Source organism: Homo sapiens, chromosome 13 (genome assembly GCF_000001405.40).
Source record: "Homo sapiens chromosome 13, GRCh38.p14 Primary Assembly".
In the NCBI taxonomy this organism is placed as follows: Eukaryota; Metazoa; Chordata; class Mammalia; order Primates; family Hominidae; genus Homo; species Homo sapiens.
In genome coordinates, this window is record NC_000013.11 from 61657272 (window position 1) to 61729360 (window position 72089).

Genomic DNA, 72089 nt, shown 5'->3' on the forward strand with positions numbered 1-72089 from the left:
ACATTCCCACCAACAGTGTAGAACCGTTCCTATTTCTCCGCAATCTCGCCAGCATCTGTTGTCTCTTGACATTTTAACTTAAACTCCTTTATTTAAAACAAAACATTTTGCACAGAAACAGTTTCAACCATTGTTTCCCTTTTGCAACTACTTCAGCTTTTATACTTTATCTTAGCCAAAGGCCAAGAAGCAATACTTCATCTTTTTAATCCTGTATAGTAAGACAGCACTAACCATTCATAGGCATGCTTTTTACTTCTTTTCCCCTTAGACCCTCTTCCTCTTCCTGTTTCCCTTTCTGTCCTCTTCTCTCATCCTTCTTTCTTCCCCTCTATTCTCCTCCCAACTCCACTTTTTAAAATCTTATTTCCTCCTGTCTTTTCCTTTCTCCCTCCCTTTTTTAAAAGCATACCTGCCGTATCATACTTGATGATATGTTTTGAGGAAAGAAAATATAATGAATTCTGTCAACTAAAATGATGACAGAGGACCTTTATGAAATTGTCTCAATTTTGTAAGCATGCTATTTTTTATTTTTATTTTTTATTATACTTTAAGTTCTGGGGTACACGAGCAGAATATGCAGTTTTGTTACATGGGTATACACATGCCATGGTGGTTTGCTGCACCCATCAACCTGTCACCTACATTAGGTATTTCTCCTAATGCTATCCCTCCCTTAGCGCCCCACCCCCCTACAGGCCCCAGTGTGTGATATTCCCCTCCCTGTGTCCATGTGTTCTGGTGCTCTACACCTTCAGAGAAACTTCTCTAGTAACAAACTACAGAAATGAAAGTATAGTCTTGTCTCTTGACATTTTAATAATCGCCATTCTGACTGGCACGAAATGGTATCTCATTGTGGTTTTGATTTGCCTTGCTGTAATAATCAGTGGTGTTGAGCTTTTTTTTCATATGTTCATTGGTCATATGTATGTCTTTTCTTGAAAATTGTCTGTTCATGTTTTTTCCCCATTTTTTAATGGGGTTGTTTCTTTCTTGTAAATTTGCTTAAGTTCCTTGTAGATTCTGGATGTTACACCTTTGTCAGACAGATTGCAAAATTTTTCTCCCATTCTCTAGGTTGTCCATTCACTCTGATGACAGTTTATTGTGCTGTGCGGAAGCTTTTTAGTTTAATTAGATCCCATTTGTCAATGTTTTCTTTTGCTGCAATTGCTTTTGGAGATTTCACCATAAAATCTTTGCCCATGCTAATGTCCTGAATGGTATTGCCTAGATTTTCTTCTAGGGTTGCTATAGTTTGGGGCTTTACATTTAAGTCTTTAATACATCTTGAGTTAATTTTTTGTATAGGTAGAGGGAAGGGGTCCAGTTTCCATTTTCTGCATATGGATAGCCAGTTCTCTCAGCACCATTTGTTAAGTAGGGAATCCTTTCCCCATTGCTTGTTTTGCGAGGTTTGTAGAAGATCAGATGGCTGTAGATGTGTGGTTTTATTTCTGAGTTCTTTATTCTGTTTCTTTGGTCTATTTGCCTGTTTTTGTACCAGTACCATGCTGTTTTTGTTACTGTAGTCTTATAGTGTAGTTTAAAGTCAGGTAGTATGATGCCCAAAAGGAGCTTTGGACAATCCTAAGCAAAAGAACAAAGCTGGAGGCATCAGTTGTTACTTTGTATTGCTGAAAAGTATCTCCTTATATGGATATACCACAGTTGTTTATCCATTCATTCATTTTTTATTTGTCATCTGGATTTTTTCCAGTTTTTGGATATAAAAATGCTGTTACGAATACTGTGCACATACCTGCATGAGTATGGTTTTTTACTTTTGAGTAAATTCCTAGTAGTGTAACTGTTGTGTCAAATGGTAAATTTATGTTTAACATTTAAGAACTTGCCAAAATGTTTCCCAAAGCAACTATACCATTTTATATTCTCACCAATAATATGTGATGGTCCTGACTTCTCTACATCCTTGAAAACACATTATTGCCTGTCTCTAATTACAGCCATTTAGTGGCATATAGTGACATCTCATTGGAGGTTTAATTTGCATTTCTCTAAAAATGTTGAATGTTTTAACGTGTTTATTAGCTATTGATTTTTTTTGGTAAAATATCTATTTAAATTTTTCCTATTTTAAAACTGAGTTGTTTTCATAGTTTTAGTGTTATGAAATTCTTTATACATTCTGATTAAGTTCTTTATCAGACATATGAAAATACTTTTCCTCAATGTGGCCTGTCTTCATTTTCTTAATGGAGTCTTTTGAATAATATTTATTTTGATAATTTCAAATTTATCATTTTTGATGGAACATGCTTTTGATGTCATATGTTAGAGCTTGTAGCCTAATTTATGGTCACAAAATTTTCTCCTGTATTGTTTTGTATATGTTTTAGGTCTGTGTTTCATTGTTTATTATGGTATGGGTTAAAAGTATAAATTCAGTCTGTTTTAATGTAAACATTTACTTGAACACACAATTTATTGAAAAGACTATTTTCCACAGTTAAGTATTTTGAAACATTTGTTGAAAAATCAATAAAAGCAATGGTTTATTTCTGGATCTCAATTCTATTACACTGATGTATATGTCTATCTTTATGCCAGTACCACATACTGCATTTATTGCTATAGTTTCATAGTAAGTTTTGAAATCAAGATGTTTAAGTCCTCCAGCTTTGTTCTTCTTTTACAATATTGTTTTTTGCTATTCTAAGTGCATTGGATTTCTATATAAATATGAGCATCAACTTGGCAGATTTTAAAAGGAGACTGAGGAGACTGCTGGTTTTTTGTAGGAAGGGGAAAAAATTAAAATTAAATATGAAAATTGTCATCTTGATAATATTGTGTCTTCCAGTTTAGGAACATGGAATGTTTCTCCATTTATTTAAATATTTAATTTCAGCAATGTTTTGTGGTTCTGATTGTAGACTTACAATTTTTTGTTAAATTTATGCATTTTTCTTTCCTTTTTGGAGCTAGTGTGAGTGGAATTGCTTCCCCAATTTTTTTGCTGTTTTCTTGTTACTGGGTTATAGAAATACAATTTATTTTCATACTAATTTTGAATCTTTCAATCTTACCAAACTTGTTTTTTGGAACTAATAGTTATTTTTGGATTCCTTGATATAATATTTCTTCATATTATCAAGTTATCTGGGAATAAAGACAGTTTTAATTAATTAATTTATGCCTTATTGTACAAAGTAGAGTCTCCAGGACACTGTTGAATAGAAGTGGTAAAAGCAGACATTCTTTCCTTATTCTCGATCTCAGGGAGAATGTATCCTGTTTTTCATCAGTATATATAATGTTTGCTGTGAGGTTTTTGTAAATGTTATTTATCAGATAATAAATTTTTCTGCTTTTTCTAGTTTGTTAATTTTTTTACTTATATGAATATTTGATTTAGTCTATTTTTATGCATTAAGATTATTATGCATTTAGTTTCTGTGCCCTTTGTATTAATATGGCTATTACATTGATTGATTCTCAGATTGTAAAAGAACCAGTACTCCTTGGATACACTGTACTTGTACTTGACATAGAATTATTTTGTATATGGTCTTGAATTTGGTTTGCTAGTATAATATTAATGCTTATATGTTTATGTTCATAAAGGGTATTGATGTTCATCTATCTGTTCCTGTGATGTCTATGTCCAGGTATCAAGGTATGAGATGCAATTGTTCCCTTCTCCTGTATTCTCTGAAATAAATGGTGAAGGATTATTATTATTTGATTTTTGAATATTTGAGAGAATTCACACATCAAGTCATCTGAGCATTTCTTGTAAACCTGGACTCATCAAATTTTATGCCCCAACTCATTTAGCTCTTCCACTTAAATTTTATTAAACTCATAGGCCTTTTCTTGTCTAATTTCTACTTGCCTTTCAAGTCTCAGCTTAAAAGGCATGCCCTTGTAAGAAAATGATTTTAAACACTTTGCAGTATTACACAATAGTTTTTCCTTATTTTCTAATGATGCTGTAAATGTGTATGCATAAGAATCATTTAATTTTATGTTTATCTGGTAATTTAATGAAACCTGAAAAATTGTAGAGTATGTTTGTGTTTATATTGCATTTTAACAGTTTCGTCAAGAACTATTATTTAATTTCTCCACAAGTTACATTTAATTTTGATTTATTGGAGACTTTTTAATGACTTTGGATTCATATTTCCTTGATTAATTTAGAATTCACACCCCTGTATTTATAGGTGACATTTGTCCTACTGCTCACCAGCCAAGTTTACCAGAAACAAATCAGTGGTCTAACAAAGCAGGCATCTTACCAAGAGGATATTAGCAAGTGCTTCTTAGAGGATTTGGGGTTGTATTAGAAGATTTTGGGATGATCCAAGGAACCAGGTACTTTAGGATTGAGTGCAGGTAAGAAGCAGCGGTAATTGTACTATTAAGTATCGTCCAGAAAATAAAAATTTACATCTGTCATAGTTAAACAGGCAAGAAAGACTTTATCAGATACCGTTGCAATTTGGGTTAAGACTATTGCATTGGAAGAGAGTGTGAGAACTCCATTCCACTGAAACAAAAGATGGAAGGTTATTTTTAATGCTGAGGTGATCTATCTAAAAGTACTGGAGGACACTAGGCAGGAAATTGGTCAAGGTGATTAGGCCACCTGTGTTTGCTAATTAGTGAAATTAGGCTTTTACTCTCCAACAGGGACAGGGAGATAGGGGTGCTGTCTTTCTTAATTGCTCTCAGATCCTTAAGAAAGACACTTCAGGGTTATAGCACTGGTAAGAGACTAAGAGAAGATTTATGTCTCAATGGGGCAAAAAAAGAATATAAAGTAGCAAATTTTCTGAAGTAAATGCTCTGAGAAAAGTGAGATCAGGGACCTATAGTGAGAAAGAAGCCTGTCTAAACTTTAGTCAAGCTGAGCAAAACCTTAAGGGAATCTGGGTTAGTATATTAATCACTGTTTTCTAGAAGGATGAAAACAAAAGAGCAAGACTAAAACTGTGATTTGTTAAAAAGCAGTAGGCACTCATGGAAGCCTGGAAATGGAGCTATTTGGCATTTTTTGTTCCTTAGACAGTGTTTTCTGTTTGTGCTCAGAAGTGATTACAGATAAATTTTGATTGTTTATTTGTTTTCCATCAGCATTACAGAGTGACCTCATCTGATATTGGGTATTTGTGAAATTATTCATGTTCAGTGGAACATCTAACAGTTGCTATGCAAGCTATCATGTATGTTTATTTCTATCTGTACCTTGATATTTTTGTGTTTGCTTTTATTTTTGGAAGGAAGTGAGATGTATTTTTGTGGATTTGGAAAAGGATATATATTTATACACATATATACGTGTATATATATATACACGTATATATGTGTACACGTATATATGTGTATATATATACACATATATATACACATATATACGTGTATATGTGTATATATACATATATACATATATACATATATATACATATACATATATATACACACACATATATATACACACATATATATAATATATATATTCTTCCTAATCAGTCATCATATCCAATTGGCTCTATCTTCTATATATATGTATACATATATACATATAAAAATTATATATACCAAAATTTATATATATATAAATTTCTTCTGTGTTTTGTATACATTATGTTACCTGATGATATTCTGAATTCTCCCTATAGAAACCAAATAGAACTAAAATTTTATAAATCTCCCCTATAAAAACCATAATTTAGAGTATATTGTTTGATAATTTCTTCTACTTTTCTATTGTTGTTAGTATTTTCTCATTTCTTTTCTTAAATTGCTTTTAGAATTTAACATTATCATCACAATAAACATTTTATCCAGAACTAGAGTAATATAATTCACAAAGTATTTAAATATAGTTGTAATCCTTTTCTCATTTCAAATGTGTTGGTAACGTTTCTTATTTTTACTTACGTTTATCATACATTTATTTTTAATAAATAAACTGCTGCATACTAATTTTTTAATGTTTTGATCATTCTCTGAGGGAGTTAAGGAATATAACTCAGGTAAGTGACCACGTCTATTGACTTACCTATAAAATACTGAGATAACATAATCTTGATAAGAAAAAAAGAACACATACTGCATATAGTTTGCTTCACTTTGAATATATCATGCATTATAGATAATGGCTCTGACGAGCAACACATTTATACCTCTAAGTGTAGTAAACATTTCTATCCTAACAGGACTTCTAAAACTGATTATAATCCTATCTTTCTCACTCCCTTAGCAAAAATTATAATACAAGTCAGTATAAAATCAGACCTCAACTCTCATTTCCTTGGAAATGCCCCGCCCCACCTTATGGCTTTAAAAGCAATCTATATGATTCCTAAATTTTTATCTGCAGCCTGGTCAATTTCCATCAACTCCAGATCATACGTAGAACTTACTTGGATCTCTAAGAGACAACTCAAAGTTAATGTGCCCATTAATGTAATGGATTCCTGATTGTCACCCTTCCCCCAAAATCATTAACTCCTCTAGATTTTTCTAAGTTAACACCAATTCCATTTTCCAGTCACTAAGGCAATGATTTGAGTCATCCTTAACACCTTCTTTTAAATCACATTCTCTTCCTAATCAGCCATCATATCCAATTGGCTCTATCTTTAAATTATATTCAGAATTCAACCAAAAGAATTCTGCTACTACCCAGCCGGGCGTGGTGGCTCACGCCTGTAATCCCAGCACTTTGGGCAGCTGAGGCAGGCAGATCACGAGGTCAAGAGATCGAGACCATCCTGACCAACATGGTGAAACCCCGTCTCTACTAAAAATACAAAAAATTAGCTGGTCATGGTGGCAGGCACCTGTAATCCCAGCGGCAGGAGAATTGCTTGAACCTGGGAGGTGGAGGTTGCAGGGAGCGAAGATCACACCATTGCACTCCAGCCTGGGCAAAAAGAGCGAAACTCTGTCTCAAAAAAAAAAAAAAGAGAATTCTGTTACTACCCTGTTGAAGTCACTATCATTTCTTTCCTGGACTAGAGCTAAAGCCTTCCAACAGGTCAGCTGGATTCTATACTCAGAATACTGACAGTACAACAGCAAATGTTGACTGCATCTTGCTGCAGTTCTGTTTAAACACTCCAGTGACTGCCAATTTCCCTCAGTAAAGACAAAATGAGAAAGCTTATATGATCTAAATAACGTTGCCCCTCTGGAACCTCATCTCCTGCTTTGACTCCTCTCACTCACTCTGGTACAGCCTCATTGTTTTCCTTTCTGTGGTTATGTTCACAGCTCAGGATCTTTGTCCAGGCTGTCCTTTCTGCCTAGACTTCTCATCACCAAGATACCCTCGAGTCTTGCTCCTTCGCCTTATTTAAGCTTTTGCGAAATTGTTACCTTAACACTGACACATTCCCTGAGTACTTTATTTTAAAGTTTAACCTCCTGTTTTACTCAGGATTTTATTGAGAGACAGAAACAATAGACTATATATAGAGAAAGATGAAAAAGAATCTATTAGGAGAATGGGCTCACTTCATTATGGAGGCTGAAAAAGTCTCATGATAGGCTGTCTGCAAAGCAGGAAAACCGGGAAAGCTGGTAACACAGCTCAGCCCAGGTCCAAAGGCCTTATAACAAAGAAGTCAATATTAAACTTTCAGTCCAAAGCTGAAGGCCTGGGAGCCTAGGGGGCCACTGGTGTGAGTCCCAGAGCTCAAAGGCTGGAGTTCTCACATCCAAGGGTGTCAATCACAACTACGCCCACACTGAGGTCCGAAGGGAGTGGGTAGATGGGTGGCAAGTAGCTGAAAGAACACTTAGGGGGCATTAGGGAGGTGAAATGTAGTTTTATTCAGCAGCTCTCTCATTAGCAGTCTCTCACACTGTCCGCCTTTATCTTGGCTGTCTGCTCTGGCTGCACCCCTCCCAGCAGCCAGCTCTGTGGCTCCTGCTGCCCCCATGCCTGCAGCTGCACTCTCTGGCCTGCAAGGTCAGGGTCAGCAGCTTAACTCTTTCCCTCTAGGCACAAACCAATTCCTGGACCCCACCTGCCCGCCTTCAAGGCAACCAGGTCTCCCTCACAGGGATCAGTAGCGTTACTCTCTCTCCCCAGGCACAAGAAAGAGCCGTGCCCTGGCTCCACCCTGTCTGTCTGCGAGACAGACAACTCTGGCTTTCTCTCTTTCTCTGGGCACATGTGAGAGCCCTGTGCACAGTGTCAGCAGGGCAGTTATACCTTTTACAAACGACAGTGGCTCCTAGCCAAGCATGAGCTTACACAAACAAGTAGAGGTTACACAAACAAGGTTATATAACAAGTAGAGTCATGCATCTGCACTCCAAACTCACTGAGTCACTTTGGCCTGGATGTTTACCTTGGCATATGCCTGACCAAAGCACATCCACGTACCTTACAAAGGGCGAGAGAGGAAGGGCACTGCAGCTCTGGGAGAGAGGGAGCAAAAATTTACCCTCCGCCTACCTTTTTGTTTCATCCTGGCCCCCAGCTGTTTGGATTGTACCCACTATCATTGAAGGCAGATCTTCCCTACTCAGCCCACGGATTAACACATCAATCTCCTTCAGACGTACCCTCACAGACACACCTGGAGCATCCCAATCATTCTTACGAAACAGCAAACCACTTGGGTTTCCCTTGCAGCAGAAGAGGATGGGTTCAGTGCCTCTTAAACATTGAGAATAATTAATGCTGTACCTGGATATCCTATCTGGATATCCTTTAATCCAGCCGTGTTGACACCTAAATCAACCATCACACTTCTGTACAGATGAACTCTCCATTAACTCTTCTTGCTTTATTTCCATAATACATATCAAGTTCTAAGACTTAATAAAATGTAAGTAATGGTTTGCTTTTCTTCTTCCACTAGAATGTAAGTTCCATGAGGAGAAAAGTTTTAATCTTTTTTTTCTGCTGAATCACCATCCTAACAGAGTTGGGCACATAATAGCTGGTACATGTGAGTTAACTGAATTCAAAGGGGATTAAATATAATTCTTAAAATTATCTATAGAATATTCTTTTGATAGTATTCCCTGGTCTGAATAAAAAACTTCTCTAGCTAGCATTCTATCATTCTGGATAAAATAAATTGTGTGTCAGTAAAAATTCAACAATCTAAATGTTGTACAACAGTGGTTTATTTCTAACTCATGATCAAATTGTTGCAGGAATTTTCCTCAGTTCAGCTAAAGAAGGAGTTCTTGTCCATCCCACGGCCACGAAAATTTAGGCTCACAGATGGTTTAAAGGGTGAGGAAAGCACGGTTTTATTGGGTGAAAAGGGGAATAAAAAGGGAAAACAGGGACTCTTGCAAGGCCAGAGTCCCTCAGCTAGAGCGCTTCCTGCCCGCCATTCAAATCCCAGGTTCTACCTAGGAAACAGTGGGGCCAGGCTCCTCCTTGCTGCGAAGGGCATGAACTTCCTGAGGCACCACAACAGTGGGCAGGTGGGTTAGAGTTTCTCCAGGGACCCCCTCCCACCTGGTTGTCTCATTCCCTCCTCTAAATGTAACTGCCGTTAGATTAAGGATAAGGACAAAGACAGATCTTAACTGCTTCCTGCTGACAGAGGCACTGTTTTGGGGAAACAGCACTCAGAGCTCCCTCAGAAGCCTATCCAAGGGTTCACAGTAGAAGGGGCCATCATCAAAGGCTCTGGTTGCATGACTGTTTGGAATCTGATGGCCTGAAGGCAAGAACAGAAAAACCTGGTTATTAGAAAACATGTATCAAAATGAAACAAGGGGAGGGGTAAGGACAGCTCAAAAATTCGGAGGCCTTTTACCAGATTGCACAGAGAGAAAGAGGCCAAAAGCTCCACTGGTTAAAAAACAAAACAAAACAAAAAAAAACACTTTACCCTTTTGCCAGCATGTTGGGCTTCTGGGTTCCCTTCTCCGGAGCCCAGTCCTAAGCCAAGCAGTTTAAGGTGTGGGAAATTAACTCTTTCTAATTTGGAGGATGCATCTGAGGGAAGTGTCCTGTAGTACAGAGACACAATTACCTATCAGTGAAGAGAGAACTGAGGAGAAGAAAGGAAAAAGCAAGAGTTTTTAAAATGAGTCCCAAGGGTTTAAGATGCATTCGAAAGGGGTACAGACTGAAGATGAATGGCTACCCATCTAGAAAGAGATAAGCAGGCGTCCCTGGTTCCCTTCTCTTCCTAGCAGATACCAGAGTACGTGAGGGAAAGAGGGAAGAGTGTCCTCTTTCCCTCTTCCATCATTGCATCCCCAAGTCCTGGTGACCTTGGCAGGTGCCACCATGAGTGCCAAAATGGCCTGCACTCATGAAGCAGGGAGGGCCTAGATAAAGGGGATTACCCGCTCTCACCTATGCTTCTCTCCCCCTGACTGTCAGTAGCCTTGGAATTCCCTAGACCTCATTTATGCCATGGATATTAACGTGGCCTTTATCCATGAAACAGGAAGCTCGGGGTCGGCTTAATTGGCATCAATCAGTCACGCACACCTGCGCTGTGCCTTTTAACTTCCATTATCGTTTTCCTTTGGATTCCTCAGATCCAGTTTTCTTGCCTAGTGCTTTGACCCAAAGCTTGGAATTGAGTCCTGGACAAAAATGTGTCTCGGAGTTGGGGGTTGCATGGACTCCTTATCATAAGCCGAATGCTAAAACTGTGGAACTGAGTTAAAGTTCCGAAGTTAAAACTGTGGAACTGAGTCCTCCTTCAACAAGGGAAGGGAAAGGATGTCTTGTGACACACCCAGATAATTGGTAGCTATAGTTATGCTTGCCAAGATTTGGGTGCACGGTGCTTGGCTTTGGTTAGCTTTCTTGGTCTTACCTTCCCCAAAAATAAACCTTCACATGATGGGCATCCTATTTATTCCCATCACCTGGCAGGATTTGCAGGATAATTGCTCAGAACTAGGATATCGATCCAGATTTTTACATTACCCATCCCTCTTGTTCTTTCTAAGCTGCAGCTGGAGATTGCTAGTTGGTTCACAGGAACAAGCAGGATTAGTCCAAAATGTAGGCAAAAATTTAAAAACAACTAGTGAGTTTAGAATTTAATGACAAATATAAGTTTTGAAACATGATCTCTCTCTCTCCAGTCCTCATGTTTGTTGAAAAACAAATCATCATAGGACTGAGTGGTTTGCAGAATAGACTTTAGTTTTACACTTGGCCTGATTATTTGCATAAAGTGCAGCAAGAATAATTATTTTTACATAGGTTTTTTGGATTGGCTTTGATGGAACTTTCTTCCTCAAGGAATCTCAGATAAGACCTTTTACAGCTGAGCCCAGCCATGGGTTGATCCTCAGATACCTGTGAGTTGAGTGATTCTTTCCTCTTAAGGTTCCATAACAATCTTGGACCTCCTAGACGTGTTAGAAAGTGACATTCTTTACTGACCACAGGTCAGGAGCCCTGTACAGGGACTGTGTAGACAAGGGTATGAGGACAGTTTCCCCACTGGGCTTTTATTGGCTTTGCAAGTTGAGATTGACTCCTTAAAGGGAAGCATACCCTTCCAGTCAAAGCCTTGGTAAAATAACCAGTTTCTCCAATTGTGTCCTGTTGCAAAAGAAAAATAGATTCTTATTGCACTGAAGCAAATGACTATATTGTGATAAGTTAAAAATACTCAGAGTTTCCAAATTCTAGAGGAACCAGGCAGAGAGAAACAAACATGTTTTAAATTTTGTTCATAGTATACCTTATTCAATTATTAAAGGCTGTAAATAGTTCAAAATAAGTTTCCTTGACTCTGAAAAACCAAGCAAGGATCAGCAATATTCCAAGCAAAAGTCAAAAAGTTTGCTTCAGCTTTCTGAGTTCAGTCCATTTAGTTCATTCTTGTTTTGCTTGATATTCATGAGCATTTCAGCTCTTCATGAGTCCTGTACATCTTCCTTCATTCCAATGTACAGTCTCTAAAGTTATCAGAAGCATGTGTTTGAGAGCACCTGTTAAAATTCTATAGCTCATTATAAACCATATTTGAAAGGGATTAAAACAAAACAATTGTCTGTGAATAGCAAAATGTCCAGGGTAGTTACAGTTAGAAACACAATTGACAAGGAACTTTGGTTTTCTCTGTGGTTTACAATAACTTAACATAGCAACCTTAATTGTGATAGCATACACTGAGACATTAGAATTTTAGAAATCCCATACAATTTTGGAATATATATTAGCATTATTCATCAAGATATAACCTAAAGAAGATTGAACATTATTTTGACAATCCCATGCACCTAAACATGTCAAATAATCCTGTTTACCTCTCTTTTCTGGACACTTCATGGGCCCTCTGAAGTATTAAAAAAGCCAGGTGCCAGGAAAGACAAATTTGAAACTGAAGTTTGATTTTGAGAAGGCTGTTAAATGTTTGAGGTTTAAAACACTTGATATTATGAAATAGAATTCCAGATTACCATAAATTATTTATTTTGCCAAAATGAAGACTCAGAAATTTTAAAGAAGCAAAAACCTTTTATAACCCTTTACAACTTTTGCCAAAGAGCAGATTACCATCTCAGGAAAACCTTGTTATGCTTTTATTTCAATGCCCAATTTACAGAAAAACCACATACTATCCTTTTCTGAATTTAGTCAATATGTTCACACAGAGAACCTCTTCTACAAGATTAATTTCCACAATTCTTCCACCACTTATTTGAACCTTCAGCTATCTCATTTAACTCTAAACAATCCTTTAACCCTAAGCAAAAGTTTACATTTTAAGGCCTTCCTATAACCTTTTACTAAAAAACACATTTTACTGTTCTTACACACCTTGCATGTAAATTTACTTCCAGTAGTTTCAATTAACTCCTAGCAATTTTTAACTTTAAGGTAAAACTTTGTAAGTTGCTTTAATTGAGTGCTAAGTGCATCCAAGGTTGCCTTCTTAATTAAGGGTATGGTTAGTTCCATATGTCCCCAGGCCTTACCAGTTGTGAAGCCAGCAAGTCAAATGGTTCTCAAAACCCAAAACGCAGTTTATAACCTCAAAACACTTAGCAAACCTTGCCTCTGACCTGCTTTGGCAATCCCAGGCACCTAAACATGTCAAATAATCCTGTCCCTTTTAGGGCTGTTTTTATTTCTTAAAGATTAAAGTCATGTGAACTGAAAGGTACCACAGCTTTTACCTTCCCTTAAAAAAATATTTGATCCAGGCACTTGTCTTTCTTTAGGCCAAATTAATTAGAGCTCTTTTTGTAGACATCACACACAGTATACACACAGGCAGAAGAAAACCCAGCCGCTGGGTGGGGTGCTTCAAGAGACAGGGCTAGCATATGGAACCTCAGGGCTCATCACTTCAGGCAAGATTGCTAAACAAAGCCTTGCCAAGCAGTTACCAGCCAAGCCCTCAGGATGTAAAGCAAGATGGCGGCTTGATTTCACAACCAAAAGTTTGCAGAGAATACCGCGATAGTTGGGAGTGTTTGGGGGTCGGGGGCGCTAGCCTAGTAAAACATCTTCTAAAAGAAAAACAAATATTTTAAAAGTTAACTCGTTGATGAGGTAGAGAAGGGAAAGGAAAAGTGCCTGGGGAAGAACCTCTTATTCTTCTGAAAGTGGTTCATCCACCAGAGAGACAAGTTTAAGCTTAATTACTGTCCGATAGAGTTAAACCCTTTGGCCAGAAAAGGGGAGGCCTGGGGCAGCCCTGAGTGGCTGGGAACCAGCCAGCTGGCTGTATCGGACCATTGGGCCGTGCGTCCCGCGCGAGCAGAGAGCGGGAAACGACTGGGAGCTTCTGCTCACTGGTCCCGTCCCAGAAAAAGGAAGGAAAAAGCCATGAAAATGCCCGGGAGCTACACAGGTGGGGGCATGGTTTCCCCACCCTCAGACGTCTGAGAATCAAAAGGCTTAGTAACAACAGTGAGAGGTTTTCAGTCCCCATTTCACTCACTGCTTCTGGAGCCCCCACGTTGAGTACGAAAAATGTTGCAGGACTTTACCTTAGTTCAGCTAAAGACGGGGTTCTTGTCCGCCCCACGGCCACAAAAATTCAGGCTCGCAGACCGCTTAAAGGGTGAGTAAAGGAGGGTTTTATTGGGTGCAAAGGGGAAAAACAAAGGGGAAACAGGGGCTCTCATAAGGCCAAAGTCCCTCTGCCCGTCTGCTAAAGGGCTTCTGCCCGCCGTTCAAATCCGAGGTTCCGCCCTGGAAGAGGAGGGGCCAGGCTCCTCTTTGCTGCAAAGGGTGCGAACTTCCCGAGGTTAGAGATTCTCCCGGGACCCTCTCCCAGGTGGCTGTCTCAAAATGTCCATAATGGGGCAGTGTGGTTCTGTTCATATCACCTTCATCCAGGATGCAGATCAGCCATACTTCACGAACATTACCCTTCTGAGTGGAAGAAGGAAAAGAAAACATGGCCGGCCATCTGCTGACTCCTAAGTCGGCTTCGACATACCAGTATTGCTTACCTTTCAATGGTAAAGCAAGTCACTTTGTGGCAGGCCAGGTCTCACTAATGCAGGCCTCCATAACAATTGTTTTAGTACTGACTGAGTGGCTAAGTTAAATATTAAAAGCAGAGAGAGCCAGTGCCATTATACAAAGGCTGTAATGTAACAAAAGCCCACCAAGATTTTTGCCTATGCCTTTCCTGGGCCTTGAAGCATGACAAGATAAGGGAATTCTTAACAGGACCCATTTAGGATTAAACAAGTTGTATTGGGAGTCTGAAGAAACTCCCTAGGCCTTCACAAACAAGTTTACTGATACTCTGAAGGAACTCCTTATACTCCCATGAATTGGCAGGAAACAAGATAAGGGTAATCACCCAGCACCTGGACCCATTTAGATTAAGTAAATTTACTGAGACTCCAGACGAAGGTCTTCAGGACTGAGACCTTAGTTATACATGAGAAGTTAATCACTTATGCCTTTAAATTAATGCACACTTACATGTAGACGTATAGCTTAGAAGGTATATAAGCTCTGGAAAACTTTGTAATTTTGAGTTTGTCTGGTGATATTTTCCAGACCTTCTCCCTGTAACCAGCTGCAGAAATAAAAACTCTCTTCCTCCCCAGTTCATCTGCATCTCATTATTGGGCTGCTAGAATTAGCAGCCCAACCCTCAGTTTGGTCCAGGAACATGACCAATCTTGAGGTCAGTCAATAAGACAGGTAAGCATAATTTTCTCACAGAAAGAGGAAGAGATAGTGATAAATAATAATAGTATAGCCTACATTAGCATGTTTAAGTCAAAATAAAAAGAAATCATTGACTTTATTTATTTATTCTGTTTATATGCTTTCAAATTTGATTTGCTCCTTGTTATTTCCTCTTTTTTTTGATATATAAAATAATAAAATTTCTGCTTTCATCTTCTCTATTATTTTGGTATTTGGAGATTATCAATCTTTTAATATGCATCTTTTATCTTATCATTGCAAATAATAAACAGTATTCTATTTTGGGCACAAATTTTAATTCATTATTAAAATAGCTAATCCTTTACTATCAATGATAAAAAGTATATAGTAATTAAAAATATTGCTGCTATTCAAATAATCTAGCTATGACTCACTTATTCCCAAATAGAACACTAGTGAAAGGGTAATAAAAAGATTATGGCAGATTTTAGATACAAGCGGGAAACCATATGGGATATAAATATTAAATACATGTTTTAGAAACAAACAAAGAAGTTGAGTTTTATATCGAGATTCATAGCCTGGAATTTTTGTGCTCAAAGCTACTTCAGTCAGTATTGGGGAGTTCTTTTGGGATTCACAAACTGAGGGAATCTGGTTTCACAGCTGTCTGGACAATATTTCTTTTTAACTGTTTTATTGAATTAGATAAAGCTATGGCCTTACGCCATGCATTTTTTAATGTGGGAAACGAAGCCACAATGAAGAATATTTAAATTCACAGGTTTTGAATCTTTAAATTCTGAACTAAGTGGCTCAGCCACTTCGAGTAATCATGGAAAAATTACCTAAATTATTTAAACTTCAGTTTTTCTGTCTATAATTAGGGACTCATTACAATTTGAGTGAAAATTTTATAAATTAATAAATGAAAAATGTCTCACAGAGTCCCTGGAATGTAAGAAACTTTCCATAAATATTTCCTGTCTTATTATACAACCTAAACAATGTAAAACCTGCGATTGCTTTTCATGATGTGTTTTGCTAAAATTTCAGATTCTTAAATTCATACGATCTATTCATAATAGTTGGACAAGACAACTAATGTAAAAATGTACATGAGAGCTAAATGCTGAGAGTATGTGCCGAGAAGTGAGGCATCCTCTCAATTGGACACTGAGACTGGGAGAGTGTACAAAATTTGAGAATACAGACTGATTTGAAATTATTTTTGAAATTTATTTTATGTTTAATAATTACAAAAATTTGTTTTAAAAATGCATCTACTGGCCGGGTGCGGTGGCTGATGCCTGTAATCCCAGCACTTTGGAAGGCTGAGGCAGGTGGATCACAAGGTCAGGAGTTTGAGACCAGCCTGGCCAATGTGGTGAAACCCTGTCTCTACTAAAAATACAAAAAAAATTAGCCGGGCATGGTGACAGGAGCAAATCGGGAGGCTGAGGCAGGAGAATCGCTTGAAACCGGAAGGTGGAGGTTGCAGTGTGCCGAGATCATGCCACTGTACTCCAGCCTGGGCAAAAGAGCGAAACTCTGTCTCAAAAAAAAAAAAAAATGCATCTACTATGAAGGCACTAAAAAAAAATCGTAAATAAAATCATAAATAAATGAACTACTGCTCATGGGATGGAAATTAGAACTTCACTGACAAAATCAGGAAGATACTGCAAGCCAGTTCAGAGTCTTAGGGCCACTCAAAAAGCTGTTTCCTGACAACTGAGTACCTTAACAGTACATTTTTGACAATACTCGTACCATTAACTACACGAGGAATCGCATGGGGAAACGTGATTTTAGTCATCATCAAATTGTGTGACATTTTGTGTGGTAAGAAGTATGGATTTGGCAAATACCTGAAAACTAAATTCTAGGTTACAAAGTGACATTTTCAACATCAAATTGAGAGTTATTTGTAAGATTTGATATTTACAGCTATGGAAATACTGAATTCAACTACCAATTTTTTTTTTTAAAAAAGGAAAACAAGGCAAAATTTAAAGAACAGTGCTTTCATCGGTGAGGTGACTCTCTGGAATCATGTTGAAAGGAAAGAAACAAATCAGGAATACGCACTGTTACCTGCTACCATGAGGGAAAAGTGGCTTTAAAAAGGAAAGTAAAATGGAGAGATGTCAAAGAGAAACCAAGTTTAAAAGATTCAAATTTAGCTAACATTAGTATTAGGTGCTTAATTATTTCTCAGAAGAACTAAATTTTAATAGATTAGCAAATAAAAGTGAGACTGCAAGGTCGTGTAATCAGAAAATAGAGGATTCAGAATATAGAGGCAGCATATATAGATTATTATTGAAAAAAGTGATAATAGCAAGAAAACCTTCATTTTTTATTATTTAGCAGGCTGTTATTCAAACAAACATTATACTGAAAATAACTAAAACTAAATTGCAACAAAAGCCAAAATTGACAAATAAGATCTAATTAAACTAAAGAGCTTCTGTGCAACAAAAGAAACTATCATCAGAATGAACAGGCAACCTACAGAAGAGTCTTAAATGAAAGTTATCAAGTGCTAAGGGGAAATATTTTAAAAATTCCAAGAATTCTATATAGAAAACTGTAAAATATAATTGTAATAAATTTAAAAGATGAAAAATGGAGATATATATATACAATGTTCAATGATTAGAAAACACATATTGTCAAGACGCCAGTTTTCTTTACATTGATGGAGTCAATGAAATTCCAATCCTAATTAGCATCACAACATGCTGTAAAAGGAAGGTTAATCATTTTTTATTAATAAGGAAATTAAAATCTTAATGACCTAGACTGGTAATTAAATGAAATTAGAGAGATCTCATCTATTGTGTTGAAAATGTAACTTGTACTAAGCAGTTTGATAAATAACCTTTCATTAGCTACTAAATTTCAAGGGCCTACCTTTTGGCACACAAACTCTAGCATCTAGAGAAACTCTCCAAGGAACAGGTATTCCAGGAGAAATTTAGCAGCTGTGTTGGTAATTAAAAAAAATAATAATTCACATGTAAATCAACAATGGAATCCGCATTAACTTCATGAGCATGTGACCCGTGTGGACTTTCAGGGGCCCATACTTCGGCATCCTCTACTTGGTTTAAGGCTCTGCTGTTTCCATCTTAAATTTTTTAATACTATGGAACTAGGGGTTTCATACTGTCATTTTGAACAGGGCTTCACAAATTATATAGCCAGCCCTGGGAGAACTGAAAAATAATTGATGTGTTTATGCAGTGGATTATTACAGCAATGAAATTGAATGAAGCACAGCATTGTGCATCAACTCGGATGTAGCTCAGAAATTAATATATCCAGTATAATTCCATTCCTGTAAACTTGAAAAGCAGAAAAAAATATACTATTTTTTTCAAGAATTATATATATATGAAGATAATTTTATCAGATAAGTTAGTATACGGATTATATCTAAGGAGAAGAGAAGAACATGTAATCTACACAGGAGTCTTCTAAGATCTTGGGACAATTTTTTTAAACCAATGTTACTGTTAAGTAGGTTTTTATTGATTCTCTATATGTGGTTTGTACACTCTTGTTTATGTAGGACTTATTGCAAAAAAATAAAATGAGATAAATGCAAAATATGTGTTGATTAGAATTAAATGACATCCGTCCTTGAATGTGGGGAGCAGTGGCTCTCAACTTTCTCTATGTTTGAGCGAAAGGAAAGTTAAAGTGAAAGAGGAGTAAAAGTTCAAGATAGAAGAAGCAAGTTTTAAGAGGGTTCATTTAAGTTTTACACAGATTCCCAACAGATTCCCTAGAACTGGATTCTTCAATTAGTATACTGTATTTTAAGTGATGGATTGGGAAAGTATTTATAACAGTAGTTTGGAGAGAAGTGATGTCAAATAAACTTTTTTTTTTGTATATTTCAGGCTTTCAGAATTAGAAAATTTCAGGAAACTTTAGACAAAGGGCAAAAAAACCATTAAAAAAAGTCAATATGAAGCATGTTTGTCAATATTCCTTGGGCTTGTGTTTGCCAATTTTATTTTTCCTCTAGCAAAAGGCTAGAGAAATTTGTTCTGCTCCTAATGATATTGAAATTGCCAAAGTCAACCAACTAATGAAATATTTGAAGACATTCTAGTAAAGTGAGCATTCTAGCAAAGTGGGCTATTAGTAGCTATGCAACCCATAATTAGATTTTTTCTATACCTCAGTTTCTCCCAGGATATAACTGTTTGCCTGCAAACCATGTCCTGATAACCAGGCTAATGATAATGCATGCAAACTAGAGACTCCCACAGTGTCAATTACCTCAGGAGAAGAAGCTAAGTAGTTTAAAGCTGCATTCAATTTTTCATACAACAAGAGTACTGTTTATTGTGCTGGCTAAATAAGTATGAGATAAATGTGCATTTATCAGAAAAAACACTATGAAGATTAAAACTATTGCTCATCATTCTAGCTACAGGGCCTTTATGATTAACAGCCTCAATCATCCTAACTTATCGTAATTGGCTATATGGTAGCAAAAAGACTGCATTATCAGTTCTCAAGCTGCATATTATCCTAGAACACTACTGGGGATAACTGACCAAAAACATACAGACCTTGAAAAGACCTGGCTTAAAAAGTAGTCATTTTATAAATTGAGTTCACTAGTGTAACGTCTTTAATGAAAATATTTTAGGTCAAAATCCTCCAGGGAGAAGCAGGCAACAAATTAAAAACAACATATTGTAACTACTCCTTCTAGGATACCCCAATAGTAAATTGTGCTGCTCTGGTGTTGGATAAATCATTGTTTTCCTCTAAAAGCTGTCACACAATTTTCAGAATTATCCCTTGAAAGTTACATTTGCATTTATCTGACAGTGGCACTTATAATATGTGAACACCTTGAGCAAAACTTTCTGTCTGCTAACTTAGTAATTTACCTTTTAGAAACTTTGTTTCACATCAGTTATTCAAATGCATTTTGCCATTCATTATAGCATCATGTCCAGAGGCATATCCTTTTCTGGAATGTGTAAAGGATCTCAGCAATCTTACTTTAACTTGAACAATACTCCAGTACATTACAACATAGTATGATTTGGAGGATGTCAACATCATTTCTGCCTGTATATCTCTTCCCCTTCCAACTTGTAAAATTCTAAACTTACTTCTGTTTTCAGACCTTGAAAGTTCTCACCGTGAAACTGAAAACACAAATTAAGTGCATTATCTGGAAGGTCATCTTGTAAACAAAACTGTTACCCCAACAAGCTGCAAGTAGATTCCCTTTTTGTGCTTTGGATATTCCAATTGAATTTGAACAACGATGATTATATTCACTTACTTAATAATTAGTGTTTAAAAACTGAGTGGACTTTTTTTTATTATACTTTAAGTTCTGGGGTACATATGCAGAATGTGCAGGTTTGTTACATAGGTATACATGTGCCATGGTGGTCTGCTGCACCCATCAACCCGTCACCTACATTAGGTATTTCTCCTAATACTATCCCTCCTCTAGACTCCTATCCCCCAACAGGCCCCAGTGGGTGATGTTCCCCTCCCTGTGTCCATTTGTTCTAATTGTTCAACTCCCACTTATGAGTGAGAACATGCGGTGTTTGGTTTTCTGTTCTTGTGTTAGTTTGTTGAGAATGATGGTTTCCAGCTTCACCCATGTCCCTGCAAGGACATGAACTCATCCTTTTTTATGGATGCATAGTATTCCATGGTGTATATGTCCCAATTTTCTTTATCCAATCTATCATTGATGGACATTTGGGTTGGTTCCAAGTCTTTGCTATTGTGAATAGTGCCACAATAAACATACATGTGCATATTTCTTTATAGTAGAATGATTTATAATTCTTTGGGTATATACCCAGTAATGGGATTGCTGGGTCAAATGGTATTTCTAGTTCTAGATCCTTGAGGAATTGCCACACTGTCTTCCACAATGGTTGAACTAATTTACACTCCCATCAGCAGTGTAAAAGTGTTCCTATTTCTCCACATCCTCCCTAGCATCTGTTGTTTCCTGACTTTTTAATGATACCATTCTAACTGGCATGAGATGGTATCTCATTGTGGTTTTGATTTGCATTTCTCTAATGACCAGAGATGATAAGCGTTTTTTCATATGTTTATTGACTGCATAAATGTCTTCTTTTGAGAAGTGTCTGTTCATATCCTTTGCCCACTTTTTGATGGTTTTTTTTCTTGTAAATTTGTTTAAGTTATTTGTGGATTCTGGATATTAGCCCTTTGTCAGATGGATGGATTGCAAAAATTTTCTCCCATTTTGTAGGTTGCCTGTTCACTCTGATGGTAGTTTTTTTTTTTTCTGTGCAAAAGAGTTTAATTAGATTCTATTTGTCAATTTTGGCTTTTGTTGTCATTGCTTTTGGTGTTTTGGACATGAAGTCCTTGCCCATGCCTATGTCCTGAATGGTATTGCCTAGGTTTTCTTCTAGGATTTTAATGGTTTTAGGTCTTACGTTTAAGTCTTTAATCCATCTTGAGTTAATTTTTGTATAAGGTGTAAGGAAGGGGTCCAGTTTCAGTTTTCTGCTTTAGCAAGACATTTTCCAGAAAACCAGTGCCCTTCTGAGGCTGAGTTTCCTTAAATCTAAAGGGGTGAGGGAGAATGAGATGTTGTGATGAGAATGCATTTGTTTAAAGAATATGTCATAAAGCAGGAACCATTTAAAAAAGTAAAGACAAATGTCTTATTTCTGTAACTAAGCAATACAATAAACTCCTAAAGTTTATTAAGCACCATACAATTATTGTTAATTAACATTTACCCATCCCTATCTTATGAAGTTACCTCAATTAAGAGATGAGACAGCATGTTTACCAAATATAATGTTGTATTTTTAAAAATCTAATTTTTCAAAAGATTAATTAATGAGATACAAACATATCTTTATCATTATAATTGTAAAACCCTGTAACAATTTTCAATTTTTCTTAAAATTTTATTTTTCTATAACTTACAGTTTTATGTTTAATTATTGGTATATAATAAATATTTGCAGCAGTGGATGTACTCTGCTACAAATCTGGTGATTCAGTAAGTCATCCGAAAATGTAAGACAGGTTGGAAAATATTATGTAATCTCTTTAATACATATTCATTCTACTAAACTGAAATTTAGTAGAATTTCAGTTTTTGGCTACAAATTTGATCATAAGTGTCAGCCTATCCACTCAGAACACTCAGTTCCCAGGATCGATGTGATTGATTCAGGATTAAACGCATTACCCAAGTGAGGAGAAACAAGGGCCCATGTGAGACTTCCAGGCTATTGAGAAAGAATCAATCTTGCTTCAGGAATTGCTAGCCTCTAAGTAAAAAAGGCTGAGACTAAAAGATGATTTTTTTTGGAATTTTTCTTATTGCAGTCACATATATATATATACATATACATGGAACTGTATAGGAGCAGAGTTTTGTATGGTATTGAAATTTAGTTGGTATTAATTAGAATTAGATTATTATAAGTTTGGAATGTTAAATGTAATCTACCTGGTAATGAGAATTAGATTATTATAAGTTTGAAATGTTAAAGGTAATCTACCTGGTTGCTTGTTACTGGATACTTGTTACCAGGTAGATTACATTTAACATTCCAAACTTATAATAATCTAGTTCTAATTAATTCCAGCTAAATTTCAATAGCATACAAAACTCTGCTCCTATACAGTTCTGGTTTCCCCTCCCACCTTTATGTTGACATAAATCACATTTTATCTATTCTGTGCTCAGTAACAGACTGATAATTATGCATTTATCTTTTAAATCCTGTAGGAAATAAACTGTGCTTTATAGAGAAATATACAAACTGTGCCTTATAGAGAAATATACTTTTGATTGTCTTGACTTTTTTATTATTTAAGTGGTAAGAACTTGATATCAAGGTCTAAGTGCTAAACTGGAAAAACTGCTCAATTGGTTATTTTCATTTTATGAATAATGCATGCGTGGAGCATAGGTGGATGCTAAAAAGTTATTATTTCTAAGCTAAATTTAATTTTTGTTTTTTTATTTTAGAAACATTTTTGAAGATTACCTGTATATACATACAATATAAATACGTAATATATGATAATTATAATTGTCTATTATTTTTATTAAATATAAACAGGGAATGTGTCCCTATCTTCAGTTAATTTCAGTTTAGTAGAATGAATATGTATTAAAGAGATTACATAATATTTTCCAACCTGTCTTAGATTTTTGGATGACTTACTGAATCACTGGATATTAATTTAATGCCTATTTCACATGTCCTGAGGCCTGTATCTATTTAGATCCACTCTTCCATTGTTGTGCATCCCAGATTGGCTGCATTTACCCAAAGAGGTTCTGTTTTCACATGAGGCCTGACCCATTCACCAGAACAATGTCTCTCAGGTTACATATTAAGAAGCATAACACAGGCCGGGCATGGTGGTTCATGCCTGTAATCCCAGCACTTTGGGAGGCCAAGGCGGGTGGATCACGAGGTCAAAAGATTGAGACCATCCTGGCCAACATGGTGAAACCCTGTTTCTACTAAAAATACAAAAATTAGCTGGGTGTGGTGGCACAAACCTGTAGTCCCAGATACTCTGGAGGCTGAGGCGGAAGAATTGCTTGAACCCGGAGGGCAGAGTTTGCAGTGAGCTGAGATCGCAATACTGCACTCCATCCTGGTGACAGAGTGAGACTCTGTCTCAAAAAGAAAAAAGAAAGCATAACACGGAGGTTGCAGATAAGGCAAGACATAACGAAGAATTAAGTCATTGAAATATGGTTTTCTCCAGTAGGGGGTGGTCAATATGTGGAAATTTTCCATTTGCAAGAAAACTGGAAAGCAGAAGGAAATGGGTATTTCTCCCCATCCTTTTCTCACTTTACTAGGATCTAGATGACTTCTGCTTCTGCTGGACAGGCCCATCAGAGTTTCAGCTCCTGCTAGGTGTTACTGTCACCTAAGCTCCAATGCAAGATAACGTTGCTGAATTTTACTGGAACTATTTTGCTGAAGAGATATAGAAGCCCTGTTTGGGATCAATAGCATAGAGAATAAAATACAAAGAACTAGAAACAAAAAGTATAGATAAAACTTATGGGGAGTTTGGAAGTAGTGGAGAGATAAAAATTGGGTTGTAGCTGGCTTGAATAATAAGGCTGATATGGTTCGGCTGTGTCCCCACCCAAATCTCATCTTGAATTGTAACTCCCACAATTCCTAAATGTCATGGGAGGAACCCAGTGGGAGGTAACTGAATTATGGGAGTGGGTCTTTATTGTGATCTTCTCATAATGGTGAATGAGTCTCACAAGATCTGATGGTTTTAAAAACGGGAGTTTATCTGCACGAGCTCTCTTTTTACCTGCTGCCATCGAAAAATGTGACTTTCTGTTTCTTGCCTTCTGCCATGATTGTGAGGCCTCCCCAGCCACATGGAACTGTGAGTCCAATTAAACCTCCTTCTTTTGTAAATTACCCAGTCTTGGCTATGTCTTTATCAGCAGTGTAAAAATGGATGAATACAGTAAATTGTTACCAGTAGAGTGGGGCGCTTCTGAAAAGCTACCCAAAAATGTGGAAGTAACTTTAGAACGGGGTAACAGGCAGAGTTTGGAACAGTTTGGAGGGCTCAGAAGATCGGAAAATGTGGGAAAGTTTGGAAGCCCCTAGAGACTTGTTGAATGGCTTTGACCAAAATGCTGATAATGATATGGACAATTAAACTCTGGCTGAGGTGGTCTCAGAAGGAGATGAGGAACTTGTTGAGAACTGGAGCAAAGGTGACTCTTGTTATGTTTTAGCAAAGAGACTGGCAGCGTTTTGCCCCTGCCCTAGAGATGTGTGGAACGTTGAACTTGAGAGAGATGATTTAGGCTATCTGGCTGAAGAAATTTCTAAGCAGCAAAGCATCCAGGAGTTGACTTTAGTGCTATTAAAGGAATTCAGTTTTATAAGGGAAGCAGAGCATAAAAGGTCAGAAAACTTGCAGCCTGAAAAGGCAATAGAAAAGAAAATTCTATTTTTTGAGGAGAAATTCAAATTGGCAGCAGAAATTTGTGTAAGTAACAAGGAGCTGAATATTAATCCCCAAAACAATGGAGAAAATGTCTCCAGGGCATGTCAGAGTCCTTCATGGCAGCCCATCCCATCACAGGCCTGGAGGCCTGGGAGGAAATAGTGGTTTTGTGCACCAGGCCCAGTATCCCCATGCTGTGTGCAGCCTAGGGAATTGGTGCCCTGTGTCCCAGCTGCTCCAGCCGTGGCTGTAAGGGGCCAATGTAGATTTCAGAGGATGTTTGGAAATGCTTGAATGTCCAGGAAGAAGTTTGCTGCAGGGGCAGGGCTCTCATGGAGGACCTCTGCAAGGGCAGTGTGGTAGGGAAATGTGGGGTTGGAACCCCCACACAGAATTTCTACTGGGGCCCTGCCTAGTGAAGCTGTGAGAAGAGGGCCACCATCCTCCAGACCCCAGAATGGTAGATCCAGTGACAGGTTGCACCATGCAACTGGAAAAGCCACAGACACTCAATGCCAGTCTGTGAAAGCAGCCAGGAAGGAGGCTGTACCTTGCAAAGCTATGGGGCAGAGCTATCCAAGACCATGGGAACTCCTACTTGCATCAGCATGACCTGGCTGTGAGACATGGAATCAAAGGAGAAAATTTTGAAGCTTTAAGACTTGACTGCCCTGCTGGGTTTCAGACTTACATGGGACCTATAGCCCTTTGGTTTTGCCCAATTTCTCCCATTTGGAATGGCTACATTTACCCAATGCCTATACTCCCATTGTATCTAGGAAGTAACTAACTTACTTTTGATTTTATAGGCTCATAGGTGGAAGGGACTTGCTTTGTCTGAGATAGAGTTTGGACTGTGGACTTTTGAGTTAATGGTGAAATAATTTAAGACTTTAGCGTACTCTTTGGAAGGCATGATTGGTTTTGAAATGTGAGGACATGATATTTGGGGTGGAATAATATAGTTTGGCTGTGTCCCCACCCAAATCTCATCTTGATTTGTAACTTCCACAATTCCCAAATGTAATGGGAAGAATCCAGTGGGAGGTGCCAGAATTATGGTGGTGGGTCTTTCCTGTGCTGTTCTCGTGAGAGTGAACGAGTCTCATGAGATCTGATGGTTTTAAAAACATGAGTTTCTTTACACAAGCTCTCTTTTTTCCTGCTGCCATTGTAAAATGTGATTTGCTCCTCCTTCCCTTCTGCCATGATTGTGAGTCCTCCCCAGCCATGTGGAATGGTGAGTACAATTACACCTCTTTTTTTTTTTTTTTTTTTGTAAATTACCCAGTCTTGTGTATGTCTTTAGCAGTGTAAAGATGGACTAATACAAAGGCCAAGAGAAAAATATAATACAGAAAAAAATAATACATTGTATTTTCATAGAGATGATCCAGTGAAGAGAGAAAAACCAATAATTTTTATAAAATAAGCAGAATTTCTGGGGGAAATGTTCTCGATTATTCAAGGGTAAAAACAATTTACTGCAAAATGGAGGGATTAGTCTTGGCCAAGGCTATGAACAGTGTAAGCCCTGGAGTACTAGGAGGGGAAACAGAGCATGCACACTGATATGGGTAGGTGAGTGATCAAACTAAAAATTGTCTTTTGGTTTTCCTTTTTATTCTCTCAGTCAGAAAGCTATATGGATACTAAGATTGCAGATAAGGTTAGACATGATGAAGGTTTGAGGAAAAAGGATAAGGTATAAGGCAGTCATCAATGTAAGTAAATAAGTGAAAAGATTCAAGAAACACAATACATTTGCCTGGCAGATTTAAGGGTCATTGATGTTGTAGTCATGCCAGCAAGAAAAATTGTGTGTCATATGAAGAATTAGAAACTCTGGCCAGGCACAGCAGCTCATGCCTATAATCCCAGCATTTTGGGAGGCCAAGGCAGGAGAGTCACTTGAGGCCAGGAGTTCAAGACCAGTGTGGGCAACATGATGAGACTCTGTTTCTATAATAGTTTAATAAATTAGCCAGGGATGGTAGCACACACCAGTAGTCAAAGATACTCAGGAGCCTGACGTGGCAGGATCCCTTGAGCCTTGGAGTCTGAGGTTACAGTGAGCTATGATCGCACCACTGTACTCCAGTCTAGATGACAGAGCGAGACCCCATCTCTAAAAGAAAAAGAAAAAAACAACGAGCAAGATGGTGGAGTAGATAATACAAGACATATTGCCCCCAAAATAACAAATATGTAATTATCCATGAACGATAATAATCTTGGGAGAAATAAAGGGTCCATTTAAGAACTGGTTGCAACATTACGGAGCAAAAAAGCCCAGAATCACTGCACAGAAATGGTGGCTGGAAAGACTGGCAGACATGAGATGTGTGGAAATGTCTAGGAACAAAGAAAAAGTATGGAGGTTATCAATATCAGCCACATGGAGATAGCCACTGAAGTCCACAGTGGTCTGCTTAATAGAGGACATCATCAGCTTTTGCCACTGAGGTAACCAACAACCATCCTCATCACAAACCACCAGGAAACAGAGATGCAGTTGCTTCCCACCACCCTCCCATGAAGAAGACACTGTTTTGCCACCCTTCCCAACACTGCCCCCATACCCTGAAACCATGGTTGCTCCATGCATGGCCATACCTCAGAACCAGGCTTCATGGCTGCTCCACATTTGCCTGTGTTCTGGGACCCCACTCTGTGGTCATATCACATGCATTCACACCTCAGACACAGAAGTCACTGCTGCTCTAGTGTAGCTCCACCCTCAATCTTGGAGCCCGGGTTACAGGACTTTATTCCTGTGTACACTTGCACAATGCACGCTGGCTCCACAGGTGCTCCATGAGTGCTCACATCTCTGATATCAGAGCCACTGCCACAGCAAGCTAGTTTCTCAAGACCTCAGACTCATACTCACATAGCTTCTTGCATATCCACACTCCAGATCCCAGCTCCATGGCTGCTGGCATGCTGTGCCCACTTGCGGAACACCAAAGTCACTGCTGCTGCAAGTTAGAATACATCAGAGACCTCAGATCTTCTGTAGCTCTGGGTATGCCCATGTTTCAGAACACAACCTCTTGGTTGTTCCACAAGCACTATGCCTTGGACATCATTACCAAAGTAGCAACAGGAAGACCTGTGCCCCAGGCACTGGTGCCACCACCACCCAGACTCTGGAGCCTTGGTTCATCCCCATGTGCCTGTGCTTCAGACCTTGGCTCCATGGCCACTTCACTGGCACCATGAAGCAGACAATGATGATGCTGCTGCCACTGCAAACGTGCCCAGAAGTTGGTTTCAGTGCCAAAAGGGATCCCCTTGGTCATGACTTCTCCAGTGGCAGAAAAAGGTAGCAGGAGCACCCTAGCAACCTTTGCCATTTTAAACCTCAACTGCCTTTGCTGCCACCAGGGATACCTAAACACTTTGCTGCTGAGGATCCCTGCAATCTTAGCCAACAGTGACCTCAGCTGACAGAACTGCATAAGAACTATGCTTCCGTGTCCTCACTAGAACCTAAACTGCTGCACTGCTTACAGCCAGCACTCTCAAGCCCACTCATAGGGGAAGATCTTTGCCCACTGAAAAGAGTATGTAAAGTCTGGAAGAAGTGACTGCTCTATCATATGCGCAACATCAAGGCAAGGCAAAAAAATATGAAAAACTAAGGGAATATACCACCAAAAGAACACAATAATTTCCTAGTGAATGACCCCGCCCTCCCCACCACAAAATTGAAACCTTCAAATTGTCTCACAAAAAGTTTAAAATAATTATTTTCAGGAAGCTCAGTGAACTCTAAGAGGGCACAGGGAAACAATTTAATGACATCCAGGAAACAGTAAACGAATAAAATGAAAAATTTAACAGGTTAATTTTTTTTTAATAAAGAACCAAACAAATTTTAGAGCTGAAAATAATGAGTTAAATGAAAAATGTAATAAAGACTGTCATCAGTGAAACTAATCAACCAGAAGAAAGAATCTTTGAATTCAAAGACAATTTATTTGAAAATATATAATCAAAGGAGAAAGAAGAAATAAAATAAAAAGGGGTAAAGAAACCCTATGAGATATATGGGACAGCATCAAGAAAGCTAACTTTCACATCTCGAGAAGCAGAAGAAAGAGAGAAAGGGATTGAAAGCTTCTTTAAAAAATAGTAATTAAAAAAATTTCAAATCTGGGGAAAGATATAAATATAGAGATATAGAAAGCTAAAATTTTTCTAATCATAATCAAGCCAATGAAGACTACACCGAGGCATATTATAATTAAACTATCAAAAATTAAAGACAAAGAATTGTGAATGCAACAGAGAAAAATGATTGTTCCATATATATGAATAACCATAAGGTTACCAGAGGATTTCTCAGCAGAAATTTTTCAGTGCAAAGGCAGATAAGGACGATACATTCAAAGTACTAATAAAAAAAAAAAAAACATGCCAACCGATAATATCACAAACTGCATAGCTGTTGTTCAGAAATGAAAGAGAGATAAAGACTTTTCTAGACAATAAAAGCTCAGGGAGTTTACCCTACTAGACCTGCTTTATGAGAAATGCTAAAGGGAGATCTTCAAGCTGAAACAAAAGGAAGCTAATTAGTAACATGAAAATATAAAAGTATAAGCTCAGTGGTAATAGTAAGTACATAGTCAAATTTTAGAATACTTTAATATTGAAATAGTAGTGTATAAATCATGTATATCTCCAGTATAAAGGTTAAAATGTAGAACAGTATTAAAAATTACTGTAGCTGCAATAACTTCTTAGTGGATAAACAATATAAAAATTTATAAATTGTGACATAAAATGTATGTTGGGGAGTAAAAGTTTAGAGTTTTTATATATGATCAAACTTAACAGCCTAAAATAGCTTGTTACATATATAAATGATTTATGTAAGCCTCATGGTAACCCAAAAAGCAAAAATCTATCCAACATAGATAAAAGATAAAGACAAAGAAATCAAACATATTACAGAAAATCATTAAACCATAGAGGAAGACATAGAAAGAAAGGAACAAAAGATCAACAAAACAACCAGAAAACTATAAACAAAATAGCAGTAGTAAGGACTTACCTATAAATAATTTCCTTAATATAAAAGGGTTTAAATTCTTCAATCAAAAGACAGAGTGGCCAAATGGTAAGAACAAACAACAACAAAAAACAAGCCTCAATTTTATATGCCCTATGAAGGATTCATGATTCACTTCAGCTTTAGTGACACAGCTAGACTAAAACTGAAGGGTTGGAAAATAGATATAAATAAATAGATATAAAATAGATATAAAAATGAACCCCAAAAAGAATAGGGGTAGTTAGGGTAGTTATACTTATCAGACAAACTAAGCTTTAATTCAAAAATGGTAGAAAGAGGCATAAAGGGTAATGTTATAACAATAAAGGGTCAGTCAATTCATTAGCAGAATATAACAATTATAAAATATTTGCACCCAATATCAGAGTACCTAATTATATGAAGCAAATCTTAATAGATCACAAAGGAGAGATAGACAATAATGCAATAATAGTTGGGAATTTCAGTACCCCACTTTTAACAGTGGCTAAATTAGCCATCAAGGAAACTGTGGACTTGGACTACACTTTAAACCAAATTGGTCTAAAAGACATAAACCAACCATCTTATCCAACAAGAGCAGAATACAAATTTCTTCTTAAATACGTATAAAATATTCACCAAAATGAACCATATATTAGGCCACAAAATCAGTTTTAAGAAATTTAAGAAGATTGAAATCATATCAAGTATCTTTTCTGACCACAATAGTATTAAACTTGAACTCAATAACAGGATACATTTTGAAAAAATCACAAATATGTTGATATTAAACATATTCCTGAACAAAAAAAAATCACAGAATAAATCAAAAAACAGAAAATATTTTTAGACAAATGAAAATGGGAACACAACGTACTAAACCCATAGGATACAGCAAAAACAGCCCTAGGAGGGAAGATGATAGCACTAGGTCCTTACATCAAAACATGAAAAAAGATGTCAAATAAACTTAAAAGTTTTACCTCAAGAGATCAAAAAATAACAAACTAAACCCAAAGTTAGTAGAAGGAAGGGATCATAAATATCAAAGCAGAAAAAATTAAAATAGTGACTAGAAAAACAATAGCAACATAACTAAGAGTTTCTGTTTTCTTTAAAGATAAACAAAATTGGCAAATTTTAAGTAGACTTAATTTTAAAAATGAGAAGCCTCAAGTAAATAAAAGTAGAAATGAAAGAAGAGACACTACCACCAGTGTCACAAGATACAATTGTAAGAGACTACTCTGAAATATTATACTCTGAAAAACTGAGTAACTTAGAAGAAATTGATACATTCCTGGAAACATACAATCTACCAAGACTGAATCATAAATAAATAGAAAATATAAACAGAACAACAATAAGTAAGGAAATTGAATTATTAATGAAAAGTCTCTCATCAAATAAAAGCTGGGGACCATTTGGCTTTATGATTGAATTCCACCAAATGTTTAATGAATTACTACCAATAATTCTCAAGCTCCTCCAGAAAATTCAAGAACAGGGAATACTTCCATACGAATTTTATGAAGAAACTATGATTTTCCTACCAAAGTCAGACAAGGATACCACAAGAAAGAAAATTATCTTTAATCTATGTTCATCAGGCCAATATCCCTGATGAACATAGATTCAAAATTCTCGACAAAAACTATCAAGTAAAATAAATAGCACATTAAAGTATTATCTACCATGATCAGAGGTCTTTACTTGTTGGATGCAAGGATGGTTTAATATACACAAATCAATAAATATGATATACAATGTGAACAAAATGAAGGACAGAAGCCACATGACCAATTCAATTAATGCAAAAAAAAATTTGGCAGAATTGAACATTCTTTTATGATAAAAACTCTCAACAATTTAGGTACAGTTGTAACGTTCCTCAACACAATAAAGGCCATATATCAAACTCACAGTTAACATACTCAACAATAAAAAAGCTAAAAACCTTTTCGTAAGATCAGGAACGAAACAAGGATGCTCACTGTCACCACTTCTATTTGACATAGTACTGGAAAGCCCAGATAGTGCAGTTAGGCCAGAAAAATGAATTAAAAGGCATCTAAATAGAAAAGAAAGAAACTAAGTTTTCTCTGTTGGCAGATAAAATGATACTATATATAGAAAATGTTAAAGCATCCACCAAACAACTGTTAAATTGTGAGAACTAATAAATTCAGTAAAGCTGCGTGATACAAAAATCAACAAAAATAAGCAACATTTGTATAAACTAACAATCAATGATTTGAAAAATAAATCCAGAAAACAATTCCAACTACAGTAGCCTAGAAAAAACCTCAGGAATACATTTAATCAAGGAGATGAAAGATCTCTACACTGACAGCTATAAAACAGTGATGAAAGAAATCGAAGAAGACACAAATAAATGGAAAGTTATCCTGCGTTCATGGATTGGAAGAATTAATATTGTTAAATATCCATACCAGCCAAGGTTATCTGCAGATTTACTGCAATCCCTATCAAAATTGCAATAATATTTTCCACAGAAACACAAAAAGCAATCCTACATCCTCTGTGAAAACACAAATGTCTCCTAATGGCCAAAGCAATGCTGAGCACAAAGAAAAAAAGTTGGAGATCTTACACTACCTGAACTCAAAACCTACTACAAAACTATAGTAACTAAAGCATGGTACTGGCATGAAAATAAACATAGACATAAATGGAACAGAATATAGTGCCAAAAACCAATCCACACCTTTAGGATCAACTGATCTGTGACAATGGCACTAAGAACATGCAATGGGACAAAGACAGCGTCTTCAATAAATGTTAGTGAGAGAACTGTAAATTCCAGTGGAGAAGAATTAAATTAGACTCTTATGACATACCACTCAAGAAAATTAACTCAAAGTTGACTAAAGACACATCTAAGACATGAAATAATAAAACTTCACAAAGAAAACTTAGGACAAATATCCTTGACATCAGTTTTCACAACGATTTATTGAATATGACACCAAAAGCATAAGCAACAAAAGTAAAAATAAATAAGTGGCCTTACATCAATATGAAAAACTATCAGGCATGGTGTTGCATGTCTGTACTCCCAGCTATTGTGAACCTAAGAGTTCAAGGCTGCAGTGAGTTCTGATTGTGCCACTGCACTCCAGCCTAGGTGACAGAGCAAGACAACTGTCTCAAAAAAAAAAACAAAAAACAAAAAACAAAAAACTTGTACCTCAATAGAAGCAAAGTATGAAGGAAACCTACTAAATGGAATAAAATACATGCAAGCCACATACTATGGTTTGAATATTTGTGTCACATCCAAAATTTATGTTGAAACCCAATCTCCAATGTAGCAGTATTGGAACATGGGGACTTTGTGAGGTGGTGAGTCATAAAGGATCCACATTATGAATGAATTAATGCCTCATAAAAAGTCTTCACACAGTGTTTTTCCCTTCCTTCTGCTATGTGAGAACACAGCATTCTCCCTTCTAAAGGATGCCCCAACATGGTTTCATCTGGGAAGTAGAAAGCAGACTTGACCAGAAATTGAATCTGCTGACACTTTGATCTTGGACTTTTCAGCCTCCAGAGCTATGAAAAATACATTTTTATTGTTTACAAACTGGCTAGTCTGTGGTATTTTGTTATAGCAGAATGAACTAAGACACCATACATCTGATAAGATGCTAATACCCCAAATGTTAAGGCATTCAAACAACTCAACAACAAGAAAACAAATAACCCAATTTTAAAAATAGCCAAAGGACTTGATAGACATTTCTCCAAAAAGGAGTCATTCAAATGACACCAGGCATATGAAAAGGTACTCAGTATGATTAATACTCAGGGAAATGCAAATCAAAACCACAATGAGATATCACCTCATACCTTTTAAAATGGCTATTCTCAAAAAGTCAAAAGAAAACAAGTGTTGTTGACGATATGGAGAAAAGAGAACCCTTATACATTCTTTCGAGATTGTAAACTAGTACAGCCGTTAGGGACAACAGTACAGATGTTCCTCAAAAAATTAAAAATAGAGCTGCCATTTGATTCAGCAACCCACTTATGGGTACATATCCAAAGGAAATGAAATTAGTATGTTGAAGAGATATCTGCATTCCCATCTTTAATACACATACAGCCAAGAAATGGGATCTAAATATCCATCTACAAAAGAGTAGATGAAGAAAATGTGATATATATACATAATGGAATACTATTCAGCCTTTATGAAGAAGGAAATCTTGTCAGGTACCACAGCATGGACAGACCTTTTTATCCATATACCTTTTCATATACCTGTTGGTCATTTGTATGACTTCTTTTGGGAGAAATATCTATTCAGGTCCTTTGGCCATTTATAAAATTGGGTTATTTGTTTTTTTGCTATGAGTTGTTTGAAAGACACAAAAAGATAAATACTGCATGATATGACTTATATGTGGAATCAAAAAAAAGTTGATCTCATAGAAGTGGAGAGTAGAATAACAACGGTTACCAAAGACTGGAGAGGATGTGGGTGAGGGTGTTGGGGAGAGGTCAGTCAAAAGGTACAAATTAACAGTTAGATAGAAGGAATTAGTTTCTATGGCACAGTAGGGTGACTATAGTTAACAATAATATATTGTATATCTCAAAATAACTAGAAGAGAGTATTAAATGTTTTCAGCACAAAGAAATAAATGTTGGAGGTAATGGATATGCTAATGAAGCTTATTTGGTTATTATACAATGTATACATGTGTCAAAACACCACAATGTACCCATAAATAAGTATTTATGACAAATTATTATTTGTCAGTTGGAAGTAAAAGATAAATAAAAAAACCCCATGTTATGAGTATTTCTTCAAAAATTTGTTCTCAGTTTTAATATATCCTTTGAATTGGAAGGTGAGAACAGCTAGTTAATAGGCTTTATCCATTTTGAAATAATTAACAAATTTAAATGTTGAAAACTATTATTCTAGGATTTTGTGTAAACAGATTTGTTTCATGCCCTATTTTGTACTACGTTCTTTAATTGTCAATTGCTGTTTATTATAGTATTGATTCTTTTTACTTTCTTGTTCTTTATCATTATTTTATGATACCATTATTAGATTTGTGTAAGAATGTCGATCTGGCTAATTTCAAAAATAAAACAACTACATTTACTCTGAATTAACTAGTTAGCCAAGGAGAGTTTATGAAACCCTCCAGAGAACCAATCAGATTTATTACTATTAACTATTAGACACTAAGACTAATCCTTAATGACAGTCCAATGTAAACCATTTGTTGAGATATAATTACAGATATATTGTCTGAAATATCAATAATTTAATGACATTAAAGATCTTTGAAAATGTCAAATTGTTATATATATTTATATGCCACTTTTATTTATATACCAGCCATACATTCATGCACATACACATAGTGCCATAGGTTTGAATACTTTACAGTTAACAGTCCTGACTTAGCATGGGAAGCTTTGATTTGGAAAATTTGTTCTTGGCAGAGATTCAGAATTCTAGTCAGCAAAGCATTTTACTACTTGGAAATAAGGAGTTCTTGGTATTTTAAAAGAATTAATGAATAATGAAATGTAAAGCAATATACACATTATATATTATAATAATTGTGTAACATATAACATAATAATATATTATTTATACTATATAATAATATACATATTATACATACAGAGGTTTTATATATATGTACGTCTGCCCTCCATATTCGTGGGTCCTGCATCTGCAGATCCAACCAACCACAGATCAAAAATATTGGGTGAATAAAACTGATGATTGTGTCTGTACTGAACATGTACAGGCATTTTTTCTTGTATTCAGTATTATACATGATCTAGAGATGATTTAAAGTATACACCAGGATGTAAGTTATGTGCAAATATATGACATTAAGTAAGAGACTTGAGCATTTATGGATTTTGGTATCCACAGGGAGGTCCTGGAACCAATTCCTCATGATTACCAAGTGACAACATGTATACAGCGATGCAGGACTTCTGGTGGCCACATGTCAGTCAGAAGAAGACTATGAGACTCTTGCAACAGTGGAGGTAAATTTGTGTTTTCATATAGGGTAACTAGACTTTGACCAATAAGTATCCTGGGAACCCAAAAGAGGAGGACACTATCATAGCAATAATTGTAAATTGACTTATTGTAAACCCTGTAATTTAGATCAACAGCCCATGTGCTTCTGGTATGCTTTGGAAAAATCAGAAAGTTTAAACTCAGACAGTAAGTATTGATGGTAGATTACTTCTTTCTGGATTTGCTTTGTTCCTCTTAGACATTTTTCATTCTGGCTAATAACTAACAAAATAAATACCTAAAAATAATGCCAAAAGAATAGAAGACCATTTTATTATCCTTTTATCTTAGGTAATAAGTATCTACTAATATGCAATGTCTTTCTTGAGATAATGAGTATATACTAGAACAAAGTTTTTAAAATAATATTCAGCAAGGTACAAGATATTGTGCTTAAGTTACTAGTCCTGTAATTAAATTTGAGAATAATTGTTTTGGGTATATAGCATAATATTTGAATATTATATGTTATTAGTAAATTATATAATAGGCTAATTATCAATAAAAGTAAACAGCTTCTGAATTTTGTGAGTCATTAGAGTTAGTCTATATACATCTCATGAGTAACTTAATCATCTAAAAACTTTGCTTCACCACATAAAAACCTAATTTGTTTTATATTATTTTAATAGGAAATCACTATTACCAGTTTTATAATACAGTCTAGAGATAATTTTCTTGTTTATGATGATACATGAGTTTGATTGTCTACTTAACTACAATTTTACTTTATTTTACTTATATTCTCTTTCCCAGGAGTTTTCTGTTGTCAAACTATGAAAGATGTATGCTCTGGGACTTAAGCAGTAAAGACTTTATATAAATGAATATATGATAGATGTGAAGACTTTTTTATCTTTTTAAAATAGCTAGTAATAGGAAGATTACTTAAATAATGCGCTTCTGTGGTTTAAATTCTTAAATTAATTATCTGCTGATTTGAAAGAAAGATGAACAAGAAAGAATATTGAGACTGTAGTTTGTTTACCATTTTACATTTTATAACAACTCATGCATTCATGTCTATAATCTGTGGTATTTTTCGCAATTAACAAAGTATGATTTTTAAAAAATTAATTTATTGCATTAATCATTCTCTCTTCCTTTACTAATTGCAATAACAGTTAGCACCTACATACTGATCACCGTCAGTTACTGGTTGATATAATTTGGTCTGTGTCCCTAGCCATATATCATGTCAAATTGTAATCCCCAATGTTGGAGGTGGGGCCTGGTTGGAGGTGATTGGATCATAGGGGCAGATTTCCCCTTTGGTGCTGTTCTCATGGTAGTGAGTGAGTTATCCCAAAATCTGGTTGTTTAAAAGTGTTTTGCACCTCCCCCTCCTCTCTCTTCCTCCTGCTCCAGCCATATAAGACATGTCTGCTTCCCCTTTGCCTTCCACCATGATTGTACGTTTCATGAGTCCTCCCCAGCCTTGCCTCCTGTATAGCCTGAGGAATCATGAGCCAGATAAACTTCTTTTCTTTATAAATTACCCAGTCACAAGTAGCTTTTTATAGCAGTGTGAGAATGGAGTATTACACTGGTGTTAGCACCTTACCTGCATTAACACCTTTAATCTTCATAACAACTCTTTGAGGTATGTACACATAGTATCACTATTTTTCAGATTATAAAATTAAGGCATAAAGAAGTTAGGTAACTTACTCTACAAGACACAGCTAGTAAGTGACAGGAGTGTCATTCTAGTCTACGTGTTCTATTGTGAAGTGTTAACCACTACTTAGTATAACTTCTCAGCCTAGCAATCCACTTTGTTGCGATCACATAAGACCTACATGGCAAGGAAATAGAGGAATAACCAGGAAGGAACTAAAACACTCAGTTGAACAACCCTTGAGGGATTGAGTCATGCCATTTATCATGTGAGTCAGTTTGGAAATGGCACTTCCCTAAGTCAAGACTTTACATGAGCCCACAGCCCAGACTGACACTTAGATTACAGACTTATGGTAGGTCCTGAAGCTTCCTGACCTATAGAAACACTAAGATAAAATTATGTGTTTTTATAGGCTACAAAGATGGGGGTAATAGTTTATGACACAATAGATAATACACAAATCAACCTTGATATTACATGGAGGTAAATGCACAAGGCTGTGAAAAACAGAGGTAGAAATATTCAGGGTCATCTTAAAAGTTGACTGCCACAGTCCACCCTCTGTCCCCTAATCATTAATATCACTCATATGCAAAATAAGTTCACTTTTTCTCAGAGACTCCAAAAACCTCCAAGGCCTCCACTATAGGATCAGCTCAAAATTCACGATCTTTTTATCTAAATTAGATCCAGGTAGAGATGAGGCTATTTGAGTGGAGTTTCACTAGGTATAGTTGTATAAGTATTCTCTCTTTACTTAATAAACTACCGAGACAAGTTATCTAACCTCAATACATCCAACATACAAGGAAAAGACCGGAATAGGACAGCTAATTAAAGGTTTCTGCTCATAAAAGAGGAAACGAGGTGCATAAAGGAGTCACTAACCCATTGCAATTTTGAAATTCAATGGAATAAATGTTGGGATTATCTTGATTGTGTTCTAAATCCTGTGAAAAACTCCCCATGATTCTGCCTTCTCTGGGCTTTTAGTATTGTTTGATTCATCCATCTTTTTTCATAAAAGGGAGCATGTGTTTGTAACTGAGTAATTTTCTCACCAGCTGCCTGCTTATAGAATTTTGGGAATCCAAATTCCTTTTTAAAATTTTGTACTGCTTCTTCCATTTCAGTCTAAGCTTATGATATTTCTGTGAAAAAAATATGTATTTATGTATATTATTCTCCTGAAAATCTTATTACAATTCACTCCATTAGACAGGATTTCCCAACTTCAGCACTATTGGTGTTTAGGTTTTGAGCTGAATATTTTTTGATGTATGTGTGCATTTTTTGTAAACACATTACAAAGTGTTTGGCAGCATCTGTGGTCTCTGCCCTTAGATAATAGTAGCACCTCCCCAAATTGTGATAACCCAAAATGTTTCTAGACATTGCCAAATGTCACCTCTGGTTGAGGAAGCAGAAGCTCCCCTAGTTAAAAATTATTTCCACTAGGCTACAATTCTTCAGCATAATCCCTTTTGTACATTGAGACCTTGAGCTCCTTCTAAGGTGGTTGAGGGACCATGTCCTTAAACTGCTTATGAGCTCTACTGTTGTTTGATAGAATCTCTGAGGTGTACTCCTAATCTTTTCAGGCCGTTTATCTGACTGAATGCTTCTTTAGTTCTTTAGTGGTCTAAAGAAAGATTTTAGAGTCACACCGTTGACACAATCTTGGCTTCTGTTTTCCTGGCCATTCCCTGGATGCGATCCTTGCTTGGAAGCTATTCTTAATGTTAGCATCGTTTGCCACCTGGGAATGCTGAGAATTTTCCAAACTGTTAATCATGACTCTCTTATTTTTATTAGCTCTTCCTTAGTGTAGCTCTATTTTCTTGCACTTTTTTATAAACAGCAAGAAGAAACCGGGGAGCATGGTCAGTTCAATACTTTGGTTGGCATTCTTATTATCTACATCACCCAGTTCATTTGAGACATTTTCTACTTTTCACATAATTTCAGGAAACAGTGTTGCTAAACTTAATTATGTTACATAGAAAAGCTTATCCTTCCCTCAATTTACTGTAGTATTTACCTTATTTACTAGACGCCCTCACTCACAGCCTTGTCAGAGTCCAGGAGGGTTCAAGTAGCAGTTTCTTCAAATTACTTTCGTCTTTCACCAACCCTTGCTGCAAAGCCCTCTTTCCAGTTCCAAAACCAATCCTGTTTTTGTTATAGCAGCATACCACTTTTGGGTACCCAAGCATTCATTATTTATTGTTGCACAGCAAATTACCACAAACGTGCGGATTAAAACAACAAACATTTATTATTTTAAAAGTTCTATGTGTCAATGGCCTGAGACCTGCTTAGCTGATTGATTCTGGCTCAGTCTTGCTTGAGGCTGCAAAGGAGACATCAGCTGTGGCTTTGGCCACCTGAAGCCTTGACAGTCTGGAGGATCCTCTTCCAAGCACACTCCCAAGGCTGTTAGCAAGATGCTCTAGTTCCTTGCAACACGGGTCTATGCATGACTGCTCATATTATGTCTCCCACTAGAGCAAAGGATGCACAAGAGAAAATGATTTCAAGACAGAAGCCGCAGTGCATTATAACCTGTTTATTGAATATACCATTACTTCTGCAGTATCCTATTCACCAAGCACAACACTGGGACAATATGGTTGAGCATTATATAGGAAAATGGATACCAGCAGGCAGGGATCACAGGGGGTATGTTGAAGTCTGGCTACTTCATTAGTACAGGGGAAAATGATTCAGACCCTAGAGGCTACCACATTATAACTATTAAATAAATATTGACTGAATAAATCCTTGATGACAAAACTGCCAGTGAGAATTTCATTTCCTTTTGAGTTTTATTAATACTGTTAGATAAAACACCTTTAAATGATATTTCTTAGTATCTTTCACTGGATGATGACTTATCCTTAGTAAATATTAAAATAGTAATCATAATAAATTTGTGAAGCATGATTTCTACTAAATTTGTTTTTTGTGACCTAGTTACTATCAATTATAACTTATCTGATTTATGTTTATTTATATGTATTTGTTTTATACCTTCAAATATTTTAAAAATTTTCAAGGCAGATTCCCCATTTGTGTGATTCTTTATTCATCTATATATATATCCAAAATAGTTGATATCAGGATCTCGAAGAAATACCCGCACTCTTATGTTAATTGCAGCATTAATCACAATAGCTAAGATATAGAAACAACCTCCACTTTCATTAATGAATGAATGCATAAAAATGTGTAAATATACAATTAAATATTATTCAACTTTTAAAAAGAAGGAAATCTTGCCATATGAAACAACATAAATGAATCTGCAGGATGTTACACTAAGTTAAGTCAGTCACAAGAGAGCAGATACTGCATGATTCCACTTTTATGAGCATCTAAAATACTCAAACTTATAGAAAAAGAGAGTAGAACTGTGGTTTGTAGGGATGACAGCAGGGAGACCCAGGAAGTTGTTCAACAGGTACAAAGTTTTAAGCATGCAAGTTTTAATCATGCCAGAGGTCTGCAGTACAACACGGTGCCTATAGTTGACAATACTGTATTGTGCACTGAAACGAATTTGTGAAGAGAGTAGATTTTAAGTTGTGTTCTTATTGTAGTAAGAATAAATATGAAGAGAAAGTATGTGGACACAGAATATATGACAAATCTAGATTTGTCATAATTCTAGAATCAGATCCTAGAATCTGAAAATATGTGTGTGTATGTGTTTGTTTTCTGCAGTAGGAAAATATTTGCCTGAATTTTTTTAAGAAGCAAACTCTGTAAAGGATTCACATAATGTGAGGATATTAAATATGCTTGCATAAACAACCCCAGGATTCTTATTTAAATATATCTATACAAAATACACATAAATCTAGTTAAATTAATAACTTTGGAAAGAAGATAAAAAATTCTTACTCCCCAAATCAACAAAATTTAGACAAGAAATTCTTTTAAAAACCCAAAGACATTGGACTCTAGTGCTGATGATGCATCACAAAAGGATGAATAACAAAAAAATATATTTATGTAAGATATTTTACTGATTTTTGAATGAAATTTCATTATTTCCACCAGTTAACACATTTATACATTTGTGGTAAAATTGTGACTTAACGCTTTTTATCAATTGCTGCATTGATCATAAAGTGTTGCCCATTTTTATTCAAAGATAGCTATACCAAACCCTAAGTAGGATCAAATAAAAACCAGACAAGCTTGAAGGTGGAGGGAACAGAATTCTCTCTAACACAGGACCAAGAAAATTAGATTCAAGTTAATGGACCGAGAAAACACTTACTAAAAGTAAAATGGTATTGAGATGCTGTCTCAAAGAAATTAGTCAGATTATTCAGGGTACCCATTATTTTGGGTTAGGAACTCTATATTTTAACTATGTTTCCCTTACTTACTTCTAGAGTAAAATCTAGTTTTATTGTGGCCAGTTGTTATGTGTATAAAATTTGGGTTAAAATGATACATTTTAAATTATATTAGGCTAATACACAATACTGAACGAAGATTTATTTCTATAATAAAATGAAAATACACACAAACTCATAGATAATTATATCTTAAAATGTGTCAATTATAAACAAGAATCTTCCATTTTATTGTTAACCAAGTAAACTGAATTCTACGTCCCCATATATGAGAAGGCAGAACATATCTGTATCTTTTCCTATCAGTGTACTGAATCTTGAAGCCATAATTCAATAGAAAGGGAGATAAAAATCAATGGTGCAGGTATGTGCCAAGATAGTATAACTACTGAGAAATGGAAAAAAATGTGAACTTTTTCTATTACTTGTAAATAGTGTCCACTTATTACATTTTTTGACAATTTTTCCCAAATATAATATTTTGAATATGCTTCTTAATTCAAAAAAGCATTTTTTGGGGGAGGTGATGTATTTTGTATTATCCACAATAGTTTTTCTATTGAATATTATTTAACCAATTCATGAGAAGTAAAAGAAATGACTTAGAGAAATGATGAAGTACACTTTTGTTCTGTAAAATTAAATCTGTTTGAATAAAATCATGTTAATTATTCCACTCTCTTCACCTAGTAAATTTAAACAAATGACTAAGCCAGTCTAACACATAACTCATTGTACTGCATAAGATAATAATTAAATAAGCAAAGAGCATCATTTGGTACTGATCATGGATAATTTACAGTGCAGAATATATAGAGCAATAGTTGTACTCGCCCTCTTCATGACAATGTCAGTGACTCGCAAATGACAATTCAACAGCTCTGCAGAGGCTAATTCATGAGGAGCAGCAGCAATGTACTTATAAGAGCTTGCTCTTTTAAGAGAATGAATTAAATGGCAATGCCTGTGATTATATCATAATGATTAACTTAAGTGAATATAATGAAGCGTGTAGTGAATTCCTAATATCCTTTTCAGAGAGAGTGGTTATCCTAGTCTACCTTAATCTCGGTTATGTTCGAAGTGTATTCTACTAAAAATGTGTGGTTTCAGGGATCAAAACTCTCAGGCATCATGTGGCACAAACATGAAAAGTGTAAGATAAATGTTTGCTGGCATATTCATTAAGGTTTCCAAAGTAGACAGTTTTCTTATTCTCCGGCAGTTTTTTTCTCCACATTTCATCTTATTGAATCATCTTTCTTGTACAAAGGCACATTTATTATACACATGAATTGAATAGACATGGCACTTCTTAGCTCCTTATTTCAGCTGTTACCATGACTGACATAGCTCTCTGCCTGGCTAATTTGGTGAGACCAGTCAATACCACTGTGAAGGTTTTAAAGGAAAAAACTTGTCAGTGGGATCGCAACCTGCCTCCCTGCTGTGAAGAGACAATGCTTTAACATCACAATAACTCACCCCAAAATATACAGTACCCCTGAGGTTTATGTTGCTATTAAATTTCTAAAATAGCAAATATTTTGAATTGTACATAAATATATAAGCTTTAATGCTTAATAAAATATTAAGAGTGAATTTAATGACATTCAGAGCATGTAAAACAATGAAAGTTTTTCTTTCATTCCTACTCTTTCATTTTTAGCAGCTGTTATTGACTGGTGAGGCGCAGCTTTCCACTGCTACAGGCTTGGCCATAGTTTTCATCAGTTGGGAAATTAATTGCTGCTTATTCCTAGTTTTATCAACAGAAATTGGACTCAAAAGGATTTTTTAAATTATTTTAGGTCTTCTTTCTTTATTTTTCATATTTACTTTTACTGAGTGTTGACCTATTTTTTCTACAAACAAGACCAACAAGTGAAAATGCAGTCCTAGCTGTAGACTGGGATTTTAATTCTAGGAAGTGAATTTTAATTCTGGGAAAGTAAGCTGCATAAATGGTTTGTTTTTTAAAAGCATAATGTTTTTAAAAACATTAAATGCATCGATAGATGACATTCATACTTCAATTTTGTCTCCAGATTTTCATTTCATCTGATCCTGAAATCACTGCAGTGTCTTATAGGAGCTGCAACCAGCCACATTTCAGAATTACAGTATCATATTCATTACATAATCTATTCAAATTTTACTTTTAACTGCTGCTGAGGAATGTAGAGGCTAATAGCTCTAACCAAGTATCTACTTTGAATAGGCAGATAATTTAGATGGGAATTAAAGAAAGGTTTACTTTTTTATCACATTTTGAGAACATTCATTATTTTATTATTATGAAATGGGTTCTCTTATAAGAAACAAATACAATTATAATACACTACCTATGCATGGGTAGAAATATTAACCACTACAAAAAGTTATAGAGTAAAGCCCTTGACTCTTCATTCTAGGGTTTACAATAGATATAATTCTTGTATATCTTTATAAAATACACAGATACACATATATGCACATGAGTTATTTCAAAAATGCACATTTTAATTTATTGTGCACACTCATATGTACATGAATATCTTACTTAGCATTTTCCTGCAGACCATTTCGTGGCAGTACAAAAAGAGCTAACTATTTAGTAAATATAAAATGTTATCCATATGTGATCGAAGTGTTAAGTTCATTTATATTTAATGTAATTAATGATATGGTAGAATTTACCTCTGCCATTATGTTCTTTGTTTTGTATATGAGTTATGCCATTTATTTCCTATCTTCCTCCAAAACAGTCTTCTTTTGTGTTAAATAGGTATTTCTTGTATATTTTTATTACACTTGTTTAATATTTTGGAGTTATTTCTTGGTGGGTATTAAAATCAAAATTCTAATTTAAAACAATCCATTTCAGATGTATACCAACCTTATTTCAATAATATACAAAAACTTAGGGCCAGGTATGGTGGCTCATGCCTGTAATCTCAACACTTTGGGTGGCTGAAGGGAGCATATGACTTGAGCTCATGATTTCAAGACCATCCTGGGCAACATGGTGAAACCTCATCTTTACAAAAAAAAAAAAAAACAACAACACAAAAATTAGCCTGGCATGGTGACATGCACCTATAGTCCCATCTACTCTGGAGGCTGAAGAAGGAGGATGGCTTGAGCCTGGGAGGCAGAGTTTGCAGTCAGCTGAGATTGTGTCACTGCACACCAACCTGGGCAATAGAGCCAGACCTTGTCTCAAAATTTTTTTTATTCTAGTATTTACTTCTGTAGTTACTTGTATTGGTGCTCTGTATCTTTTTGTGTGTATTCAAGTTACTAATGTCCTTACAGTTTACCCTGAAAGACTCCTTTTGTTGTTTTCTATAGGGCAACTTTGCAAACAGCAAATTCCCTCAGTTTAGTTTATCTGAGAATACGTATGTTTTGTCTTCATTTGGGAAATATAATTCTGCTTCATAGAAGACTCTCTGTTGACCTTTTTCTTCTTTCAGCAATTTAAGTTTACATGTAAATTTAAGGGTGATTTTTGGATGAGATTAACATTTAAATCTGGAAATTTTGGGTAAAGAAGGCTACTTTCAATAAGGTGGGTAGACTGCCTCACCCAATCAATTGAAGCCTTGAAGAGAATTCAAAGAAAACTTCCCCAACTGATATGGTTTGACTCTGTCCCCACCCAAATCTCATCTTGAATTGTAGCTCCCATAATCCCCACATGTTATGGAAGGGACCCAGTGGGAGTTAATTGAATCATGGGCGTGGTTTCCCTCATGCTGTGCTCGTGATAATGAGTTCTCATGAGATATGATGGCTTAATAAGGGACTTTTCTCCCTTTTGCTTGACACTTCTCTCTTGCCTGCCACCATGTAAGATGTGCCGTTGCTCCTCCTTTGCCTTCTGCCACGATTGTGAGGCCTCCCCAGCCATGTGAAACTGTGAGTCCATTAAACATCTTTTTCTTTATAAATTACCCAGTCTTGGATATGTCTTCATTAGCAGCATGAGAACAAACTAATGCAGTAAATTGGAACCTGGTAGTGGGGAACTGCTGTAAAGATACCTGAATATGTGGAAGTAACTTTGGAACTGGGTAATAGGCAGAAGTTGGAACACTTTGGAAGGCTCAGAAGAATTCAGGAAGATGTGGGAAAGTTTGGAGCTTCCTAAAGACTTGTTGAATGGCTTTGACCAAAATTCTGATAGTGATATGAATAATAAGGTCCAGGCCAAGGTGGTATCAGATGAAGATGGGGAACTTGTTGGGAACTGGAGTAAAGGTCGTTCTTGCTATGCAAAGAGACTGGCAGTATTTTGCCCCTGCCCCAGAAATCTGTGGAACTTTGAACTTGAAAGAGATGTTAGGGTGTCTGGGGAAAGAAACTTCTAAGCAGCAAAGTGTTCAAGAGGAAGCAGAACATAAAATTTTGAAAAATTTTCAGCCTGACAATGCAGTAGAAAAGAAAAATCCATTTTCTGGGGAGAAATTCAAGCTGGCTGAAGAAATTTGCGTAAGTAACAAGGAGCCAGATGCTAATCATCAAGACAATGGGGCAAATGTCTCCAGGGCATGCCAGAGACCTTCACAGCAGCCCCTCCCATTACAGACCCAGAGGCCTAGGAGGAAAAAATGGTTTCCTGGGTTGGGACCAGGGAAGCCCTGCTGTGTGCAACCTTAGGCTTGGTGTCCTGCATCCCAGTTACTCTAGCTCTGGCTAAAAGAGGCCAAAGTACAGCTCAGGTCAAAGCTTCAGAAGGTATAAGCCCCAAGCCTTGGCAGCTTCCATGTAGTGTTGAGCCTGTGGGTGTGCAGAAGTCAAGAATTGAGGTTTGGGAACTTCTGCCTAGATTTCAGAGGATGTATGGAAACACCTAGAAGTCCAGGCAGAAGTTTGCTTTAGGGGTGTAGCTCTCATGGAGAACCTCTGCTAAGGCAGTTTGGAAAGGAAATGTGGAATGGAGCCTCCACAAACAGTCCCCACTGGAGCATTGAGTAATGGAGCTATGAGAAGAGGCCTACCATCCTCCAGATGCTAGAATGGTAGATCCACCAACAGCTTGCACCACACACCTGGAAAAGCTACAGACACTCAATGCCAACTGTGAAAGCAGCTAGGATTGGGGCTGTATCCTTCAAACTCATGGACGTGGAGCTGCCTAAGACCATGGGAACCCACCTCTTGCATCAGCATGACCTTGATGTGAGACATGGGGTCAAAGGAGATCATTTTGGAGCCTTAAGATTTGACTGCCCCACTGGATTTTGGACTTAACATGGGGCCTGTAGCCCCTCTGTTTTGGTCAATTTCTCCCATTTGGCATGGGTGTATTTACTCAATGCCTGTACCTTCATTGTATCTGGAAAGTAATTAACTTGCTTTTGATTTTACTGGCTCATAGGAAGAAAAGACTTGCCTTGTCTCAGATAAGACTTTGGTCTTGGACCTTTGGGTTAATGCTGGAGTGAGTTAAGATTTTAGGGGATTACTGGAAGGGCATGATTGTATTTTGAAATGTGAGGGCATGAGATTTGGGAGGGGCCAAGGAAAACATGATATAGTTTGGCTGTGTCCCTACCCAAATCTCATTTGAATTGTAGTTCCCATAATTCCCACGTGTCATGGGAGGGATCTGGTGGGAGGTAGTTGAATCATGGTGCACTTGCCTCCATGCTTTTCTCATAATAATGAGTGAGTTCTCATGAGATCTAATGGTTTTATAAGGGGATTTCCCCCTTTTTGCTTGGCACTTCTCTCTTGCCTGCCATCATGTAAGATGTGCCTTTGCTCCTCCTTCACCTTCTGCTATGATTGTGAGGCCTCCTCAGCCATGTGGAACTGTGAGTCCATAAAACCTCTTTGTTAAAAATAAATTATGCAGTCTCAGGTATGCCCTTATTAGCGGCATGAGAACAGAAAAATACACTAAGTAAGAGAAAAATTATTCAGTAGACTGCTCTTTGGAGTAGTCCTTGCTCCTAGTTTTTCTAGAAAAAATGGAGAGAAAGAGAAGAATAAGCTCAGAGACTTGAATTCCCAGCTCCATCTGCACCATCAGTTTTCTTGGGTGGGTTTCAAGCCTTCCAGCCCATACTGAAGATTTTGGACTTTTCAGCCTTCATAATTGTGTGAGCCAATTCTTTATAACAAAGTTATATTGTTTCTTTGTAGAACTATGGCTAATATAGATGAATTCAGGTACTAAAAGTTGTTCTGTAGGAACAGAATCTTAATGATGAATTTTCTGAATTACTTCAGAGGTTTCTGAATTTGGCTTTTTAATTTGATTGTATTTAAAGACCCAATAACCCTACTTCCAGTAGTAAAGAGTACAGATAGCTAAGGGTGTAATCTGGCCACAGAAATACATGAATATTACCATTGGATACCCCTAATTAAACACTTATCTAAAACAAGGATCTGAGCAACCATGTACATGAAACTTTCAAATATTTTTGCCTGAATAACTAGTATAATTAGATAGGCTCTTTGCTCCTAATTTCCCTAGACAAAATATATATAGAGAAGAATTAGTTCAGAGACTTGAATTCCCAGCTTAAGCACCATACAAAGATACAATCTTCTATATTGGCCCTAAAAGAAACCCATATCTCTTGTAGCCATATGACTGAGATTACTGAAAACCAAACCCAGAATATCACCTTGTGAGTGGCTGAATTAGAATGCAAATAGAAATCTCAGCCCCACAAGATGGCTACTATTAAAGTAAGGGCATGGATAGGAAGGAATGGAATCTTGAAAGTTAAAACCAGGAAATGTGGGAAGACTGTCGTGAACCCAGGGACCTTGAGTTTCTAAATTCTGATGAGTCTTCCTTGCCAGCAAAATCAGCCTCTCTACCTCTAATAAAAGTTGCCTCTCAGTCTTCTGAGTGGATTAACCCCGCATTGTCTGAGGAAACTCTAAGTGCCTCCCCTGATACAGTTGCCTTGTAAGACAATGCTGATTCTCCTTAGGTCCCACCTTCACCATCCCTCTTTGCTTCTAGACCTAAAACTAGATTCAAGTCCTGGTAGATGCTCAAAGGTGAGGTGCAAAGTGTGACCTATGAGAAAGTGCACTACATACCCCTCCAAAAAAACCACTTAAGTTATCTAATCAATACAGACAGAAATCCAGGGAATATATGAGTGTGACATAATAGAATATAAAATTGGATCAGGCCAAATTCATGGATATGGGCCTACTAAGTAGAAAATCTACATTTAATGTTGTGGCTTGAGAAGTTAGAAACAACTCTTAACAGTATGCTTCATTGGTTGGCTGAAACATGTACCATAAAGTGACACAGAATGAGAGAGCTAGAAATGCCAGATATGCCTGGGTTTACTATAGATGAAAAGATTCAAAGGCTTAGGGATATTGGAATGGTAGAGTGGATTTGCCATTTAAGACCTACTCACTCAAGCTGAGAGGTCTAGAAGACACACATTTCACCACCATTGCAAGAAATACATATGTAAGGGGAGCCCCAGCATCCTTTAAGTGCTCGGTGGTCTTTCTTTCCTGTAGAACAGAACTTACAGTGGGAACTGTAGTCACTGAATTGGGAAGCTTAAATGCATTGAGGATAATTAGATCCCAGGGTAAGGGAGGCCATGTGGCAACACTCAGCTGCCAAAGGCAAGATGGGCACAGTTACCATAATGAACAGCAGAGTCAAAGCAGTAATCAAAATAATTTGCACCGACCTGCAGTGTTAGCTTGTTGATTATTGTGTTACCAAAAGTAAAGTAGATGGAAAGCCTATTAAATTCTTATCTGATCTGTACAAGCAGAAACTTACTAGGTTAAGTGAACAAAAGCCTAACCAGAATCATAAAGACAGAGTGTTACTACCTCTCAATCAATTCCAAGACTTGAGCTAGTTTACAGACCCAGAATCTCTTGAATAAAGTGGCAGCTGGGTCCCTTTGAGAAAGGATTCTGGTACACTGTCAAAAATTTATATTGTTAATATTTTTCCCAGACTTCCCAAAAGGACTCATGGCCTTTTGCAAGGTAACTGTTCATTGGGGAAAAGAAAATAATCAGATCTTTCAGGGACTGCTAAACACTGGTTCTGAACTGACACTAATTCCAAGAGACCCAAAACATCACTGTGGTCCACTAGTCAGAGTATGTTCTTATGGAGGTCAAGTGATCAATAACATTTTCCCTTAGGTAAATTCATGTATATGGGCCCACTAAGCAGAAAAGAGGGGACCTAATGGATCCCCAAATCAATTCTGTGATTATTTCTTCAGTTTTGGAATGCATACTTGAAATAGACATATTCAACAATTTGCAGGATCCCGACATTGTTTTCCTGACATGTGGAATAAGAGCTATTATGGTGGGAAAGGCCACGTGGAAGACACAAGAACTTCCTTCTAGAAAAATATTAAACCAAAAATAACACCGTATTTCTGGAGGGATATAAAGGGATTCAAGTGCCACTCAGGTATTAGTGCCACTGTCAAAGACTTGAAGGATGCAGGAGTGGTGATTCCCACCACATTCCCATTTGACTGGCCTATATAGCCTGTGTGGAAGACAGATGGATCTTGGAGAATGACAGAGGGTTATCTAAACTAATCAGATGGTAACACCAATTGGAGCTGCTGTACCAGATCTGGTTTTATTGCTTGAGCAAATAACACAACTTCTAGTACCTGGTATGCAGCTATTGACTTGGCAAATTGTTGTTGGTATTTTTCATCCCTATTAATAAAGATGATAAGAAGCATTTTACTTTCAGCTAGGAAATCCAACAATACACCTTTGCTGTTAAACCCAAGGGTTGTATAAACTCTACAGCACTATGCCATAATTAATTGGCAGATTCTTGATCAACTTTCTCTTTCACAATATATAGCACTCATCTATTGCACAGACCAATACATATATCATACATATTCTCATATGTAATGATAACACCATGCTGATTGAATCTAGCGAGGAAGAAGTAGCAACTATTTTAGACTTATTTATGTTTACCTGCCAGAGGTGGGAATTAAATATAACAAAAGTTCAGGGGACTTCTACCTCAGTGAAATTTCCTGGAGTCCAGCATTGTGGGGTGGTGTGGGGGCATATTGAGATATCTCTTCTAAAGTGAAGGATAAGTTGTTGCAGCTGGCACCTCCTACAGCCAAAAACAGACACAGCATGATTCTAGTGAGCCTCTGTGGTCTAGTGAGACTCTTTGGATTTTGAAAGCAACATATTTCTCATTTGGATGTGTTACTCTGGGCCACTTACTAAGTAACCCAAAAAGCTGCTAGTTTTGAGTGGGGCCCAGAACAAAAAAAGCATCTATGACAGGTCCAGTCTGCTGTGCAAGATGTTCTGTCACTTAGGCCACATGATTCTGCTGATCTAATGGTGCCTGAAGTGTTAGTAGCAGATAAAAATGCTGTGTGGAGCTTTGGGCAGTTCCCTGTCAGATGACTGCCATGCAGGCATTTAAAATTTTGAAGCAAAGCCCTGTGACCCTCTGGGGATAGCTACTCACCTTCTGTTAAATATTTTTTGGCCTGCTGTTGGGCCTTTGTAGAAACTGAAAGATTGACCATGGGCCACCAAATTACCAAGGGTCCTAAGTTGCCCATCATAAATTAGGTGTTTACTGACTTACCAACCCATAAAATTGGACATGCACAGCAGCATTTAATCATCAAATGGAATTGGTATCTATAAGATCAGACCTAAGCAGTCACTGAAGGCACAAGTAATTTACATGAAAAAGTGACCCAAATGTCCATGGTCCCCCACTTCTGCTAAACTACCTTTTCTCTTCTAACCCTTACCTGTGGTCTCATGGAAAGCTCCTTATGATCAGTTGACAGAGAAAGAGAAGACTTAGGTGTGGTTTACAAATGGTCCTCCATGATATGCAGCACCACATAATAGTGGAAGGTGCGGCACTACAGCCCCTTTCTGGGACATCCCTGAAAAATAGCCATGTAATTGTCCCAGTCAGCAGAAATTTGATAATGCACCTGGTTGTTCATTTGAAGGAATTTGATCAAAGAAAAAATGGCAATTTTTCCTTCAAATGGAAAGATGTGCAATTATATACTGAATCATAAACTGTGGCCAGTGGTGTATCTGGATGGCCAGGGAGTTGAAAGGAACTTGACTGGAAAATTAGTGACATGAAAATCTGGGGAAGAGATATGTGAATAATTACAGCACAGTGGCTCACGCCTGTAAATCCAGCACTTTTGGGAGGCAGAGATGAAAAGACTGCTTAAGCCCAGGGCTTTGAGACCAGCCAGGCAACATGATGAGATCCTAACTCTACAAAAAACACAAAAATTAGCCAGGTGTGGTGGTACATGCCTGTAGTTGCAGCTACTTTGGAGGCTGAGCAGAGAGGATTGCTTGGACCTGGGAGTTGGAGGCTGCAGTGAGCTACGGTATGGTCAAACCACTGCACTCCTGCCTGGGCAACAGAGCAAGACCATGTCTCAAGAAAAGAAAAGAGTTATGTGGATAGGCCTCTCTGCATGGTGAAACACATAAAGATGTGTGTGTTTTATTTCAATGCCCACCAAAGGGTGACCACACCAGAGGAGGATTTTTAGCAATCAAGTGGATAAGATGACCTATTCTGTGAATTCCTGCAACCTCTTCCTGTAACTGCCTCTGTCTTTGCCCCATGGGCTCGTGAAACAAGCAGTCATGGCAGCAGGGATAGAGTTTATGCATAGGCTCAGCAATATAGACTCCCACTCACTAAGGCTGACCTGGCTATAGCCATTTCTGTGTACCTAATCTGCCAGTAGCAGAGACCAACACTGACCCCCCCATTTCCCCCACCACCACCCATATTGCACCATTCCCCAGGGTGATCAGCCAGCTACCTGGTGGCAGGTTGATTACATTGGACCACTTTCGTCTTGGAAGGGGCATTGTTTTGTTCTTGCTAGAATAGACACTTACTCTGGGTACAGATTTGTCTTCTCTGCTTGAAATGCTTTTGTCAAAACAACCATTCGTGGACTTACAGAATGTCATATCCACCATTTTGGTATTCCACTCAGCATTACTTCTGATCAAGGACCTCACTTCACAGAAAAAGGAATGTAGCAATGGGTTTCACTGGTCTTACTGTGTTTCCTATCATTCTGAAGCAGCTGCCTATAGAATGGTGGAATAGCCTTTTGAAAACTCAGTTACAGTGCCATCTAGATGGCAACACCTTGCAGGACTGAGGCAAGGTTCTCTTGGAGGCTGCGTATGCTCTAAATCGGCATCCAATGCATGGTGCTGTTTCTACCATAGACAGAGTTCACAATTCCAAGAATCAAGGAGTGGAAATGGGAGTGACACCACACACTATTTGCTAGTGTCCAACTATAAAAAATTTTGCTTCCTATTCATGTAATCTTATGCTCTAGTGCACTAGCAGTATTAATTCCAAAAGAAGGAAGGTTACTACCAGGGAACACAATGATAATTCTACTGAACTGAAAGTTGATACTACAACCTAACCATTTTGAACTATTCATGCTTCCAAATTAATAGGCAAATAAGGGCATTACTGTGCTTTCTGGGATGATTTTTCTGGACTACCAGGGAGAAATTGGACAATGGAGGTAAAGAAAAGTACCTTCAAAAAGTATGTCTTGAATACAGAAACTAAGGTATCTTAGTATTACCACACTCTGTGATTAAAGCTAGTTTGAAAACTACAAAAACACAATCCCAGACAAGATTACTCATGGCCTGGACCCTTCAAGAATGAAGGTGTGCATCACTGCACCAGATAAAGAACCACAATTAACTAAGGTGCTTGTTGAAGCCAAAGGGAATATGGGGTGGATAGTGGAATAAAGTAGTTATGAATACCAGCTACAACCATGTGACCAGTTAGAGAATTAATTATTCTAATTGCCATGAGTATTTCACCTTTGTTGTGAATATGTGTGTAGGAATTATATTTCTTTTACTATGTTATTCCTTAATCATGTAACATAAGATGTACTGAACTCATATAGTATTTATCTATTATTAATTTTACATTGCAGTATTTCAGTTATAAACTATAAAAGAGAAGGGTAAACATCAACCAAATACTTTGTATCCTCTTTGGGGGATGGAGTCCTGCATGTTCAGTTGTACACAGAATAGTTTTATCATGTTAAGTGAAAGTATAACCTTGTTACTGTTGTTATTTTGGAGATCAAGTATGGTTTAAGAAGAGGCATATGGGTGCCAAGTTGACAAAGGGTGGACTTGTGATGGTTAATTTTATGTGTCAAGTTGGAGAGTGTTTGGGGTTGAGATTAACATTTAAAACAATAAAATCTCAGCAAAGTAGATTGCCCTCCATAATGTGAATGGGCCTCATCCAATCAGTTGAAGTCTTGAAAATAACACAAAGGCTGGACTCCTCAAGCATGAGAAAAAGTCTTCAGCGGACTTTCTTTGGACTTGGCTCCATCAGCTCTCCTGGGTCTCAAGGCTGCAAGCCCACACTGTAAATTTTGAAGTTTCCATCTTCCATAATCACATGAGTTACTTCTATATAATAAACCTGTTTAATCTACATAAATAATACTTTGTAATACATTTGTTAAGTATATATATTCTGATTCTCTGAAGAGCCCTGACATACCATTCTATTTCCTTCTGTCTCCCAGTGATTCTGATGAGAAGATTAGCTGTTATTCTTATTGGGGTTTATTTGTATATGACAAGTTGTTTTTTTCTTGCTGCTTTCAAGGTTTTTGTCTTTATTTTTCAACATTTTTATGATGTGTCTGTGTTTGCATTTCTTTGAGCTTGTCCCATGTCTTGTATATTTAGATTAATATTTTTCACCAAATTTGAGAAATAAGTGGCCATTTTGTATCCAAATAATCTTTCTGACACTTTATGAGCCTCTCAATATGCTAATGTTGGTATGCTTGATGATATGTACAGATCTCTAATGCTGTTCATTTTCTTGAATTTTTTTTTTCTGAGACTGGATAATCTCAACTGGCTTGTCTTCATTTTCACAAATTCCTTCCTCAGCTAGTTCAAAACTGCTTTTAAACTCCTCTAGTGAATTTGTAAATTTCATTTGCTGTACTTCTCACCTTCACATTTGTTTGGTTATATTTATATTTTCTATCTTTTTATTTATACTCATTTTTTGGTAAACAATCATTCTCATATATTCCTTTAATTTTTTAGATGTTTTTTTAACATTCTTTGAATGTATTTATAAATAGCTAATTCATAGTATTTGTAGTATTTGCCTGTGAAGTCTGACATCTGGTCTTCCTCAGAGGCAGTTTATATTGACTACTTTTTATCACTGTGAATGGATCATAATTTTCTGTTTCTTTGCATGTATAACAATAGTTTGCTCAAGATTTGACATTTAAAATAATATGATATAACAACAGTGGAAATTAGATTCCCCTGCCAGCCTCCTCAAAGTCTCTTGTTGCTATTTCTTTCTTTGTTTTTATTTTTGTTGTCATTGCTACTGCTGTGTATTTGATTTGACCTTCCCGGTCTAATTTTGTAAGTTGTGTTTTTTTTTTTATGTGTAGTCACTTAAGTCAATGTTTGATTAGCTCCATAGACAGCTAATGATTGGACAGAGATTTCCTTAAATGGCTTGAACTCATATGTATCAGAACCTAGGGGCTCTGTGGATTTGAGATATATTTTCTTCATTCCAGTAGACAGTTTTCAACTCTGCCTTAGACTTAACTTATTATTTCTCCAGAGCCTCAGAGTCAGCCAGAATTGAAAGATTAGGATATTCTTGGGTCTTTCCTGGGCATGCAAACATAGCTGTGCATACGTGTGGCATTCCCAATTCCCAGAAATAAATTGGAGGTTTATAAAACCCACTATGGACATCTCATTTCTTACTTCCTTTTTTTCAGTTTTTTGGTCAGCCTCTTGTTAGGTATAATTGATAATAACAGCTTAGGAAGCTAAAATATGAAAGAATTTTCTCAATTTCTAATAAGCACTCTGGTAATAAGGCTGTTTACATAGAGCAAGTTTTGATTCACGTCAAATAAAGATAAGCCCTAAGAGTGAAGCTTTTTAGCAAGCTAACAAGCAAACCAAATAGTGTTGATTCTCTGGTGATCTGATATTTGTGGAAGGCCAGACCCTTTTTGCCTCTTCCAGTGGCTCCTAGGCTCCAGATTTTGACAGCTAATGCACTTATTGGACTGTAGGTATTCAAGTCTGCAAGGGAGCTAGCAGAGGGGAATGAGATTAAGTCAAATCAAAGTGCTATAGAGCCTGCTCTTGTTACTTAGATTCAGCCATTTATCTTACATAAATATTCTTCATATTGTTGGATCCTTTGATTTCCAGAATTCTGAAAACGTTTTTGACTTTCTTTACAGTGTTATTGTTGCTTTTATTAAAAGCTGATTTTTAAGAGACTTTATTCTAGTATTCTGGAAGTGTTTCCCCCTATCAATGTTTATTTCCTCAGATATTTATTCAAGGAATATAGTTATTCATTGGGTCCTTCATTTTCCTTACGTGATGTCTATCAACCTTTTTATTGACATTACTGCTGTTTGAAAGATAATTGTCATGAATATTATAACTTATCTACACCCATATGCAAACTTATTTCCTAAAGTGCCAATTTTATTTTAACTTTCTTACTACAAGTATACAATTGCTTCCACTTACTTCAGGATAAAAAAAAAAGAAATTAATCTTGGAATTAAACACTCTCATAATATGACTTCACTTATCTTCCAAGCATTTGCTACTAACACTCCAAGACACTGAATATAAATTAAAAGATGAACTTATCTTCTGACTTTGAAATTAGTAAAAGCAACATCATTAATTGGGATTATCTATGTTTTGTCAGTTGTGACATATTAAATAACACACCAAGTCTGAATTCACCAAGTGGGCATTCAAACCTTGGGCAAATATTTTGCCTTCTTGGGTCCTATTTTCTGAGTTTCAGTGTAGGTAGTAGCACTGCTGTGAGAACCAAGAATCAAATAAGTTAGATAGAAAACACAACTCAAATGTCAGTTGGTGCTATTTGCTAAATATTATATGTTCTAGAAAAGATTTATAAGCAAAAATTTGATGAAAACTCATTATCTTCCAAATCAAATAAGACAGCGCTTATTATAGTTTAATGGCAGAATCTCATACTGTGTCCTTAGAGAAGGGTAACTGGAAATAAGTGATGTAAAAAGCTTTCCAACACATACTATTTTTTTCTCCTATGCATTTATACAGCAGAGTGGCATACTGCATTCACCCCTGAAAATGGAGAGTGGATGAGCAAACATTTATCAACATTTATAGAGCCATTTTCCCAGCAAGAATGATACTGTTCCTGTCTGCCAAATCTGAATATTTTAAGCACAATTTTGCTGTAAAGCAGTTTATCAGCTTCTTCATATTTTAAATAAAATATCCCTTTAAAAAACATGATCGCTGTCACCCAATATCTAGGGTTTTCTTCTCTCCTATAGTAGTCAAAATCCTGTTACTTAGATGAACTCATGGCCATGTATAATAAAGGCTAATTTACCTCTTTACCTTCTTTCTCTGAATGTTGTTTACAACATTATATTTTGAAAATTATTTTATTTCCAAAATATTAAAATTCTTGGGCAGGTTTATACATTTCCCAGGAAATAAAAGGTTTTCAGAAAATTGAAAATACCTATTTTGCTGGAACCTCTACAGCTAGTGTATCTTTCTTGAGATCATCAGAGAACAAAAAAATCTAAGTGACAGCCTACTCAACAACTCATGGGTAGTTCAAAGGTGCCTAGGTACCTTACATGCAGGATGTCAAACAAATTGATCATCACTCTCCTTCCTGCAAATTAGTCACTTTCCTATATTCTTTAATCAGTGCATAATACTACCATCTATCAAATTGTAGAAGAAATTATCTATTACTTCACCCCCTTATCCAATTCACTAAAATTTCAGCTTATGTCACCTCCTAAATACCCATTATATCTGTTTACTTTGTTGTATCTTCGCTGATATCAGCTTAGCTTAAGTTAATATTATTCATTTCATAGGTACAGCGCCCTAACTTATGTGGCTGCAGGTATTAATTTCTTCCTTCAATTCATTCTTTTTACCGAAGCTGGTATGGTATTTTCAAAGTGTGAATAATAATATCACAGGCATGCTTAAATCCAATCAGTGCTTTTCCAACTGTGTGGATACACCACCTTGGAAGTGGACTACCAAGGTATATTTGAGCCTCCTCTAGTGATATCATCAGAGATGGGATGCCCCAGTGGAGTCCTGCCCCATTTGAAGATTTGTGAGATAAATAAAATGGTCATCATTTTTAAAGCCAATATATTTCAAAGTATGGTCTGTTGTAGAAAGGAGTAACCCAAATGATGAAAAACTAAAGGACTATGCTATTATAAGGATTGTTAGGAGACAATATCTATTAACTTTTTCTTACAAAATTCAATTGTTCTTATTTACATCTCTGTCCAGAAAACGTACAGGTCTAATTATTTTCTTTATTGAAAAAATAATTATTAATTCAGCAAAGAAGTGTGTTTCCCTACTGTGTATTAAGCACCGTGCTAGGAAATGACAGTTGAAAGATGAATGCGATGTTTTCCAAAGCACTGGTATTCATCATTGTTATTATAAACAGATAAACAGTCTTTGCTGTCTAGGAAAAGGCTTTTTCAAACTCTTTTTTGTACACAATGACAGAATAATTGAAAAGTATAAAAGCAGTCATATATGCAATTTAGTGTGATATAGTCAAAGCCACAGTTGTCATTGTATAAGCTGACTTTCATTATTTTACTTAGGTGGCAGGTTAATTAACTGAATTGGCCAAAAGATTGTATGTAAGTCCTGACAAAGAAATTATTAGCCCAAATTAGTATGTATCAAGACAAAAACTATTTAACAAACCAGTAGATAACATTAGTGACCAGCACAGAAATACAAGTAGAAATTATTAGCATAAGGTATGTTTCACATGTTCAATGTTTATTATATTTTATAGTAGATTTTATGAATGATATAAATGTAAGAATAATTTTTTCAAAAATATCCATTTATTTTTACTATGTGTAATTTTATGAAAAATATGATTTTGATTGGGTGGACATATATATATTTTAGAATTCTGCTTTATTATTAATTTCAACTTTTATTATAGGTTAAAGTGTACATGTGCCAGTTTGCTACATGGGTAAATTGAGTGATTCTGAGGTTTGAGGTCCCAGTGATTTCATCACCCAGGCAGTAAGCATGGTACCCAACAGATGGTTCTTCAGCCCACACCTTCTTCCCTCTCCCATACAGTGGTCCCAGTGACTATTGTTTATATCTTTATGTCCATGAGAACATAAAGTTTAGCTCCTAATTATAAGTGAGAGCATGTGGTATATGGTTTTCTGTTCTTGAGTTCTGTCACTTAGTGTAATGGCCTCTAGCTCCATCCACATTGCTGCAAAGGACATGATTTTATTCTTTTTTATGGCTGCATAGTATTCTATGGTGTAAATGTACCACATTTTCTTTATCCAATCTACTTTTGTTGGGCACCAAGGCTGATTCCATGTCTTTGCTATAGTGAATAGTGCTGTAATGAATATACAGGTGCATATGTCTTTTTGACAAAATAAATTATTTTCCTTTGGGTATATACCCAATAGTAGGATTGCTGGGCCAAATAGTACTTCTATTGTAAGTTCTTTGAGAAGTCTTCAAGATGCTTTCCTCAGAGGCTGAACTAACTTACATTCCCACCAACAGTGTGTAAGTGTTCCCTTTTCTCCATAGCCTTTCCAACATCGGTTGTCTTTTTTGTTTTGTTTTGTTTTGTTTTTTAATAATAGCCATTCTGACTGATGTGAGATAGTAACTCGTTGTGGTTTTGATTTGTATTTCTATGATGATTAGTGATGTTGAGCATTTTTTCATATGCTTGTTGTTTGCTTATATTTATTCTTTTAAGAAGTGTCTGTTCATGTCCTTTGCCCATTTTTTAATTGGGCTTTTGCTTATTGATTTGTTTAAGTTCCTTGTAGATTCTGGATATTAGACTTCTTTCAGATGTGAATATTTTCTCCCATTCATTAGGCTGCTGGTTTACTCTGTTGGTAATTTCTCTTCAATTTTTTGCAAAATATAAACACATTTCTAAAAATGGCTACAGAATGTTAGAAAAAAATAGTTAAAGAGCTTTTTGAAATTAAAAATCAACTTGTAGATAGAATTTAAGAGTAATTTTGAAATGCTTATTTTTTCACATCATTTACTTGTTTTTTTTTTTTCCCTTTTCTATCAGTTTGTGGATTGATCAGCAGTGGGCCATTAATAAAAATTTGCTACTGAAGCCATAGCTGATGTGAGTTTAGAATTCACAAACTGAACTATCCTAGCAGTACAAAACTAAGACAATAGAAATATGTTAAAATGGAGAAGCCTGTGACATTCATAGCACTGGCTAACCTGGGTATTGAGATTTCTATGACTCAGGAACTAATTGTCTGGATAATTTGAAATATGTCCCTTAGTTTAACATCCCATGTGTCATTTTTTTGTTGTTGCAATTGCTTGTGATGTTTTTGTCATGAAATCTTTGCTAGTGTCTGTGTCCTGAATGGTATTACCTAGAGTGTCTTCTAAGGTTTTTATAGTTTTGGGTTTTACATTTAAGTCTTTAATCTATCTTGAGTTAATTTTTATATAAGGTGAAAAAAAGAGGTCCAGTTCCAATTTTCTGCATATGGCTAGCCAGTTCTCCCAGGACCTTTATTAAACAAGGAATTCTTTCCCTATTGCATGTTTTTGTCAGGTTGGTCAAAGATCAGGTGGTTGTAAGAGTGCGGTCATATTTCTGAGTTCTCTATTCTGTTCCACTTCTGCACAGCAAAAGAAACTTTCACCAGAGTGAACAGACAACCTACAGAGTGGGAGAAAATTTTTTTATTTCATTTTATTTTAAGTTCTGTGGTACATTTGCCAGATATGCAGGTTTGTTACATAGGTAAATGTGTGCCATGGTAGTTTGCTGCACCCATCAATCCATCACCTAGGTATTAAGACTGGCATGCATTAGCTATTTTTCCTGATGCTCTCCACCCCCTGCCCTCCCCTGATAGGCCCCAGTGTGTGTTGTTCCCCTCCCTGTGTCCATGTGTTCTCGTTGTTCAGCTCCCACTTATAAGTAAGAACATGTGGTGTTTGTTTTTCGGTTGCTGCATTACTTTGCTGAGAATAATGGTTTCTAGCTCCATCCATGTCCCTGCAAACTACCTGATCTGGTTCCTTTTTATGGCTGCGTAATATTCATGGGTATATGTACCACATTTTCTTTATCCAGTCTATCATTGATGAGCATTTGGGGGAAAAAGTTTTGCAATTTATCCATCTGATAAAGGTCTAATATACAGAGTCTACCATGAATTTAAACAAATTTACAGGAAAAAACAGGCAATCCCATTAAAAAGTAGGCAAAGAGCATGAACAGACAATTGTCAAAAGAAGACATTCATGTGACCACAAGTACATGAAAAAAAGCTCAACATCACTGATTATTAGAGAAATGCACATCGAAACCACAGTGAGATACCATCTCATGCCAGTAAGAATGGCAATTATTAAAATGTCAAGAAACAATAGATGCTGGCAAGGATGCAGAGAAAAAGAAACGCTTTTACACTGTTGGGAATGTAAGTTAGTTCAACCATTGTGGAAGACAGTGTGGCGATTCCTCAAAGATCTAGAAGCAGAAATACCATTTTACCCAGAAGCCCATTACTGAGTGTATACCCAGAGGAATATAAATAATTCCCTTATAAAGATACATGAACGCATATATTCATTGCAGCACTCTTCACAATAGCAAAGACATGGAATCAACCCAAATGCCCATAAATGATAGACTGGATAAAGGAAATGTTGTGCATATACACCATGGAATACTCTGCAGCCGTAAAAAAGAATGAGAACATGTCCTTTGCAAGAACATGGATGGAGCTGGAAGCCATTATCCTCAGCAAACTGTCACAGGAACAGAAAACTGAACACTGCATGTTCTTACTTATAAGTGTGAGCTGAATGACAAAAACACACGGACACAGGAGGGAGAACAACACACACTGGGGCCTATCAGCGGAGAGAGCATCAGGAAGAATAGCTAATGTATCCTGGGCTTAATACTTAGAAGATGGTTTGATCAGTGCAACAAACACCATGGCACACATTTCCCTATGTAACAAACCTGCAGATCCTGCACATGTAACCCAGAACATAAAATACAAGTTGAAAATAAAAATAAATATGTTCTAATATTAATGAGTACAATATATGCACTGTATTTCACGCATAGCAAGGTGGTATCTCAATTAATGTTATATCTGTTTTTGGGCTGAGGTAGGAGTAAGAAACAAAGTCAATATTGAATATTTCTTGCAGGGCATAATACTCTTTGTGTCATGAGTTCCCCATATCTTATTACAAAATGGGAGGATAAATGCAGCAATGATGAAATAAGATTCACCAGGATGAGATTTTTATGGTTTACTTCCTTCATTCTCTTCTCTTCCCTTCCTTTTTTATTTCCCCCTTCCTTATTTCCTTCATTTCTTTCCTTTTATATCTGGCCTTCATTTTCTTCTCCTGACATTCCTTTTTTTTCTTCCCGTATCATTTTCTCCTTCTTCTGTTCTAGTATATCAGGACTTCAACTGATATTTACAGAGAGCACCTGCTGGACAAGTTCATGGTCTGTATTAATACCTGACAAGACTGGGGCAGAACTGATGTCTCCAGGGAAAATAGCTCCAAGAAGATGAAACTCCTGTTATATCCCAGGTCTAAATGTTTTAGGAGAAACTTGACACTTAGTAGGGAAAGTTTGGAAACAAATTAGTGACAGGCACATGGAAAGCAAAGCAAATGAAAAATGTAGGTAAACATTATCTCCAAGGGAAATATAAATAGAAAAGAATTATAATCATTATATACTTCAAGACTCAGATTTGGATTATGTTTACCTATCCTTAAAAACATGAACACTGATTTTAGTGAGATTAGTTGGGGCCCATGGATGAGAGCTAACTGTTTATATTCTAAAATGACTAACAGATGCTTAAAATAATTAAAAAAATTACAGGTCGAAGTGTATAAAAGAAACTAAATACCAAATTATATGTACCATGTATCCCCATATACATGAAATTTAAGGGCTGGTGAAACTAACAAATCAGTGGTGATAGGAGTCAGAATAGCTGTTACCCTTGGGCAAAGGTATTGAATGACACAGGATATGAGAGAACACTCAGATGTGATGGAAATGATCTAGATCTAAATCTGAGTGTGATCACACAGATGTATATGAATATAAACATTCATTAGCTTTAGATTTAGATACCTATATTATGCATTTTATACCACTAAAAATAGGAAAAATATAATTACACATCTTATAATGCACTTTGCCGTCTTAGTCCAATTTTTGTGACCACCTGTGAGCCCCCTCAGCTTTAAGCCTAAAATAAAGAAATTTAAGCAGTTATAATACTTGTTTCATTTTTCTCTTACCACTCATGCTTGAAAGAAAAACTGGCTGTTTTTGTTTGTTTGTTTGTTTGTTTTTGAGACAAGTTTCGCTCTTGTTTCCCAGGCTGGAGTGCAATGGCACGATCTCAGCTCACTGCAACGTCTGCCTCCCAGGTTCTGGGGATTCTCCTGCCTCAGACTCCTGAGTAGCTGAGATTACAGGCATGCACCATCACACCCAGCTAATTTTTTGTGTTCTTTAGTAGAGACGGGGTTTCTCCATGTTGGTCAGGCTGGTCTCGAACTCCTGACCTCAGGTGGTCCGCTTGCCTCGGCCTCCCAAAGTGCTGGGATTACAGGCATGAGCCACTGTGCCCGGCCAAAATTGGCATTATTTTTATCTCACTTTCCAAAATTTCAGATAAGAGTCTGTGTATAAAGTATGTTCTGTCTTCCCTGAGACCCATCCTGATTGCCCATAAACGTATAAGTGCGATGCCTTCTCAGCCTGTCTTGCCACATCATTCACATGAGAAAATACAAAGACAGCATTTAAGAGTGGAAAACAGAGAGAGAGAGAAACACACAAACATTTGCTCAACTTCAGATTCTTTCTTAACAGCTTCAAATTTCTCCCTAAATCTTCTAGCTTCCTCCTACAGCATTTCATTTTACTCTGGCTTGACATCAAATTTCCTGCATAGAGAAATTTTTTTCAAAAGTCTCTGATAATAACATTATTAGCCTATGTGTATGTGTGTATATATACTGTTAGCAAGGTACCAGGAACAATTTTAAGCAAATTAAATGTATATTGACTCAATCTACCTATTAGTTATTGCAAGCACAAGCTTGGAATAGACCACAATATACCTAGAAGTTTATACAGCTGGATTTCGCTCAAGCACTGTAAAATTCAGGGGGCACATCAATGCCAAAACACTGCTTATTAGCAAATGATATATGATAAATTATGCTAATTTTTAAATCTATAGATGTGTAGGGATCAACTGTTAAACTTGTTCAAAATATGGTTCTGATTATACTTACCCCAACAACCACCAAAAAAGATAATGATTGTCATCAAAAGTGTGTATTGAGAATAAGTGACTCATGCATACGGTCCTTGTATTTTTCATTGAGTCTTTTTTTTGGCAGTAGTGTTGTCATCAGTGCAATTGGTATAGTCCCCACAAAATTAAAATTTATTTATATCATATTGCCTTTAAAAAAGAATCATTGTGTTTTCACTTCTTAAGAGCAAAATGTTACTAGTTCTGCAGTTTTTATCAAATATGTACCAGAAATTCTCATTTTACCGTTGGGAATATAAACTTCTCAATATAGTAAAACATGGATTTTATTGTTTCCTGATCCCTTTGGTAGCATATGAAATATAGCTGAAGATTGTGCAATGCAATAAACTTGGTTCCTCTAAACAACAATTCTGTTTTAAATGTTTAAAATAGACATTCCATAGGAATACCAACAAAATGCATGCAAATGTTATTTAACGCCAGTGAGGAGCCTAAGGAAACCATTACATACTATTTGTGCAGGATAGTTTGAAAATATTAAGCTTGTGACTCCAAACTCAATACTAAAATTTGTGAAAACATGTGCCCTTTAAAAAATAAAAATTTAAAAAAAATCCTCCTTTCCCCCACGTGTGTATTTCTCTCGGTGTGTATGTGGGTATATACAACTATCTACTCATGGCATATATATACCTAACATGCATGTACAGCTATCAATGATTTAATAGCCAAGCTAATTTAAAAGTGCCAATAATCCTGATATGGTTTAGCTCTGTTTCCCCAGCCAAATCTCACCCTATAGCTCCCATAATTCCCACATGTTGTGGGAGGGACCTGGTGGAAGATGATTGAATTATCAGTGGGTCTTTCCCGTGCTGTTCTCGTGTTAGTGAATGGGTCCCATGAGATCCAATGGCTTTAAAAATGGGAATTGCCCTGCACAAAGTCTCTCTTTGCCTCCCGCCATCCACATAAGATGTGACTTGCGCCTCCTTGGCTTCTGCCATGATTTAAACCTCTTTCTTTTGTAAATTATCCAGTCTCGGGTATATATCCTCTATATTCACCTTAGAGAAAGTTGTCTCTTTATAATCTAGAGAGTCCCAAAGTCAGCATTTTTTAAACTAACATGCAATAAATAATGAACAGGCATTGAGTATATATACATATATAAAATATATACACCTCCTTCAACTAATACATACCTAAATTTGTACACATTATTTTTGCTTGCATTCTTTTGGTCAGAACTTATTCACATGGCCACAGCTAATGAAAGAAAAGCTATACAATGTAGGATATAGTTGGAACAACATGCATACAGCTAAAACTCAAAGACAGGTGTTTTTAATTACTAAATGAAAGGAGAGAGGAAGAAAGGAATCCAGTGGACAATTTGCTATCTCTTCAACATAAAAAAAAAAACGTTCTTCATACCTCAATATTTTGTTTTCATCAATAATGTTGCCATATGAATTAGCATATACATCTTAAATTTTATAATGACTAATATAAGTCACCACAAATATTTTAAGCATCTACATCAGTTTCTGGATAAAAATCTTACTAAGTCATTTAGTGGTAGTCTTTGAGAAATAGTTGGCACTCAACACTCTTAACTAAGTTCATAGATGAAGGAATTTTACTTTGTAAGAAGTTATGTTTATGTACAAAATATGATAATCAGAGAACAAGTAGGCTTCTCTCTGAGACAAGAATCACCTTTTGGCTTATCAAAATTTATGCTATTGTATACCAACATTCAAAAAGAATAGAATTCATTATGCAATCACAGTACTTTCTGTTATACTTGTCAGAGCAAACATAAAATATAGAGTAAATATTAGTATTGATGGCAAAAGCTTTCTGAGAAACACAAAGTGAGGGAGTGAAATGGTGAGAGTTTTTAAGTAGATTTTTCTTGTGGCATTCAGGAAAATCAGTAAATTATACACACATTTCTTCAAAGGAGAGTCTAACTTTTAGAGAGAAGCAAGGAGAAAGCTTATCTAAGATATTATAAGCATCTGTAATGTTTCAAATATTTCTCATCTTTTATGTCTGAAAAATAGACCATTCAGTAAAAAGCTCAAATGCTTTGTCTGTGTTGGTCAGATGGAAGAGACATGGCACTTCAAAACTGGTTCCTTGTTCCCTAAGAATCAAGGCCCTGGTCAGACTAGTGGTCCTGGATCTCCACTCCACTCTAGACAGGGGTCTTATAGTCAGGCTGTATTACTATCACTTGGTTTCAATCTTACCCAACCCTGCCTGGATAGCATTCAGCAGTGGGTGTGGGGCTTGGCAACTGCTCTTTTACTCCATAAATTGTTTAACAGGCTATCAAAATTTGAATTAGAAAGATTTACCACAAGCGTATGTGAGAAAAATTAATGATTGTTGTTTAAGCCTGGAAGACTTTTTCATTTTTGTCATTTCTGTGCAAAAGTAAGTGTGTGTGTATGTGTATGTGTGTGTGTGTTAGAGACAGAGAGTGTGTGAGAGAGAGATTGAGAGACTGTGTGTATTAGTTTATTTTCACACTGCTATAAAGAAATACCTGACACTGGGTAATTTATAAAGGAAAAAGTTTTAATCGACTCACAGTTCCACATGTCTGGGGAGGCCTCAGGAAACTTACAATCATGGTGAAAGAGGAAGACGAAGCAAGCACCTTCTTCACAAGGTGGCAGGAGAGAGAAAAACAAAGGAAGAGCTTCCAACGCTTAGAAAACCATCAGATCACCTGAGAACTCACTCACTATAAAGTGAACAGCATGGGAGAAACTGCCCCAATGAGCCAATCGCCTCCTTCTCTTTACATGTGAGGATTACAGGTCCCTCCTTCCACACGTGGGAATTACGATTTGAGATAGATTTGGGTGCAGACTCAGAGCCAAACCATATCATTCTGCCCCTGGCCTCTCCCACATCTCGAGTCCTCACATTTCAAAACCAATCATGCCTTCCCAATGGTCCCCCAATGTCTGAACTCATTTCAGCATTAACTCAAAAGTTCACAGTCCAAAGTCTCCTCTGAGACAAAGCAAGTCCCTTCCACCTATAAGCCTGTAAAATCAAAAGCAAATTAGTTAATTTCTAGATACAATAGGCATACAGGCATTGGGTAAATACTCCTGTTCCAAATGGGAGAAACTCACCATAACAAAGAGGCTACAGGCCCCATGGAAGTCTAAAATCCAGTGGGCAGTCATTAAATCTTAAAGCTCTAAAATGATCTTCTTTGACTCCATGTCTCGCATCCAGGTCACGCTGATGCAAGAGGTGGGCTCACATAGCCTTGGGTGGCTCTGTCCTTGTGGCTTTGCAGGGTGCATCTTCCCTCCTCTCTGCTTTCATGGGCTAGCTTTGAGTGTCTGTGGCTTTTGCAGGCACAAGGTGAAAGCTGTCAGCAAACCTACCATTCTGGGGTCTGGATGACAGTGGCCCTCTTCTTACAGTTTCACTATTCAGTGCCCCAGTGGGGACTCTGTATTGGGGCTTGCACTCCACATTGCCCTTCTGCACTGCCCTAGCAGAGGTTCTCCATGAGGGCCCTACCCCTGCAGCAGACTTCTGCCTAGACATCCAGGTGTTTCCACACATCCTGTGAAATCTAGGCAGAGATTCCCAAACCTGAATTCTTGAATTCTATGCACCTGCAGGCCCAACACCACATGGAAGCTGCCACGGCTTGGGGCTTACACCCTCTGAAGCCATGACCTGAGCTGTACCTTGGTCCTTTTTAGCCACTGCTGGAGTTAGAGCAGCTGGGATGCAGGGAACTGGTTCCTAGGCTGCACACAGCAGCAGGGCCCTGGGCCCCACCCAAGAAACCAATTTTTCCTTCTAGATCTCCAGGCCTGTGGTGGGAGGGGCTGCTGTGAATGTCCCTGATATGTCATGGAGACATTTTCCCCATTGTCTTGGTGATTAACATTTGGCTCCTCACTACTTATGCAACTTTCTGCAGCAGGCTTGAATTTCTCCTCAGCAAAATGGTTTTTGTTTTCTATCACATTGTCAGGCTGCAAACTTTCCAAACTTTTATGCTCTACTTCCCTTATAAACATAAGTTCTGATTTCAGATTATCTCTCTCAAGTTAAAAGTTCCACAGATCTCTAGGGCAGGGGCAAAATGATGCAGTCTCTTTTCTAAAGCATAGCAAGAGTGTCTTTTGCTCCACTTCCTAGTAAGTTTCTCATCTCCATCTGAGACCACCTCAGCATGGACTTCATTGTCCATATCACTATCAACATTTTGGTCAAAACCATTCAACAAGTCTCTAGGAAGTTACAAACTTTCCCACATCTTCCTATCTTATTCTGAGCCCTCCAAATTGTTCCAACCTCTGCCCATTACCTTGTAACAAAGTTGCTTCCACATTTTCTGTATCTTTACAGCAGTACCCCACTACTGGTACAAATTAACAGTATTAGTCCCTTTTCACACTGCTAAAAGGAAATACTTGAGACTAGGTGATTTATAAAGGAAAGAAGTTTGATTGACTCACAGGTCAACATGGCTGGGGAGTCCTCAGGAAACTTATAAACATGGCAGAAGGCAAAGGGGAAGCAAGCACTTTCTTCACAAAGTGGCAGTAAAGAGAATGAAGGAGGAACGTTCGAACACTTATAAAACTATCAGATCTTGTGAGAACTGACTATCATGAGAACAGCATGGGTGCAACAACCCCCCATGATCCAATCACCTTCCTCCTTCGACACATGGAGATTACAGGTCTCTTCCTCAACACTTGGGGATTACAATTCAAGATGAGATTTGGGTGGGCACCAAGAGCCAAACCATGTACTATGGCTGGAGCATAAAAGTTGTGTACTTCAGGCCTCAGATTTCAGTTTCCATAATCAAATTGACAGACAATGGCTGTTGCGAAGGTCAAATGATAAAATGTATGTAAAGGTGCTGGTGAATTGTGAAGGATCATTCAGAGTAAAAGTGTATTATTTTAATTTAAAATAAATTATTAAATCTATCTGGCATAAAACAAATAGCTCAGTAGAAGCTGATATGTGGTTTAGGTTAGTTGAAGATGATACATTGAAAAATTAGCAAATTTAAAACTTTGAATTAGGACATGAATCTATAGCTTTAAAAACAGAAATTTAACCACTGGCATTATTGCATTTTTTTGTCATATGCTTTTGGTATATAGCTCTCTTTAATTTGTGTTTGAAACAATTTTATATTATCAGACTGGCCAGATTTGGGAACATTTTTCTCAACATAATTGTTTATATTTTTTGGTATTTGCCAAATAAAAAATGAAAAAGTTTTTGTAATAAATTGTGTTTTATTTAAAATAAGTCCATAATATAGTTAGTTACATGGCAGCAGAAGATATTCAATTGTGTTTGTATTATGTATATGGGAAATATTTCTACTGAAGTCCTAGTGTGCTACTTGTACTCTTGCAGAACATAGAATCTAAGTAATCATAAAAAATGGTTGTAATTTGTTCATCTTCATGTCTTTAATCCCCTCATGGCATTATGTTTTGTTATGATGTGCTTTATATTCTACACTGATAAGATACATACTTTATTTATTCATATTTATGACTATAAACTCCCTCTTATTTTTAACATACAATAAAATTTATATTTATGTTTGAATTAAATAATATACATTAAACCATCAATTCTATGTAGATTTGAGTGGAAGCAGGCCTGCATACATTGCATAGCTCTTTTCATTACCTATAGCACATAATTTTTCATTAATTTATTTACTATGATAACCATAACTAGTTTCAGGCAAGAATCTAACATTCTTTCATGAGTCATGTGGAGTCTTGGAGGACTAGGTAAAACAACAACACATTGTCTGAGACTGTCAGGAAAGATATTTACATACAGATTCCAAACAAAAAAGTCATCTTATTTAGCAATTAGATAGAGTGTGAGCATTAGCCGTCTACCACGTCTCAGAGCTTTTCTCAGGACAGATATGTATTACCCTGCCCTCATTTCTCAGAGAAAGGCTGACTCTAATGCTTGTAAGCTTTCTCTCTCACTGCAAATGGCCCATCAGGCCTATAGCCTGAATATGTCACATTTATACACTTTTATCTGACAGCAAGTACTTATTTCAAAATTAAATACCTTGCATCCAGTTAATATGAATGCACTGTGTCACAGACAGTATCTTGACACTAATCAGAGGTTGGAGTTCAGAAACAAATTTAAATTCTCTACATCTCTGGCCATGTTATATTATTTTTTAATGATAATGTTTTACCAAAGTCAGTAATTAAAAGGGCACACATACTTCAAGCACACAAAAGATTTAGATAATAAACAACAGCACATATTTCTTTATGAGCACAGTTTTTTTTTCTTGAGAAGTAGAATTTGCACACTGGAAATTTGGACAGGCTGTATATTTTCTACTTTTTTCAGAAGAAAAGCTCACTCACATGTAGTTACAATATTACTGAATGTGTATATATGCATTTAATGTAGAAAATTGCATTTATAGGGAAATGGAAAAAGACTGGCTCTAAGAAAAGTTTTAGCTAAGCAATTCTTTTTGCATCTGGGACTGCACTAGCAATAATTCCCATGAGGGAAATTTTATTTCCCTTTGGCCACTCTCCCAGAATCAGCTGCTTCATCCTGCAGTCACATTCTTCATTCTGAAGTGTTAGGCAGCTACTAGCATGTGTGCGCCAACACTGTGTATAGGAAAATATCTACAGGGCATTGTTAAGGGTGCTTGACTATTTTCCTGCAGGATGCTATGTTTCCAATCTTGGTTTGCCATTAATCTCCTTCTTTTTGTACTTCTTTGGTCAGTGTTACATTCTGCTGCTGTATATATGCATGATGATAGGGCATAAGCAAAATGCCATTCTACCCCTTGAATAACTGTATGTACCTACCGAGGTTCTAAACTTCACATAATTGTAGCGAAGTTTACCCTCCATTTGTGGAGAGAAGAAAGAGAGTGACTGATAATCATCATCCTCCCACTGAATTTTCTACTACTCCCCAAATAATGTAAACATTCCTTCATAATTTCTTTCTTTTGCTAGTATTTGATTAAGAACCTACAATATTCTTGGCTCTGTGTTTAGCAGCAGAAGACATCTCATATATGCTTCAATAATTTTATTCAAATAGAATATTTTACCACAATTTAATGCATCAAAAATACAGAATATTTATCCTTTTTGTATTTTTTTACTATTTTATTTATTTGAGTTGGCAAGTAAAAGATTTATATATTTATGATCTTTTCATAATATATACATTGTGGAATGGCTAAATCCAGCCAATTAATATGTGTATTATTTCACATACTTTTTT

At 36.5% G+C, this 72089-nt stretch overlaps 1 annotated feature.

The window, feature by feature from the left end:
* Positions 9609-10808: an enhancer, noted in NCBI's record as "BRD4-independent group 4 enhancer chr13:62241013-62242212 (GRCh37/hg19 assembly coordinates)". NCBI's record gives its function as "activates an origin of replication core promoter dependent on BRD2, P300/CBP, MED14 and CDK7 cofactors, and independent of BRD4, by STARR-seq in HCT116 cells {active_cell/tissue: HCT116}" and the evidence as "EXISTENCE:reporter gene assay evidence [ECO:0000049][PMID:35650434]".